The 72,089-nt window shown below is 39.6% G+C and overlaps 1 protein-coding gene across 1 annotated transcript; it reads left to right on the plus strand.

Annotated features, from left to right (window-relative positions):
- Window positions 1–9,652: 9,652 nt before the first annotated feature.
- wnt9a (wingless-type MMTV integration site family, member 9A) lies at window positions 9,653–29,662 on the plus strand. Its single transcript, XM_037681766.1, has 4 exons — window positions 9,653–9,759; window positions 26,313–26,572; window positions 26,737–26,999; window positions 28,921–29,662. Exons 1-4 carry the CDS (start codon window positions 9,668–9,670, stop codon window positions 29,407–29,409), a joined length of 1,104 nt encoding a protein of 367 aa, XP_037537694.1. The 5' UTR covers window positions 9,653–9,667; the 3' UTR covers window positions 29,410–29,662.
- Window positions 29,663–72,089: the final 42,427 nt, after the last annotated feature.

Raw genomic sequence — 72,089 nt, forward strand, 5'->3', positions numbered from 1 at the left:
GGAAGAAGATGGTTCTAGTAACATTTTTAATGTGGGAGATAAAAGACATGTCCTGATCAAAAATAACACCAAGGCTTTTAACATTTGAACTGGAGGCCAGATGCCATCCAAGGAGGGACAAATACTGGAAAATTTATTCCTAAGATGTTCATGTCCAATAACTAAAATGTCAGCCTTGTTTGAGTTTAAAAGCAGAACATTTAGGATCATCCAAATTTTTATGTCTTTAAGACATGATTGTAACTTAAGTAACTGATTAGATTAATCGGGTTTCATGGACAAATATAACTGTGGATCATCATCATTACAATAACTTTACCTAATGGAAGCATATATTAATATGGGATGGGATTAATGGGATTTACCTGTCTAAATAAAGGTTGAATGAATATATAAAGTAAAGCGTATTGGTCCAAGCACTGAACCTTGAGGAACTCCATGACTAATTCTGGTGTATGAAGAAGATTCATTATTTATATTTACAAACTGGAATCTATCAGATAAATAAGATTTAAACCATTTTAGAGCTACAAATCGTTTTTCAACTCTCTGTAAAGTTGAAACTCAAATTATCTACGACTATTATTATTGTGCATGTGCATATTTAACTACACAAATAGGACAAAAAATAAGTAGGAGAGCTGCTTTGCAGGGCAGCAGTTCGTTGAAAGAGAAGGATTTTTGTAGTGAAAGCCTGATTTCTTCTTTTACCATGACCAACTAGTGTAGGTGTGACACTGGATGAGGAAAAAATGATGCCCATTAAGTAATTCTTGAGCGATTTTAATAGAAAAATTAACACCAAGTAGCAGTCACACGTAGGAAGTGCTCAACGAGGAAGAATGAAAAGCCATTTAAAAATAAGCCTTTGGAAAACAAACTGTAACTTTCACACCTTGCTCACACCTCTGCAGTCCATCCGTTCAGCTCACCTCCTCTGAGCAAACAGAGGGACACCAGGGTTCCTCTGTCTGCTCGCAGTGACCTCAGTGGGCCGGTGATGTCAGGCGGCCAAGAACAAGTCGTGCGTCTTGTCACTTGCCCTGCATCACAGCTCTGAGTCACACAACCTCGGCTGGACAAAAAACAGCCACAATAACATCATGTGGAGGAAAAACATTGAACGAATCACTTTTTTTCCATGAACGTTTTCCTGGTGTACTCGGAAAACTTTAACCTCTCATTTCCAAGATAAATGAACCATTTTTATCATGGGAAAAAAAAAATCAGAATTCCTTAAACTGAAAGCTTGATTGTGTAAAATGGGATGTACACCACAAGATGTCAGCAGTGGAGTGGAAATATAATCTGATGGCTCAGAAAAGCTGATTTTTTTAAGAAACAAATTAGGACAATTTGAAGAGAGTGTCCTGAACATGGTTGACACTTTCGTGGCACTGAGACATTTTAAAGAATACTTCAAGATAGGACAAGTTCATTTTCATAGAAGCTGGTATTCTCAGAAGAAATTAAATAAAGTTTAGCAGGAAAATAAAACCACAACTGATCAGAGAGAAAGTAAACACCTAAAAATGTACAAACAATAAATACAAGAAAGAAAACCAGGAGGTATTCACTATTTTTATGTCCAACATGAAGTTTAAAACTAATTAAAGCAAAACAATGAATCTTATCGATCAATTTTCGTAACTTTTAAACGTTAACCAGGCCGCTGATCTCATTTGTGGTGTTTTGTTGCAACTTCAAAAATGCTATAATCTGTAATTAATCACTGAAAAATCATGGAGAGAGTAATAATGCAATAACTCACATCTAGGAACAGATCATCACTCTCTCAAAGCCATGCTGCTGTGATTTCTTCAAACATGGGAAACAAAGCAAAGTCTCTGCTTGGACTTTATCTTCAGGATGGGGCATTAGCACAGGCGTTGACATCCCTATCTTCCCCGCTGTCCTCTTGGTAATACCGGCTGTAAATGGGCCCTGATAGATGCCATGATGGACAGTTTTAAATCTGGGTGTCTTGGTAGGGTCTAACATCGTCTTTGTTGTGTTTGACACTTTTTATACTTTGTATTTTTGCTATTTTTTAAAGTGTAACGGAGACCACAAGTACATTATTTCGTTCCACTGCATGTGTGATGCGAATGACAATAAACTTGAACTTGAACCTGCCTTGGATATGTCAGACATGGGAGATCTGAGGTGATCTTTAAAGAATACTGTCTGATTTTAACGTCAGAGGTTTGGATGGTTAAATAACACCTTTGATTTGTCAGAATATTTTAAATGGTAAATTGACTGTACTTATACAGCGCCTTTCTATCTTAAAGATATTCAAAGCATTTTACACTACAATCTGTACCACATGTGTCAAACTCAAGGCCCGTGGGCCAAATGTGGTCCTCGTTGACATCTTATCTGGCCCTCAAGATGGCATGTTTAATGAAAAATACTTATATCGCTTGAATTTTTTTTCAGTAATCTTTGATTATGATGTTGAAAGTGCAACAGAGAACATCAAATGAGACCAACTGAACTATTGATGAGGAAGCTGCAACCAAGAAAAGATGTTGGGTATCTTAACTTGAATATTCTGAAACTGGTCCTTAGTTTGAAAAAGGGTTTATTTTTGGCCCCCATTTGTAAGTGAGTTTGATACCACGGAGTGTCCTCATTTACCTATTCACACAGCACTACAAAGCGAATTGAACAAATCATTCTAAAGAGACTAATCAGTTCTTTAGATCACGTTCATACATCGATGGGACACACATCAGAGGCAATGGGGGATTCAGTGTCTTCCCCATGGACACTTCAGCATGTGACTGCTGGTGGATTCGAACCCCCAACTCTTGCATTGAAGGAAGATTGCTCTAACCACTCATCCACAGCCGCCCAAATTTTAAAACAAAATTCACTAAAGACTTTTTAATAATGACACAGTTACAGATGAATTAAAGCCAGGTTCAGCCTTCGGGGAAAGGAGCTCAGTGTGGATGCGCTGCTCCTCCACATCGAAAGGATTCAGCTGAGGTGGTTCAGGCATTTTATCGGGATGCCTCATAGGAACTTCCTTCTGGAGGGTTCCTGGGCACATCCCACTGGGAGGAGACCCAGAACTCACTGGAAGGATGTATCCTCTATGGTCTTGGATGCCTTGTAACTCACCAGGAGGAGCTGGAGAGACGGATGTCTTGGGTTCCATCTAGGACTCTGTGTCTCATCAACCTAACCATGGATAAGTGGCAAAAAAAATAAAAAAATAAAAATGAATGGGTGGCTCAAATAAAAAACAAACAGATGACTGGTTTCAACACAATCAATATCTGAGACATTCAGAAGCAAGTGGATGTCCATCTGTATTTGAAGCCTTTACCATTTCATTTTGACATTAGTTGAAGTCTCAAAGAATCCACGAGATGAGTCTTCGGACACAAAGTTTGTATCCCAAGGGTCTCAGATTGTTGTACAGGTGCTAAGGTTCCACAAAAGCAAAAAAAAAAAAAAGTAAAAAAAAAAAATATGAAGCTCCAAGGCAAAGAGTTTTTATGCAATCAGCCCTGAGTGTAAAATCAGAAGACATTTGCTTTTGGCTGCTAAGACCTGTAAAACAAATCTTGATTCTTCATCATGTTTTCTTCTCTGTATTTTTTCATTCAAAGTGACACTCTTCTCTGGGTTATCCCAGGTTACAATCAGCAGAGAGGGAGGCTGTGCTGTCTGCAGCTGGACTCTGTCTTGTTTCATTAGCGCTAAGAAAAGCAGCTCTTACCATTCCATCCACAGCACCTGCTGGTCAAGTCCGAGACCCGTTCCCCACACATGCACCTGAGGTTTTCTGACGCAGACGACTACCACACCATTATTTTTACTGTTGAGACTGCGCTGTGTCATTGTAGATGCTTTCTGCGGTGAAATGAAATGGATGAATGGCTGTGTTTGTTCAAGGGTAAATAGAAAGCTGCAATTCTGCAAACACATTTCAGGCTGGGTGTTTCACAGGTTGCTGGGAGACCATGCAGGGATTGTATCATGCGGCTGTGGAAATAAAAAGAACGGCTTGACTGCCGTTTGAAATTAATGTTACAGTTTGTAAGAAAGTAAAAGACGTGTAAAGTTGAGTTAGCAAAACAGTTGGCTGCAGAGTGATTCTGGTAATAAAACAAACCAAAATGACATTTTTTGGAAAAGTAGAAGCTCTTGTTTACCACCCACCACCTGCTGCTTATATGCAACTGCTTGTTTTCAGCATTGGCAAGCCACCACATGTTCAATCAGACTTTACTAGAAAATGTGCAAAGACCAAAAGCTATCTTTCACATAAAGACCAGGAGTACCGTACTGTTTGCTGTAAAAGTCACACCTTTTTGCATACATTATGCAAATTATATAACAAGGCGGAGATGGTGTAGGGGCAGGGCAGCCGACTCGGGACCTGAAGGTCCTGGGTTCGATCCCTGGTCATTTCACATCTCGTGGTGTCTCTGAGCAAGACATCCAATCCCAAATTGCTCCCTAGGCACCTACATAGCTGCCCACCGCTCCATCTGGGTGCATCCCAGGTGCAATGGGTTAAATGCAGAGAGCCAATTTCGTCTTTGTATGGGAACATACAATGATGACAACACAAAGCACTTTATTTACTTTATTTATTATTATAAATTAGCATGCCTGTGAATTATACAGCAAAGCGACTTATTCATTTATTTTCCACCCCATATTTATAACTCAATTTTTGGCTTAGATCTGACGATTTCATTCATTCTGACATGGAAAATATTGAACACTACCATTTTCAGCCACTAGGGGGCGCTTGAGTAATATGGCAAGCCAAGTGTCTCATTAATATGTAAAAGTGGCTATTAATGAGACACTTGGCTTGCCATACCGAGCCACCTTCATGAACTCCTGGCGCAAACGTCAAATCAGCTGCATTTCACCATGACACCCAGGTGAAATGCAGCTGATTTGACCGTCGAAGTGCATTTATTAAGGAAAAGTTAAACTGAGACACACCTTTACTATAACTTCGAGCAAACAAAAAATTGTTTTTAAGTGTTAATCTTGTTAATTTCTTGTTCAAGTCCTCCCGTGCACGCTCCTGCGGCCTCCTTTTTGCAGCCAATCGATTTTTGGCACACCTGCCCACATTTCCAAGCAATGCATAATAGATGCAACTTATACGGCGAAGCGACGTATTTATGTTTTTCTCACTTTAGACATTTTTGGACTGATGCAACTAATACGGCGGGGCGACGTGTATGGTAACCTCGTTTTTGTTGCCTCTTAATATTTGATCTATTTTAACAGCTTTTATTACTAGTGTCCTCCTTCTAATAATGCAAGTTGCATTCAAAAGCCGTTGTAAAATGTCAGAAATAACAATAAAAGCTCATCTTCTCCTCAGAATTTGCTCTTTTCCTGAGAACGGGTGCAGCTGGTGCTGTCGACGCCTGAAACAGCAGAGCGGCACAGACGCACTGTTAGCATCCAGACCTAAGCCACAAATTATGTCTGGTACATGGAAAAGATCATATCGTGCTGCATTGGAGTCGAGGTGGTGAGAATGAGGAGTTTGGTGGTAACTGGGTTTGGACGGATACGATTTACATTCCTCACCAGGGAAGCGATATCAAGACAAGGTCAGTTTGAGGCTAATACAGACAAGGGGGAGACCATTTGTTTTGCTTTTTACTCTTAATGATGTTTTATATAAAACAAAACATCTCATTGTGTGTGAGATTAACGTTGTTTAAATACTTTGATCAAAGTGCTCTCTGTCTTGGAATTATCATCATCCATCTAGAATATCCTTGTCTAATTCAAATGGACAGAGAACATATTCCATGTATACTGAACTTGTCAAACTATATAGTCTACTGTACCACTGAAATGTTTTGAATAGATTTTGGGTGGTTGCTCTTTCCAAAAGAATACCTCAAACCTTATGTAGGTTCTGCACTCAGATCTATCGTGTGAAGCACTGGTGCACAGATTAACCTCGGTGTGCAGAAGAACTCAATATAAAAATGTGACACTTCAAGCCGAAAGTGAAGCAAATGTTCAGATCACGTTTGCCACCTGAAACAAAAGTAACTTCCCTGTTACCACTCACGAACGGTTTTCATGTTTAGTTGAGTTGGATTAGCTTCTAAAACGGGGTCAGAGAAGCAGAAAAAAGAATAACTGAAAGGTAGGTAGCAGCAGAGAGGGGAACCCCCGCCCCGAAAATCTAAAGAGATTAGTGTCCATTACCAAACAAATTTCTGCTACCACCTACAACACTTATCACAGCCCTGAGTTCAGCTCTCATAAGGAGCTCCAAGTTAAAAAAAAAAAAAAAGCACCCACTTTTGTCCTCTCTGCCTCGACGCCAAAATGAAACACGCTCTGTTTTCTTGGTTGCTGTGTCTGAAAAGAGGGGGTGAGCGTGTTTTTAAGAAGGGTGTGGGAATCAATTATCCCACTCAAGAGACATGCAGGGCCAGTGGGTATTGCTTGGGATTAGTGTCCATTCTTGTCATGTACTGACAAACCCTCCCGCTGATCTCCTTTAACACCAGGTGTTATTAAGAAGCAGGGCTCTTACTGGGGGCCTGTAGGCTTTTTGAATCACTGCCCTTTAGAAATGATTGACAAGCTTATAATGCTGAAAAAAGTGCATTCCTGGGCTTTCATGTGCTCACCTGTGTGGATTTTTAAATGGATATTGCGCGTGAGCTGAACAAGCAAAATCATGCAAAAGTATATTTATGAGAATAACAAGCTTAGTTGCGGCTATTTAACTAATCTTTCTCTACAGAAAACTGTATCTATTATCTTGAAGGGGACAGCTTAAAAGGGCTTCTTGCTTTCGTTTGACATTTTGAAAGAGAAGTTCAGTAATTTGGAACATAAAAAAAAACAGACGATGGGTGAGAAGATCAAGAACTTCTCGTTGTTCATTCCCATGAACGTAAAGCTTGTGAGTGCTTGTAGATCGTCCTTGCCATTTTAAGCATTTGTCTTTGAAGCATTTCTGCAAACTGATTGTCATAACTCAAACTTAAGAGACTGCAAAACCTCCTGTGAACTTGGACAAGAATGCAGCTTAGCCATGACCGTGTTCTTCTCATGACTCTCGCTGAGTATTCATGGTGACTAAACCTGACCAAGCAGCTCATTGCCTAACTGAACAGTGAGTAAAAGCAAACTGGTTTTAATGCATGCAGTGATTTTACATTTAAGTTATTGTGTATAGAGTAGTTGCCATTTCATCCTGCAGTTCATAAATCATCATCTGTGTTCCAGATCAAACAAAAAAAAGTTGTCAGAACAAAAGATGTGCTTAGAGCAGATCCCAATATATTCGTAGAAAGGTGGAGGGAAACAAAGAACATATTTAGGTTTTTAAAACTCACAATGATCCTAACAGATGCTCAATAAGTCATTTTGGCATCACTCTCTTCATCAGTCTTCACACCTCGACTTTTCACCAAGTATGGAGGTTGATTTTAGACTCTGTGGCCGTTCTGATAGAAGAACCAGCCAGCAGTGCAAATGAACAAAAGGTTCAGTGGCTCAGATCTGATGGTGAGGACAAACAAGTGTCATTGCAGTTTAGGTTAGTAAACTTGTTGGATTCTTAGCTTGTAACAAAAACACGAGAAACAATTTATTCATCCTGGTGATAGATGAGCTAAGAAGTACTCCTTTAGTCGTTCGTCTCTCCTTCCTGTCTCCTCAAACCAGATGGTCAAACCAGATGGTCAAAGCAGATGGCCGCTTGTCCTGAGCCTGGCTCTGATGGAGGTTTATTCCTGTTAAAACTGAGTTTTTCCTTTCCACTGTTGCCATTCTGCTTGCTCAGGATGGGAGACTGTGAAGAAGTGAAGATTCAACAAGTCTGCTGGATTCAGAGAACTTTACTGAATGGCTTTTCTATGCATGTGAATGTTCCTGTAAAGTGCCCTGAGACAACTTTGTTGTGATTTGGCGCTTTATAAATAAACTGAATTGAATGGAATTGTTAGCAAAACCAAATCTAGATAATTAAAGTGTAGATATTTTAGCTGTGATAAAGACAATCTTCATTTGAAATCTCCAAACAGAAGGGCTTTTTCAAGATAAAGGTGAAAGTTGATATCAGCATAATATTTTAGATTGCTCTAAAGCAGTTTGAGTCATTGACCTCCATGCAAAAAGCAGCATTAGTTTAAAACTATACAAATAAAATGCTGATGATGTGTATTTTTGGTCACTGAACTTAATTTCGTTCCTTAAAAACAAATTATTTTGCAACCATTCCTAACTTTATAAGATTTTTTTTAGCAGAATATTGCTACTTTTATAAATGTACATACTTTCAAACATGTTTTTAGTCTTTTATGTATAAATTATAAAGCCTATTGTGTAGGAGAGGTAAAATATTTGTTTTGTGGACATACAACTTCCACAATGCATTCACAGTAAAATGGAGCTGCCACCTGCCAACATGAAGGAAACATTCAGCTGAATGTTTTGTTCCAATATATGAAAAAAGGGAAGGAAAGAAATGTCAGAATTATCAGTTATTTTGAGTTAACCGGATATAGGTGGCTACATTTTGGAGGTCAGGCTCCGCAGTTATGAACAATCCTCCTACAAACAGATTTAAGTTTTGTGAATGGCAGGCTTCAGACCAAACATTTGTGGAGAAACAAATTAGATTAGAATATAATAAAAAAAAAAAAAACTTTATTTTTCATTTGTTGGACATACAGTAAAAATTAATCTTTGGCATCTACAAGTCTAAAAATCCATCAAATCACAGAATGAATTGCACAATTAAAATAAATATACCTTGGCAAGTACACACTACAGACAAAATACATAGTACATACCCAAACAAATGCATATGCATGCCTATATACTGTATAAATCCTGCACATTGTAAACCTTATAAAAGAAAAACCAACAAAGTCCATGCTCAATAATCCAGGTATACAATCCAACAATTTTCAGTCAGGTCATCTGGACAGTTTTTTTTTAAGCTTTATTAAAGAACAAAATAATAATAATAAAAAAATAAATTAAAAAAATCAATGTTCTGAGGAGGTTTTGCCAAATATGTTAGTTTTAAATGTGTTTGAAAATAAAATGAGTCCTCCCAGAAAGTGACATATTTCAGAAATTGACTGAAGTTACAAAAATCCAAAGCAAGTGTTTAGAGTTGCTTGGATCTTTGTGGTATACAGTGAAAAATGCAAAACAATCCAAACAGAAACGTGGAGCCACGTCATACGTCCGTTAGGCTCAATCTGGACACAGCATTGCTGCGTTTCACAGCTTGTGTTACCTCACACCACTTCAGGGTTTTACCCCTCTGGAAATAATCTGTCATTGAGTGAAAAACTTTTATCATCCAGTCCAGATCCGCTCAGGTTGACCTCAGTCTACTATCGCTGACTGAAAGGAGCTTAAAAAATGCCCAGGGAGGAGAGGCTGTCATGCCAATCATAAAGCAGAGATGAATAATCTGTGTGAAACCTGAGAGGGAATTGTGAATCAGCATGCTATGTATTACCATGTAGCTCTCTCTCCTCTGCTCTCCTCTGCTCTCTCTCTGGACAGGGGAGGAGCGCAGCGCAGCTCCTCTCTGTATAAGAAGTGTTGAACGCACAACAAGGGATTTTACACAGCTACTCAGGAGAAACGAAATGATCTGCCCTGGAGCCGCAGCAAAATGCTGGATGGACACCTTCTCCTGGGATGGTTATCGTTCACAATTATAGTGTATCTTCTAAGCGTGCCTGGACCCACTACAGCATACTTTGGGTGAGAACGGACACACACACACTGTAGGTACTCCTCTATGGCACCACTTTCATTGATTTGATTGGTCCTTCAATCATAAAGCAGGTAATGACTTTACCTTAAATGTGTTTTTACTGCGCAGAAAGTATTTAGTCTGATTTAATTAGTAAGTGCGGGTCAGGGAGGTGTCACTTTGACTTTGCAGTTGGTGTCTGCAGGAGCAGGTTGTCAATGAAGATGCTGGGAATTAAAAAAAAAATAAGGGAGGCAACTAACTAAGCTGGAGCCGTGAGATTCTTCATCACATTCCTTTCCCCCCCAACATCTGAACCCTCTACAAAGTTATACAGAAAGTAATTTGAATGGCAGGTAGAGGCAAGAGTGATTATTTTGCTGAACCACTTGTAAAATCATATCCTTAGTCGACTCTGAAAGCAGCTGCACGGAGTGAAAGGTGAGTGTAAATGCCTCAGACCCAACAGCTGGTAACAATAAAGCAACCTGACTGACTGAGCTGGTGGCTGAACTGTCTGCTCTGCTTGCACAGAAAATTCCCCCGTCCAGCATAAACATTGCACAGCAGGTTTTTGTTTCCGTCTGCTGCCCCATCACATTTAAAAATACTTACAAGAAAATTAATCTGATAATTTGAACTTGAATACATCATGTCAGTAATGTTTAATTTTGAAGGGGCACAGTTGTGTTTTAAAACAAGGGAAGGCGTTGGATTTGAGCCCATATGACCTTCACCTAAGAGTGGCTACTAATGCTTCTCTTAGTCTGTTTCAGTTTATCGGTGGGAACGGTCAAAGAAAACATTCAAGCGAGATCTGCATGTAGATGTAGTGTTTCACCTGTAGGTGAGAGGGTTTGGTACTTAATACGATTCACCTGCCGTTTCTGGCATCCCACACACACACACACACACAAAAAGAATATTTTTTTCTTCATCAAAAAATTCTGTTGATGGGTGATGCTTTGTGCTCTCCATCTGGCTGCAAGCCTTGCAAAACACACTCAGACAAATTGTTGTCAGCTGCCAAGAGATGACACCTGAGGCTCTTCCAGCAGTCAGATTTATGGTAGGTATGGGTGTTGCGCAGGATCCAGGAGTGTTAGGCGATCTGGGACTGACTGTGAATCTGCATGACAACACAAGAAACATCACCCTAAGGGTCTATTAGGCTTGCACGTGAGAACTATAGGGTGGTCAAAGCAGATTATATATTTGAAACTTATTTCTCAAACAGCTAAAACATTTTTTGTTTGTTTAATTGCACCAACTTGTTCTCACAAAGGTTGGTTCTCATAATTTGGAATTATGTTCTGCAGAATCCATTCACTAGTATCACTGAGCAACGGGGACTCATTTTCAAGAGGGACCTGTTCCAGACAGAACATATAAAGTACAGACAACAATAACAGTAGACAATGACAACAATAAACAACAGTAAAAATGCAGTTAAAATAAAAGTAGTGTATGAAACAATACATCAGGGTGCCATAAAACAGGGTGAAATACTAAAAACAAGAGCATATTGGCTTTGATTTTTCTATTGACATTATCAAACGTTTGAAACCCCTTAAAGAAATCAAGGAGGATAAGTTCAGTTCCTGTTGCAAGGTGTTCCAGGTTGCAGGAGCTGAGTAGGAAAAGGCCCTTTTGCCAAGTTCAGTCTGCACTGAGGGAATGCTGCAGGGCCAGCCCAAGGCATAAGTGGCTGCTTAGGGCCCCGGGGCCACTAGGGGGCCCCCTAAGTGGAATTTATTTTTATTTATTTACTAATGATTTCTAAACGATTCTATTACACACAATTTCATTATAAAGCTGTGATTTATTTTTACAATGATCCATCCATCCATCCATACATCCATACATACATACATACATAATTTGTACATACATACATGCATATATATACATATATACATATATACATATATACATATATACATATATATGTGTGTGATTGTTACCGGCCTTTTGAGGACATTCATGAGCTAGATGTGGCCCAAAATGAAAATGAGTATGACACCCCTGCACTAGATGAAATATACACATAGGATAATGTGAACAGAGTTGGCAGAGTTGCAATGAGTTTATGTTAGGTGGGTGAATGATCTGATTATCTGACTGCTGATTGCAGTAATCCACATTATTAGCAGAAATAGAGGTCCCCAAACCAAATTTCGCTTAGGGCCCTATGGAGGCTTGGGCCGGCACTGCTGCAGGTAATGATGGCCTGAGAGCGCATGTTGTAACTGTACTGACGACGTGACATGTGGGAGGAGATATAAGAAGGTAGCAGACAAAGGAGGGATTCATAGATGAAAATGAACCAGTGTGAGAGTCTATGTGTAGATAAAGATGACCAACTGACCAAGGAGTACAGAGTGCAGTGATGGGTACGGTAGTTACAACCAGTTAGAAACTTGGTACCTTCCCTGTTAAAGGTTTAAGTTCCTCAAGCATCAACAATGCTCACACTCTTGTCAAGTCCTTTCTCTGTCTTTAACTTGGTCTTTGGTTTGAGTTCACTTCTAAGACAAATGTATTCCTGCTTTGCTTGTATCTCCTTTCCTGTTGCAGTGTCACCCTTGGCAAGTGGTACGTATTAAAGCCGACATGCCAAACTAGCACTCGCATCAGTCTTAATGACCATAATGTGTGTTTACCGATCCAGTTACCTCTCGTTTTCACTTCTCTCTGTCAGTCTGTTCTTTATCTGTGGCTGGATTGTGTGGAAAGACATGTGGTATTGCAATACTCCAGATGTATTATCCTTGCAGCCCAGTGAAAGGGGGAATAATGGAGTGTCAGTGAAAGATTTAGCCCTGCAGGTGAGGAACTTGAAACATCCTGAAAAAGTCCACTCAGGTGACGCAGATACATATTGCGACTGCCTCGAAGCCAGAGTCTCAGAAATTTGATGCCCGTGATGCTCCAGGTTAAATCCATGAGCGTGAGGCTTCCCAGGGCCTCCTGGGTACTGATTTACTGAAAATAGTCAATGTTGCATACCCAATTTCCAGAGTGCGGTGGAGCGTAAGTATAACATAAACATGATCTCTCCTGCCATAGTCTGCTTACCCGAGGGTGGGGTGGGATTCCTGGCGTAGTGGAGCGCCCGCATAAATTGTCATCCTTTGCCACAAGAATGTGAACAGTTATTTCTGCTCCCGCAGCTTGCTGCAGCAGGTGCTGGAGTGGCTGCTCCGTTATCAGTTAAGATAACATCGCAAATGATCGGCACAAATTTTCCATTTTGCTAAAAGCTACGGCACATTGATTAGACATATTCCAATTTCTTGTGTGTCAGGGGTATAACTCAGTGTTGGTTACAATCTGAGTGTTTGTATAAGGCATGTAATTCTGTGGTCTTGCAAACTCTCCCAAATGTGTGCGCTCAAACAAAGTCATGGGTTGGTTTTTTTATTTGGTTCATGTGCGACACATGCAGGAAGGCTGCCCACATTAATGCGACAAGGAAATACCAATTACAGAGGCACCCCAAAATCTGGAAGATGCAAATATAGTGGTTGGTGCTTAATTGTCACCATACAATTCATCAGTTTGTTGCCAAAGCAGGTTTACTGCTATTTAGAAAGGTATTATTGTTTTCAGCACTTCATTAACTGAGGCAGGTTGTAAAAAACAAGATAACTAATAGGATGAGTGCACATTTATTGATTTTTTTCCCTTCATAGCTGGGATTTAGTTCCTGGTTTGTATCAAACAGAAGCTTCACTTTTTCAGCAGAAGCACACCAAAAAATGTTACAATCAGTTTTTTTAAGTGGCTCCATGTAACCATTTCCTCTGGTTCCCTCCTGTCTTTTGGCTTGCCTGCCTTATGTGCGTGCTGGCATCTCTGCAGCGGTTTGTGGGGAGCTTTTGGGTGATTACCTCTCATTAGAAGGAGCAGAGTAAGTGTGGGCTCAGGCTGGCGTTGCCTGGCAGACAGTAGAGTCAGGCGTCTCATTACCAAGCCTCAAGGGCTGATTAGCCCTGACGTGCAGCAGGGTGGGGAGCGCCATTGATAGAGGGATTTCCCGACTTCATAGGATATCCTGTGACTACAGCCACACCTCTAAAGTGTATCACTTTAGCCTGAGCCAAGAAGATAGGATTCTCTCAGTGTCGGTGCAGTGACAGTGAAAGTGAGATCACACAAAACCTGGTGGCTCAGATAACTCATCTGCAAAAAAAAAAAAAAAAAGTTTTTTTTTGTTTGTTTATTTAATCCACATTCAGGCCAAGTCATCATTCCTTTGAGTTTTTCACATCAGGAATGTTGAATGACTCGCTACGCCAAAGATGTGACACGATGGTGCAACGCTTCAGCATGCAGGAGGATTCTAGTCGAGAACGTTTTAATTGGTTCAGTGAGAATCAGAAAAGAAATATGAAACTATTGTGTGACACTAGTCATTTATGTGCAAAATCCTTGATAGAGGTGAACACGTGTGGTGAAACAGAAACAATAATTCATATTGCACAGATCCCTTTACACAGTCTCATTGGCACATTTGACTGTTTGAGTCACAGAAAACATCACCAGTTGCTGCACACCTTACATTATGAAGGTTTTAGTGGTCTCTGTAGTGAGTTGTTGCAGGGCTTACACTGTATAATAACATGGTTGTACAGGATATTTTTGAAGATTACATGGTTTGGCAATGGTTTCAAATTGTGTTTGGCATGCTTACATCCTACATGTCTGTTGCCATCAGCATGCAGAGGAGACCGCAGCTAAAAGACACATTTGATTATGAAAAGATGGCATTTCCAGCTCAATTACAACAGTCAGCTGTGCACTTTGTTGGCGAATAGTGGAGAGATGGGATAGGAACTCCTTCTGGTCATAATTTAAACGTATGATGGTGTCTGCAGATGAGCTGACTGTAACATAGGAAGATTAAAACAGACTGAACTTAATTTTAGTGGTCAGCCTTTGATGGGATGATGCCATCTGTCTGACCACTTCCACCTAAGACCAGAAGCAAGTTTGATTTTCTTTCTAGTATGAGAAAATATAAATCTTACAGAATTCACATTTTTTAAATTTATTTATATTGCTTTAGCTCATTGAAACTCATTTTAACCATATTGGAGTGTGGATTTAGACTGGGCCATTATATCATGTTTTTTTGTATTTTTCCAACCCATTCACTTGGACTGTTGTGTTTAAAACCCTTGTTCCGTTGCATTTATCAATTTCAGCCATTTTCACCTGCTGGACAAAAGGTATTATGTTTGAAATACTTTGATATCCAGAGAGGTTTATGGTTTGACCTCAATTAATGCAAGGTGTCCAGGCTTTGTTGCTGAAAAAACAAGCCCAAATGATCAGCCCTCCTCCACTGTGCTTGACAGTTTGTAAAAGGCCTTTCTGATAATTTGCTTTGTTTGGTGGAAACCAGTCATTGCACTGTGCATTATGGCCAAACCATTTTAATTTAATCTTGTCTGGCCAAAAGACAATCTTCATATAGCCTTATGGTTTGTGATCTCTTGTGGTCTAAGATCAGAGACTTTGCAAACCAGGCCATGTTTGCAAACTTTGCATATACTTTGCAGATAGAAATAGTTTTTTCATTGAAAGCTATTTCAACAAGCCACACTTTAGTCTTTTACTTGTTGAACTGTCATGAACAATAATGTTTAACAATCTGAGCCACGTAGAGTCTGAGATATAAATATATTTTTCATATTTACATAGCATTTTTGACACTGAGGTGAACTTATTGGCACATCTCATGATATTAGCAACCATCTTAAACATTTTCCACAGTCTAGTAATCTTGCTGTAGAAAAAGATGCATTCTAAAATGCAATGCATATTCATATTCAGTAAAATATATTTTTAAATATATTTTTCCCAATTTAACAAGGATAATTGTTAAATTGCACCTTTCTAGACATGGTAAACATTTGCTTTTTAGGTTACATTAAGTTTAGTGCTACAGTTTTAGTTCTCTTAGTAGCAATCTGGACTCGCGTCAGAGCCAAGTACAGTATGTGTCCCTGGTGTGTCGGTGCGCTGGTACTGGCCTACTCTGTGCCACGGTATGGGCTGGATCAGTGGAGTCATGTGGACTCTGCTACACACCCAATCTGTGCCAGTTACACAGTGACTACATCTGAGCTGCTGACCTTCAGAGCCATGAGTTCGCACATAGTAGTTAAACCTCTTATCATGCCTTGTATTCCCACTTTTAAACTCAGTTTCTGTTCTCCAGGCTGCAAGTGTTCACACTCATGGCTGAGCAGTGAATTTTCCTCATTCAGATCCTGCATTGTGATCCTTTAATACTATGTACAAATGCTGTTCAGTCTACAGGAGTTGTCTGACTTACAAAGTTAATGCATTGTGTCATTCATTTCAAAGTGTCAAGAGATGACATATTCAGGAACTCCATCATTCAGAGTGTGGGAGTGGACCGACAGGCTCTGTGTGGGTTGTAAATGACCAGACAGGACGGCAGATGACATAACGTTGGGTCATTTCCTGTTAGGTCATAGAAGATAATGGACTTCCCCCTAACACTGTTAATAGCACCACTTCTATTTGTTGCATGACATTCCCACTGCACAAAAGTGCTCATTACTCAACCAAGAATGACATACTAAGTTTAACACCAGTATTACTTTGCTTCCAAAGTGCTTTTTCATTTTGCTGTACCATGTCATGGCTTCTTGTTAGGTCTAAGCACAATATTCAATGCTTTCAACCAGGGACTGATCTAACCTAAGCCTCGTGTGTGTTTTTATTTTGAAGGTTGGGGGAATGAACAGAGCAGTCATGAAGACAATGTGTTAAGGGTAGGATTTTATTTTATTTGCACAAACTTTATGGAGATGGACAACAGCTTGGAGACTCCCTGAACCCGAGAGACGTTTGACATTGATTCACGGTTTCTTCAATTATTCAGTTCCTAAGTTACAGAGTACATAGTTAGCCATAGGCTGAGTGGGCCAGGGAGAAAACACCACACACACTCACATTCCTACTACCTCTGGCATGGCCCAGGCTGTGATATACCAGATGGGACCTGGGCCGGGTGGTCTGAAGTTCATCCACCAGTTCTGAGAAAATTATGAAGCCTCCCTCTAAAAATGGATCGTTTTAAATTCTGTGAAGCCAGGAAGAAAAACGTGAACGAGTGAAAACTATCAGCACTAACAAGTTGAATTTCCTACGGAAACTTTGTGTTTTAATTCATTGACTAATCTTTCTTTTTTTAATAACACACAGATTAGTCTCAAGTGAGCACAGTAGTTTGTCATCACGGCAGCTGAACTGTTCCAGGTCACATGTTCACGTCTGTCACTGTCTTGTGCTGTGGTTTTGTCTGGAGGAGGCTTTGTTTTAAGCAAACAGCTGGGCCAAATGATTGACATCCGTTTAGAGATATTGACCAGTGGGAATAGAGGAAGTTTGGAAAGTAGGAAAATAGGTGGAGGAGAAAAAGAGGGGGGTGGGTTGCAATCTTGGAGACACCAGACCACACAACCTGCAAGTTGAGGCTGATGGAGAAATTGTGGCTTTTGTGCTTTCTCTGCTTGGGCGCGTTTAGCCTCGGCAGACTCTCAGAGGTGTTGACTTAAGGTTGTTGGAGCCCACATGCATGTGTGCAAAGATACAAGCAGACTGCATACATAAATGTGCAAAGGATACTGTATAAAAAGTGCCTAAACAACACACACACACAAACAAAAAGCTACTTTAGTAGAAATTCCACTTTATTATAATCAAATATTAATAATCCAAATAAATGCCCCACCCCTTTTTTGTTGTAAAATATAGAGTAATTTATGACTCCTCTGTGTAAGATCTACCATATGTCAAGCTTAAACTTGCAGTGCTTTAACCTCTTGAGATTAATGTACACACAGACTGAACGGCCTGTGTTTACATATGGCTGTGCGAGTATATAAGTAGCAGTTACAAAGCTGTGTGTGTTTGTAATTTATACCCATAGAAAGTTAGTCATGTACCCCCCCCCCGCGCACGAGTTCTAACTTCACTTTCTGAACTATTTACAGATGAATGAAGAATAGGCAGAAGTACCAGCTTCTTCAGGTCAGTTACAGGACTGCAGTGATGATGGCAAAATTTAGAGCTAGTCAAAAATTTTCTCCAGGGATCGACTCCGAGGCTCCGCAGTGTGAAACGAGCCGTTTTCACCGAACCCCTCAGCTTTGGAAAATGTATATAAAGTAAATGTCACAGGCAGTGGGAGGTGTTGACAGGTAGAGAGAAGGGACTAAACAAACTTCAGTGTTACTAAGTGAAAGATAGTGGAGGAGGTGCAGCGTGAGAGTATGTCAGCAATGTCTGCAAGGGGTGTATACAGAGGCAAGTGTGTGAATAGGGGAAAAAGCAAAGCTGAGCAAACATCAGGAAGAACTTTGCATATGGATAATTGTGAGTTTTATATGTTGGTGTTATATTCCATGCGTAGCTGGTGTTGCTGTGCCAACACATCAAACAAAAACACCAGCAGAAATCGTGCAGGATGTGAAAACGTTTAGTGTGAATCAGCAGATGTGCATGAACTTTACTAAAAACTGGACATTCGGTTGTGTTCTATGTTTTTGTAGCTTCAAATACAGAATTTAACTATCTGACCAATGGAAACGTAAATGTTCAGTACTGGCAGCTTATTAAAATCAATCAAATCACTAATTTTCTTTCAAAATTTGCCTCTTAAATCATTAAAATGTCACAAAGAAAGATAATTAAAAAATGAATAGATTAGGTGACAAAAAACTTTTTTTTTCTCTCATGTCAGTGGTTAACGTGTCCTCAATTTAAAAATCTGTAAGCAAAATTTGTGAATGTCTGCCACCTAAATAATAATGTGAATGTATTGTCATCATTGTATGTTCCCATACAATGACGAAAATGGCTCTCTGCATTTAACCCATCCACCACCAGGTGGAACAGTGGGCAGCTATGGATAGCACCCAGGAAGCAACTGGAGATAAGGTGTCCTGCTTAGAGACACCACGGGGTGTGCAATGACTGGGGATTGACCTTTGGGTCCCGAGTCGGCTGCCCTGCCCCTACACCATCTCGGCACCTATCACATGTTTGTTTATGAAAACAGCTAAGTCACATATAATAAGTAACAGACATATTTGAGATGCATAAGTCCAACAGTTTTCAAAGTCTTTTTATTGACTTTTTAATTTTTTAACATACAAAAAAACAAACCAACAAAAGAGAACACACAGAACAAATAAACAAACAAATAAAACTCCCTCCCCTCTCATACCGGATCAGACACACATACATAAATTAATTAAACAGGCATTGACAGGTTTTCAACATGCAATATAAAGGGCTGCCAAGTGTCCCAAAATCTTTTAACAAAACCCTTCAGGGTATATCTATTTTTTTCTAAATTAATATGATACATTACTTCTCTTATCCAATGTACATATGCTGGGGGGTATGGGTCCTTCCAACTGCACAAAACAAGTCTTCTGGCCAGAAGAGAGCCAAAAGCAATCACATCATTCTCATACTTGCTGAAGGACGTATCCACAGGGACCACCCTAAACTGTGAGATGAATGGTGATGGGTGTACAGTTTTTCCACATACTGTATTTCAGATAAGGTGTCAAAAACAGATTGCCAAAAGGTCTGCAGTTTGGGACAGGTCCAGAATGTATGCAAGAGTGTAGCTGGAGTTTGTTTACAAGGATTGCATGCGGAGTACAGGTCGGCTTTGATTTTCGAGAGCTTGTCTTTGGAGTGCAGCCAGTGCACTACCTTGAATTGAATTACAGCATGCCTCAGACAGATGGAGGATGAGTCAATGTTCTTAATTATCTTTCTCCAGGTGGAGTCTGATATGGATTTATCCAAGTCTGTTTCTCCATTTCAGTTTAAGGGAGTCCAAACTGGTCTCATGGTATGAAATGAGCAGTGTGTAGTTCTTACTATAGTACCCCTTTGGTATCGGACCTGCACTCCAAAATCGTAACCACAAAATGTTTAGAGGGATATAAAGGAAAACAGTCATAGTTAGACCTCACAAAATGCTACTGCTGCAAATATTAGAAAAAAACAAACTGACTTATGAATATTAAACTTCTGTACCAGCTACTCAAAAGAGGCAAATCTACCATCAACATAGCCGAGTGGAAGCTGCTAAATCCAAATATTTTTCTGATATAATAACCTCAAACTCTCACAACCCATGTGTCCTCTTCTCTACCCTAAACTCTGTTCTCCACCTCACTAAACCATCACCTCTGGAAGCCTCGACTGAGCTGTGCAAGAACTTCTTACATTTCTTTTTGGAAAAAATTGCGACCACCTGGGCTCTCATTTCCCCTCCAACTCATGACCCATCCATCCCACCTCAATCTGTAGCTCCATTTGACTATTTTGAACCCATCACTCTATCTTCTCTAGAGCAGGTCATGTGCAGCTTGAAACCTTCTGGTTCCCCCTTTGATGTGGTCCCCCCTCGACTACTAAAGGAGGTTTTTCCTACTCTAGGTCCGTCCATTTTGGCTATAGTAAACAGTAGTTTATCCACTGGCGTGGTGCCAAAAATCTTTAAACATGCTGCTGTCCAGCCTCTCCTGAAAAAAACAAACCTTGACCCCTCAGTCGTTTCCAACTTCCGGCCTGTCTCCAAACACCCATTTGTTTCTAAAATACTGGAGAAAACAGTTGAGTCCCAGTTGAAGTGCTTCCTGGAAGATCACACCATCTTAGAGCTATTCCAATCTGGCTTTAAACCTCTCCAAGGCACTGAAACTGCCCTATTGAAGGTTTTTAATGACATCTTCAGATCCACAGATACTGGTGGTTCTGTGCTGCTTGTCCTATTGGACCTCACAGCTGCCTTTGACACCATCAACCATGAGATCCTCATTGCTAGGTTGGAGCAGTGGGTGGGCATCACAGGGTCAGCCCTCAATTGGTTCAGATCCTACCTCACTGACAGATCCTTTTGTGTCTCCATCAAGGATTTTATTTCTGCAGCGACAGAGCTTAAATGGGGGGTTCCACAGGGGTCCATCCTGGGTCCCCTCCTATTCTCTCTATACCTGCTGCCACTTGGTGCTATTTTCCGGAAACACAACATACCGTTTCACTTCTATGCAGACGACTGTCAAATTTACTTCCCCCTAAGACACAATGGTGCATGCTCTATTCGGCCTCTGCTCGACTGCCTGGCTGACATCAGGGACTGGATGACTTTAAATTTCTTAAGATTCAATGAAAAGAAGTCTGAAGTCATGTTGTTCCTTCCCAATGACACGATCACAAACCACTGCTTCGACCTTTCCACTCTAACCCTGTCAGAAAAACAAAGAGTCACTAATCTGGGAGTGATAATGGACCCTTCCCTGAAACTTAACAATCATGTAAACATGATTGTTAAATCATCCATCCATCCATCCATTATCTTTACCCGTTTATTCCATTTTGGGTCACGGGGGTCGCTGGTGCCCATGTCCAGCAATCACTGTGCGAGGGGCGGGGTACACCCTGGACGGGTCGCAAGTCCATCACAGGGCCACACAGAGACAAACGAGACAAACGAGACAAACAACCATTCACTCTCTCACTCACACCTAGGGACAATTTAGAGTTACCAATCAGCCTAACATGCATGTTTTTGGTCTGTGGGAGGAAACCGGAGTACCCGGAGAAAACCCACGCATGCACGGAGAGAACATGCAAACTCCACCCAAAAGGCCCCTGGACCAGGGTTTGAACCAGGGACCTGTTCGATTGTTAAATCATGTTTTTTCCAATTGATGCGGCTGTCTAAACTGAAGCCCATATTGTCCAAAAATAACCTGGAGACAGTAATACATGCATTCATTACATCTAGGCTTGATTACTGCAACTCGCTCCTGTTTGGTATCAGTCAGACCTCCAATGCACAACTACAACTGGTCCAAAATGCAGCAGACCGATTTTTAACCAGTACAGGCAAAAGAGAGCACCAGTTTTGGCCTCACTGCACTGGCTACCGGTTCACCTTTGAATCCAGTTCAAAATAGTCCTGTATGTCTACAAATCGCTGAACAGTCCCCCCCCCATCTCTCTGATCTGTTACAACCGTATGTCCCACCACGTTCCCTGAGGTCAATGGACCAGTTGCTCCAGGAACTCGTCTTAAGCGCAGAGGTGACATGGCCTTCTCTGTAGCAGGACCAAGACTTTGGAACGAGTTACCTCTGCTTGTCAGACAGGCCCCCTCCCTCTCGGTTTTCAAATCCCGTTTAAAAACTCACTATTATTCGGTAGCTTCAACACCAGAAGATCTGTGTTGTGAACCTGTACGCTCCACACTGGTTTGTTGTCATATTTATTATCTGCATCGTTTTTATGTCTATATTTTTGATTTACTTCATTTTGTATATTGCTTTGTGTGTTGTCTATTGTTCTGTCTGCACAGCACTTTGGTTGGCCTTGTAGCTGTTTTAAGTGCTCTATAAATAAAATGGTATGGTAACAGAGATCACACAGTGAATGCACTCCCCTCAAGACCCAAAACTGTATCAGCTACTGAGGGAGTAAACATAAGATATTATATACTATGTGGTGCAGAATGCAGCTTGATATGTCTTTATGTTCAGATTTGTTGACTAAAGTATGCAGCTAAAAGGATAGGTTAGGTTAAAAAGTTCATTTAGTCGGACTCAGCTAAGTGCTTCATTTACCTTCATATCAGAACTACATCCAGCATCTCTGAAAAACCACTGAGGCAAACTTTTTCAAATTGCACACTTTGATATAAGTCAAGACAATATTTTCCATATAAGTCAAGACAATATTTTTCATATTCTACACTACATGGTGCAGAATGCAGCTTGCGTCCTTGTTTATGGATATCACTATAACTGTACAGTGATGAATATTTAAGAAGCTCGTACACACAATTTATCCAGACCGCAGGAGTAAAGTGGCTTGTTGAGTACAGAGAACAAACAAATCAGCCATTTGATCCATCCCATATTTGCATCCTGCCTTTCTCCTAAAATCTGCTGGAGACGGGCACCAACTCTATGTGACCCCGGTTAGAATAGCAGGTGAAGAAAATGGGCAGATGAATGCATTTTAGAGTTGTTATGGTTTGGCAAGGCCTCAGATGTGAAAACTCGGGTGACTTTTCATGTGTTCTGTGACTCCCCAGGAAATTACATTTTCTGAATGACTCATTGCTTTTTTGTCTCCCTCCTTTTAAAATCTGAGAACTTACCAATTATTTTTCCTATAATAAATAAAAAATATTTTTTTTATTCATTTTCCCTCCTGAATTTTTTAACTGCACAACCTGTTGGTTGAAAAGTAATTTCAAGTAAAAAGCATCTTATACTTTCATAGTCTTTGAGCTGCATTGACTTGCCAGCGACAACTTATGGCTTTGATTTTATTTTTTTTAACAACAGTGATAACAGTTAAGGGAATTTGACTATCCATTTCATCGATTTGATATTTTTTAATACTTTTTGAGCTTCCCAGTTCTTGCTTTCTAAGGGAGTTGAACGAGTTCCTTCTTCAACAAAAAAGCAGTGATTTTTTTTCATCCTGTTAAATATGTTATCTTTAAATTCCAGGAAGTGTCAATCCAATTATTTAGTTATTCTTCTTAGAAGTTGTAGTTTCATATTTAGTAAATAGGGAGAAAAGTTGGTGCATCTGGGATACTATTTGACTGCTATGGTCCATCATGGAGCGGAAACATTGCACAATAGTTGGCCCTGGATAGTTGCTTCTTCTCTGGAAACATGAATAAGTGTTTGCTTCTTCTTCACACTTTGCCCTCAAGCCATTTCAACTAAGAAATATGCCTTTGTGTAAAAAGAGAGACCAAACAGAGCGAGAAAATGCCTCAGATTACAGAACCAGGTTTAACGCATTGCCGTTCCTGCCTCCCTCTAGCTTCGAACACACTATCTTTTTGTCTCGGACGAGCAGACGTGAAGCAGACAGTTGAGGCCTGTCACTCTGAGGGGTTTTATTTTGACATGTTTTGAGTCTTTTGGAAGATTTGATGATATGTTTTACTATGCATGCTCTCCTTAAGAATGTGTGCCGTCATGTTAGAGGCATTTGTAAATCAAGACCATCATTGTTGGCAACATGCTCAACGCTGCTCATAATACAAAACAAATGGATCAAATTTAGTTTTTATTAATGTACCTATTGTGCATATTTGCAACAGTTTCAATTTTCTTAATACCCCTGTTCTGCCAGAATTTCAAATGGACTCAAACAGGTACATTTGACAGCACAATCATTCAATCACTGACTCCATGCTTGCAGTAGAAATGTTGTGGAACGACTAAGTCACATGTAACACAGTGGGTCAATTTAATGTGCTTGTTTTAGATTTTTTTTCAGCACGTTGCATGGCATTGTTGTTAGAAGTGTATTTAACAAAGCATGAAAGAATTTGCTGGAAAATAACCCTTGTTTAGAGACAAATAGCCTCATTTATTGCTTTTTCTATACTTTTTTCCCCTTTCAATGTGTTCTGGGAGCTAACTTTGGCATTCAAGCTCAAGTTTTCTATTTAAAATTCACTGTTAGATGAGAAAAAAAATCATCCAATCTTCATGCAAACCACAGGGACTCCTTTTTGATTCAACCGTTTCAATCAATCAAGTCATGCACTGTGAAGCAAATATCAAGTATCTGAGCATCTGTTAACTATTAGGTCCACTGATATGACACAAAGGGCTCAAGAGGAAATGCTTCAGTCAGTAGAGTCTGTTATTGGACTTAATAAAACAAATCTCTTGCTGAAGAACTCCTCTGACCTTATGTTAGAGGCTGTGGTGAATATGAGCAATGACAGACTCCTCTCTAAAATGAAGCACGAAGGCTAAAGTGTGCAAAATATGGATCACCAATCAACAGTTCTGGGACTGGAATGTTAACGAACCTGATGCAAGAGTTCAGCGACTCCTCTGCACCTATTCTGTAACATGTTTGCTGGATTCTTATTTGCTGCCTCTGAGTCATAGTCGGATGACTTTAAATTGATTTTACATGCATACTTTTACATGAACTGTTATAGAGATCATAATTATGTTTACAAGTATAAAGAAAAAGGAAACAAATATTTGCAGGAATTCTCATTTTCAGACATGCCACTGTGATCTAATTTGATTTCTAATTGAAGTGAGCTCTCCTGTCATTCTAATCCCTGTTTTCACCGAATGAGGTGCCAATAACGTCCTTCAAAAATTTGAACTCTAGCTGCAGAAGAACACAGGCCTGGACACTTGGCTTTTGCGACTTCTTTAAATTGATTTATTCTTCACTTTCACCTTAAGGTGTAAAAGAGGCCAGAAATTGCACATAATGAACAACTACAGTGCCAATCCTGCCAGCCAGTGTGACCAAAATGGTCGCACAGGCTGACAGTTGTGTCCCCTGTGTGTGTGTGTGTGTTTTTATGAAAGTAATGCTCTGCTTTCTCCATCACAAGCCCACATTGCTGGTTGTTGGTTTTGCCAGCTCTGTGGCAGTTCTCACTTTGAGTGTTTTATATACACCTCCCTTAAATAAACTGACGAATGAAGTGCAAGTTTACCACATGTTCTCTGTGCGAGCTGAAACTTCAGCTTGTTATGTCAGCCTCAGAATCCTGAACGCTGGTTCTTTTCTATAATGAGAATGTCAACTCTGCTCTGCGATTGTGTTTAAATTCATCCAACACTTCTATGAATGGCTTATGTGCCTTCAGGGTCTGATTAAAAGATTAAACCAAATGTCTTCAAGCTACTGTTTTATATTCCATGTTTGTCACGTGTACATGAAGCAATTGCTGAAACTGTTTCCATGTAATCAGAGTGTTTTGTTACTTGTAGTATAAATCATCTTCTGAAGCTGCTGGTTGAATAATTTCACTTCTTCTGTTATTTGGTAACTTTTAAACCTATGACAAAATGGTGTCGGTAACTTTGAAGAAACAATTGTTTCCACTTGTCAGTCCATGTTAATTTTGATCTCCAGTAAATGTTGAATTCCCCTGAACTTCAAAGTTCATACTTATTCATCCAGGTACAAAACCAAGAAATGGTCAGTCAGGTCATCTGGACAGTTTCTTTTTTGTGGAAAGATGTTTTGCCCTCTATCCAGAGGGCTCCTTCAGTGCCAAGTAAACTGTTTTCCCCACTCCTCCTAGGCAGGCAGTGTGGCTGCCTGCCTGGGAGGAGTCGACGGGGACAGGACAGTCCCCAGAAACCATCCTATCACCAGCAAACTGGTTAGTCCACTAGGAGTATACTGCTCAGTGGCGATAACAGTTTACTTGGGACTCCTCAGACTGATTAAGCCCTCCGGATAGAGGGCAAAACGTCTTTCCACACAAAAGAAACTGTCCAGATGACCTGATTGAACATTATTGGAATTCCCCTGAACATTACCTACTGACCAATTAAATTCCTTTGAACATTAACCAAAGTTTTGAGCATTATATTTTCCATCTGTGCTGTTTTTGATTCTATATTTTAGCAAACTTCATCCATTTTCTCTTTGCTCGTTTGCTCTAACTGGCCTGTGTTTCTCCTTCCTCTAGACTGACAGGTAATGAACCATTATCTATCCTGCCACTGAACTCACTACCAGAAGAGACCATGGGCAAGGCCCACTACAAGCTTTGTGACCAGCTCAAACTGGAAAAGAAGCAGCGCAGGATGTGCAGACGAGACCCGGGCATGGCGGACACTTTGAGGGAGTCCATAATCATGAGTGCCCTAGAATGCCAGCACCAATTCCGCTTTGAGAGGTGGAACTGCACCTTGGAGGGGCGCCACCGGAGCAACATATTAAAAAGAGGTGTGGATCTAATGACAAAAGTAAAGTATTGATCAAGCTACAGCCTCTAATTTAAAATGATTAAACTTGCTACAGTTGTTTTTAAGTTGTTTAATTTTGAACTCAATCAAAAAATTAGTGCTGCATTTAGTTTGCATTTATCTTCATTATGGTTTTTTTTCTAGGATTTAAAGAGACAGCCTTCTTGTATGCCATCTCCTCGGCGGGGTTGATGCACGCGTTGGCCAAAGCTTGCAGCGCTGGACGCATGGAGCGCTGCACGTGTGACGAGGCCCCAGACCTGGAGAACCGCAAGGCTTGGCAGTGGGGAGGCTGTGGAGACAACTTCAAATACGCCAACAAGTTTGTCAAGGAGTTTCTGGGCAAACGCTCCAACAAGGACCTGCGTGCACGTGTGGACATGCACAACACAAATGTGGGCATGAGGGTAGGTGTGCAGAACAGAAGCACTCCTGCTCATCCATTTTGCTGCAAGGGATGTCTGATAAAAAAAATAGAAGAGCTGTGCTTTATGTGAGGTCTTCTTAGAACTTTTTGGGTGGGGGGTGGGGGGGAAGTTAGTATATCTTGGCCTCGGCACCATCAGTTTTAAAAGTTCTTGCTTTAATCTGTGGCAGACACTTATTCATGAGCATTTCTGTGATGCCAGAAACATTTTAGGGAGTTGCATTTAAAGACGACAATGTTAATCACAGAATGAATTCACAGCAGTATATCTGCAACAAAAATGGCCTCATATTAAAATTATATATTTTTACCAAAGATAATGAAACATATTAAATCACAGGACACAAATCTTACCAGAAACCAACTGGAATAGGGTCAGGGGTCTTTTGGAGCTGCATAAAGCATTTACACAAAATGTTGTCTAAATCAGTGGTTCCCAATGCTAGTCCTTGAGGAACACCATACTGCATGTTTTAGTTGCTTCCCTGTTTTGACACACCTTATTTGAACAAATGGGTGATTAACAGGCTCCTGCAGAACTTGAAGTAATTAAATCATTGAATAAGGTGTGTTGAAGCAGGGAAACAACTAAAACATGCAGGATGGTGTTCCTCAGGGATCAGAGTTGGGTCTAGATTAATTTAAGCTGATACCTTTGCATGCGCTGAATTTATTTCCTCTATAAATTAGTTAAAAATGACAGTAATGCTGAAAAACTAGAGTCTAAGACAAAGTGCCCTGTCCAAATATACAGTTAAAATGAAGACTAGTTGACACAAAATGTTCGCCACTGTGACACTGATGTAAGTTTACATGAGAGAACCTTGGGAGAATGAAATTACTGAAAAAGCAACGTTCCCTTTGAAACTTTGGAAATAAAGAAATTTAAACTGACTAAGGTTATCGTTGCCGTAAATTTGGTGACAGTAAAAGTGTTCATTAGTCACTATATGGTTTTCTAGTTCGCATTAAATAAGCACTGACTTTTTTATTTGTGCTCTGGCTCATTTCGCAAATTGTTTATGGGATTTTTTTAATCTTGGAAGTTTTTTTTTTATCGCAACATAAAAAGGAGTAGTTATATCGTGTTAAGCCAAAGCAAACTAAAGGTCTGGAATATGTTTTCTTTTACTCAGCTTTCCCCCCATTCTAACCATTTTTGTGTTGTCTCAGAATGAGTTATTGCAGAAGAACACCGACCATATGGCCACGGTGCACAATATTCTCTCTTTCAAGCTTGGCCCTCCACAATTCTTTTGGAGATTTTATTTACAACTGAGATTTACAACATTGTTTTTGCTCTCTCTTGTGTGCATGTTTTGCACATGTGCAAAAAGGTGCAAGTCCTAACACACATACTCAAAATACTTTCCCACAGTGAATACATTCCCAAAAAACTGGGAAGTGCGTTAATTTCTGCATTCCCCCCTCCATCATTTAAAAAGTTGACTCAGCAGATTTTCCTGATTTGAGGTTGTGATAAACATGCCCTTCCTGTTGTCTCATCTCTTTTGCGTGCAGTTTACGAAAAAAAGGCAGATTCTAGGACAGCATATGCTTGCAACCGAATTATGCTGCTTTTACCATTGTAGTTATTTCGCTGTAAATGTGGTAATTTTGTTCATGTTTGTTGAGCTTTCTTTATTAAAGGCTTCTTACAATATTATATTGTTCTGCTGTAGCTCACAGATCATAAGGAAAGCTTCTAATTAACTCTTTTATAAAAACAAACAGAGTTTAATGATCATCAAATCGCTCTGCTCCACCTCTCTTAAAATTATTGTGAGCATAAATTGGCTCTTTCAAGTTCTGTTTATTAAACAAAGGCTTGTTAACTTGCACAGCTTTCATGCCTTTAATGTTTTACAGTGCTTAACAGTATTCCTTTGTCTCTGCCTCAGACAATCAAAGCTGGAATGGAGACCACTTGCAAATGCCACGGTGTCTCTGGCTCCTGCACCGTCCAGACCTGCTGGAGGCAACTTCTGCCCTTCCATGAGATTGGCAAGCAGCTTAAGCAGCGCTACGAGACCTCTTTCAAGGTCGGCAGTTCCACCAATGAGGCTACTGGGGAGGGAGAGATCTCCACAGGCCGGAGCCAGCAGCAGCAGCATTCACTGCCTGGGTTGAGCGATCAAATCCCCCGCACTATGGACCTGCTCCACATCGAGGACTCGCCCAGCTTCTGTAAACCCAACAAGTACTCGTCTGGCACTGCAGGCCGTAAGTGCTACAAGGACAAAAACTGCGACGCTATCTGTTGTGGGCGAGGCCATAACACGCAAAGTCGGGAGGTGACCGGGCCCTGCCAGTGCCAGGTGCGCTGGTGCTGCTATGTCGAATGCAAGCAGTGCACGCAGAGAGAAGAAGTCTACACCTGTAAAGGGTAAAGCCATCACCTGTCAGACCCCTAGGATCAGTGAAGCATATCGATGATGGTTGTGTTGAAGATGACTGGTTGTTTTGTTCTCGTGCGGTGTTCTGTTCCCAGTATCTGAACGACGTCATGCAGAAAAAAAAAGAAGCAATAAGCACTTTGAGGACTGTTTGTGGTTTAGGGTATCAGGGGTCCTGCAGTAAAAAAAAAAAAAACTTTCTCAGACAACTGGGTCACCATCTCAAGCTTTTTATCATATTGTTGCCTTGCAGAGATTTTTGTTTCCTTTTTAAGAAATCCGTCAGCTCCATTTTGCAAGTAAAAAGAAAAAAATGCGTGTATATATATATATATATATATATATATATATATATATGTATTGCAGTTGAAGACCCAGTGCAAGGAAAGTGACACTAACAGATTGATTTGTGTGGCTCTGCCCAAAGACAAACGGTGTGTATGTGTGTGACTGTATGTGTGTGTTTCTGTAAGTACGCGGCATTGTGGAAGATAACAAGTCTGAGTGACATTTTTTATAGCGACAAAAATTAGAAACTGCTTTAAAAAAAGTGGACAGGGTGTAAGACTTTTTTTACACGCACATATTTAAACCCAAACGCATCGTGTGTTTGCATATGTATGTATATAAAAACAGTTATATTGTAATATTAAACAAGCCACTTATCTATCTTTGTACAAAACAAACCACTAAACACACAAATGTTTTATAGTTTGTGTGCAGTTGCTCATTTTTCCTTCCTGATTTAATTTGACAAGGCCCTTTGGAAAGCAACACGCTTGTGTTCGGTGTCTTGCTGTGGGTAATTTATAGATCCTCTGGGACTACTCCTTTATACGGAGAAAATCTTCTTTTTTTTTTCAATATTAAAATGAAATATGAAGCTTTTAGTACATGCAATTACAGAAAACAACTAAACCAGTCAGTTTAGGCTCTTCTTGGTCTTGAGCAAATTTATGTTCAGGGAATACCTTCAACCACTATATCTTTTTGGATAAGTTTGAAAGAAATAGTGCAGATTTAAAGAAACTGGAGTTGACAGTGGCCTTTTTCAAGCCAACAACATTGCAGCAGGTTATCAGTTGATCAGCAGACACATGTACAAGTTCCTCCAGTCTGAATTTTTGGAACTCTGTGCAGTTTAAATTTTATTATGACTTTATTTTCTTTTTAAACTTTTGAAGTTGTAAGCTGTGGAGCACTGCAGGAATGTAACTCCCTACCATTTCATATCTGTTTTACTTCTTCAGCTGCCACTATTCATTTGAGCCATATTGTGCAGCAGAAATTCAAACAGTGTGGGGGCAACTGAGAGTGAAATTTCACTCGACCTGTGTGCAGATTTGCTCAAGTGAATATCTAAGTTTACACCTTGTAGCAAATGCAAACATGCTTTTTATAAGACTAAAATTTGTGTAACGCACCACAAATTGATGTCTTAACGTAAAAAATTAATTTTGCTGCCGTCTTCTGTCTGAAGTCAGTGACGCTGTGTTTATGCACGAGTTCATTTGCCTTTTTTTCGCTCATAGTGACAGTTAGCACAGGAGGAGCATGTGGAGGCTAACAAACAAACAAACCACACAGATAGTGACACTTTTAAAGGACATGTTGACATTACTGGAAATGCACTTAATATATATATATATATATATATATATATATATATATATATAGATATATATATATATATATATATATATATATATATATATATATATTAGATGAGAAGAACATCATTATTTGTGAAATATATTCAGTAACATTGCAGCTAACCAAAACTGGCAGAGCTAGCAGTAATCAGTGCTTTGGCTAAACTTTACCATTTAGCTTATTTATCCTGTAACATTCTCTATATTAAAAAAATAATAAAATAAACCACATTAAGACATATTTACTTCATTGTTAAAAAAAAAACAGACAAACATAGGACTTAATAAACTTGAAAAGCACAAGAAACAGTGGATGCTAACAGGCTAGCTTTTCAGTACTAATGCTAAGCTAAGCTAATTGGATGTTTACCAGAACACGAAAGAGTCATGTTGACTTCAAAACAGTTCATAACTTCAAAGTGAATGAGTGCCATTCCCAAAATGCCAAACTGTTATTTAAGATGTTGCAGTTTAATGAGAAATGCATGCGCACACAAGAAGCAGAGAAAACAATAAATATTCTGGTATTATTAGCATTTAGTCCAGCATATTTCAGATTGGTGTGAATTAACTACTGAGTGAGGGACCCAGCTTTGTACTACAGCACCCTTCACGCACTGAAGCCTGAAAGCCCTTTAAAGTATTTAAAAAGCTGTATTTATGGATACAGTCCAGTGCAGAATTTTTTTTTATATATAATTTTTTGTAAATAGCAAAGGTTTCTTTTCCTGTGGTATATAGTAAAAAAATACATTGAGGCACATGTTCAAATCTCACAAGCATTTAAATCACCCTGAAAATAAGTGATAAACATTTTAAATAAACCAAATAGTTGAAGATTATCATTATCAACACTGCACTTCAAATCATAACTGTAGCACCTATAGTTGGAAATGGCTATCGCAATAACCACAAATAAATCCTGGAGTTTTAATGGTAGGCGGGGACCTTCATTTAGTTTATTTATCCTGATGGGTTGCATTCCAAACATTTTCATACGAGATGGTTTTGCCAAGCAAAGACTGGTCAAAACATATTCATAGAACTTTGCACGCTAGGTGGAAACCATAATAACTATGCAGAGACTCTGAGCATAAATGCCTGCTCTCCACAACTTCTGGTGGTTGTTTTTTAAACTTCACATACTTCTCGGCCCAAACACAGAGTTTCTGTAATGTTGAATAGATTTGCAATGGGCACGACGGATACCAAATGCATGCAGTGTGTATTTTTATGTTTTGATATTGTACAAAGCCCATACATGTCTCATGATGCAGCCAAACAAAGGATATTTAAACCTTACTGTCGTCTTTATTCTCAAAAACAAAATACTGCATCGCGAAGATGCCAGTGAATTATGTAAAAAATATATATTTTGTTGAAAATGATGAAAAATAAATTATTTTAAAATGTATTATGAACTTATGCTGAGTGTAAATAAGGTTAAAAAATATTTTTTTCCCCTTTGTATTTTGCATTTTCTTTTTCTTTTTGGTGTTTGTTCCTGTTTCGGGTGGAGGCTTCATAAAGCAGTGTGCATTATAAACACGTATCATTTTAAACATTTTTCATCAGAGCACTTTTACATCCTAACAAAATTTCCAATCGATTCACTTCATGCTGTTTTTTGTAAATCACAACCATCAAAAGGTTTTAAATGATCTGATCTGTGTTTATAAGCAACTATATATTGTGAAGAGTCCTTACGTTGTAATTTTAGTCATTCTGACGTATGGATTTTGGCAATATAAACCGATTTATACTCACCTATAAATTGTACATGTACATTTTGTTAGGATTTATTTTGTGCTTGTAAAATGGAGACAAAACACGCAAAATATGTATTTTGTTTTGTGATATTACACCAGCAGAGATTTGTTCATGTTCACCCATTCATGTCTTATGGGAACTCTAAATTATTTTCCTCTACCTCATGTGTATAGCTTGTAGGTATAAACAGATGGCAGATGACTGGTAAGAATGTATTTAAGTTATTTAACATCTTTGTATAACAAAGGCGAAAAAAAAATCGGAAATAATAAATGAATTTTTAATTTTTTTTCCTTGTGTTATTTTATTATTTGAGTCATTTGACACATTTAGAAACACAGAAAATTTATAACATTGTTAAAAAAAAAACACCTCTTTCTAGAGCAGGGTTGTTCAAGAATACCAACAGTTAACAGCTCAGGGGCTGGACATCCAACATTTAGAAGAAAGATTTATGTGTTGTCATCACTGCATGTGCCCATACAGTGATATTTGTTCTCTGCATTTGACACAATAAGCAAGCTACACACAAAAGGAGCAGTTATAGTCAAGGACAACAGGTACTGTCATTACATGAATTTAATTCACAATTTAAAATCTAGTTTTAGTTAAATGAACTGCTTAGCAGGAGGACAAAGTTACATTGCCCTGTCATAAATTGTCTATATACCAGGATCGCATCTCTGACCAAAATATTTTTCCTTTCTGATATTTTGAATCGGGTGGCATGGTAGCACAGTTGGTAAAGCTATTGCCTCTCACCAAGAATGTCACCAGATCAAATCCCAGCCAGAGATTGTTCTGAGTGGAGTTTGCGTGTTCTCTCCTTGCATGCGTGCCTTTTCTCCGGGTACTCCGGTTTCCTCCCACCAACCAAAAACATGCACCAAAAACATGCATGTTAGGCTGATTGGTAACTCTAAATTGTTCCTAGGTGTGAGTGAGAGAGTGAATGGCTGTCTCATTTGTCTCACGTGGCCCTGTGATGGACAGGAGACCTTTCCAGGTGTCCCCCACCTCTCACACAGTGACTGCTGGACATGGGCATTGGGCACCACCAGTGACCCCCGTGACCTGAAAAGGAAGAAGTGGGTAAAGATAATGGATGGATGGATATCCCCCCCCCCCCATGTAATATCCAGTTTTAATTTAAATTAACATATAGGGATGGGGCCGATATGATCCTGTATCCGTATCGGCCTCCGATACCAGCATAATTTATGTATCGGATTTTTCCAATCCAACCTGCAGAGATTTCTGATCTGTGATGTTGATCCAAGTTGGCTTCAAACTATGGAATGGATTTCCTGAACGGAGGTGTGTTTCATGAAACCCTAAGTAATAAGATCTGCCTCACATTCAGGAAATCCATTTCATAGTTTGCAGCCAGCTACAACGTGAGTAAATAATAAGGACTGAGCAGCACTATGGCTAACGGCTAACCAACTTTTCATCTAAACATGTCTGCTGTGTGGAAGTATTTTACACTAAACTCCAGAAGACAGCAACATGCAATGTCTGCAGAGCCGCTATACCAAGAGGACGAAGCTCGGTCACGACCTACAATACATCGAACTTAATAAACATTTGAAAAAGCACCACATTAAAGAGCACAAGGAATGTTTACCCAGGCACTGCGGTAAAGGTAGTTTTACGTTGGATGTTGGAGCTCCGTGGCTTCAGCGGTGTGTTCCTCTCGTTCAGTCCGAAGCAGACAGTCTGATTTCAGTCAGCCAAGCTCAGTCTGCCCGTCTCGGAGGAGGAGCAGACTGAATTGAAAAATAAAAGAAAATTATATATATAAAAAATAAACAAAAACAGCTACATTATATAGCGATATAAAATACTAAAAACAGGAACATGTCTGTGTTGATTTTTACCATGAACTTAGCAGATGTTTGAAGCCATTTGATCACTTTAGTATGCACTTTGGCATATTGTTTTTATGCTATTAGTGATTAGTGTATATTTAGTTTATGTTTTTCTTAATTCATATCTTAGATCTTATTGCTGTTTTTTTTTTTTTTTTTTACAATTTATTGTTTGATGTAGCAGGCAGCACGGTGGCGCAACTGGTAGAGCTGCTGCCTCTCAGCAAGCAGGTCCCTGGTTCAAACCCCGGTCCAGGGGCCTTTCTGGGTGGAGTTTGCATGTTCTTTCCGTGCATGCGTGGGTTTTCTCCGGGTACTCCGGTTTCCTCCCACAGACCAAAAACATGCATGTTAGGCTGATTGGTAACTCTAAATTGTCCCTAGGTGTGAGTGAGAGAGTGAATGTTTGTTTGTCTCGTTTGTCTCTGTGTGGCCCTGTGATGGACTTGCGACCCGTCCAGGGTGTACCCCGCCCCTCGCACAGTGATTGCTGGACATGGGCACCAGCGACCCCCGTGACCCAAAATGGAATAAGCGGGTAAAGAAAATGGATGGATGGATGGATGTTTGATGTAGCTGGGACCCTGTGTACATAATCTCGTTCCACCACATGTACCACATGTGGAGTACATGACAATAAAACTCTGACTCTGACTGACTCTGACTTTAAAGCTAGGAATAAAAACATTTTTTGTGTTAGCAGGATTGAATTCTAACTTTGAAACTTAGCCAACATTAATGAAACTTACCTCAAGTTGCCTTTTTGGACATGCATATATACAAAGTATATATTTGTACAAATTGTACTTGCTTGTAGAGGAGATTATTACAGCTTCATATAAAATCAGTAATGATGATGTTATCATAATAGTATCGGTATCAGCCGAGATCCATATTTAGGTATCGGGATCGTACTGGAAGTAAAAAAAAAAGTGGATTGGTGCATCCCTATTATATCAGTGGGCCGGACTGACCACTGACCAACATTATGGCCTCTGGGCCGTCAGTTGAATAGCCTTTATTGTGAAATAATCAGCATGTATTTCTAAAGTAGATACAATTATTAATTAATTAAACATGCAGGATATTTAAACTTACATACACTGATTATAAACTGATTAATAGATAAATATTGGTTATATTAAGAAGCTAAGGGGGAAAAAAACAAGAAAACATTCAATTCGTTCAACCTTTACAGGTTAGTCTCATTGAGTCACGAGGACTCATTTTCAAGAGAGACCAGTTTTAGACAAACAACATATAAAGTACACAACAATAATTCATCAAAAAGCAATTAAAATCAAATAAAAGTACAGTAGTCATAAAAAAGTCAAATCAAGATGCCATATAAAACAAAGTAACATACTTAAAACAAGAACATATTTGCTTGATTGTCTACATATACAACAAAACAAGCGAAAATCATTTATAAGATAATTATTTTATAGGTTATATTGCATGTTTAATTCATCTATCATGTCTATAAAACATTAGAACTTTTTTTTTACTTTTACTGACTGAGCTGATCATCTATTAATATTTGTAAGACTTTTGTCATATTCCGATGAGGCTGAATGGTTCGTTTTAATCAAAAAGTATCTGAGATTTTGTAGACCGAATTTAATAATCGACAAGCATTTTAATTGTCTAAGAAGACAGAACGATGCCTCTTGTTGCAACAATTTTGAGGCAAATTTCTACATAAACACACTGACAGAAGCAGGTACCCACACACACATGCACACAACTTACCTTTCTGAACACGTTCAAATCATTAGACGTTAAGAAGAATCTTCTGAAACAACGTTCACCACAATAAAAGACATAAAAATGTTATGGTGCTGGAAAGTCAAATGTGACATATTTCTTACAGGGTGTGAAGCGCGCACACCCATCATCATTTGTTGTACAGTCGGTTTAATAAAAGTGTCCTTAGAGAGAAGTTCTTAAATGGTTTCCACTGTTTATGCTTACTGGTTGCATCAGAGTTCTGTTTAACTTGAATTAAAAACAGGTTTTTACATGAAACACAAATAGTTAATTATACCATGAGAGTCCATTTCTACTAAGACCAACATCCCAAGTTATTATTTGTGTGCTTATAATAAACTGTCAAACACATTTTAAGGGCAGCAGGAGTGACCAAAAAGTCACCATTTCAAATATCTGTTGGGGAAAATGTCTGACCCACATTTTGCTGATGGATGTGCCTGTGTGACAACAGCAACAGAGCTTTGACTTGGAAATATATTTTTGTTATTGCTTTATGGAAAAAAAAAAAAAAAGATATACATCATATATCGCGATTTATCTTAAAAATATCAAGATATATTTGTTTTGTCCAAAACACCCAGTCCTAGAAATAAAGTTTGTGTTTCATCCATCTTTTAATTTCATTGAATAAAATTTGATGATAAACCCCAAATGATCTATTTTGTAATGCTAAGATATTATGGTAATTGTATGAAAACGTAACAATAGTTTTTGCAACGAATAGTATATAAAGATTGTTTGGTTATGAAATTGGACAGCATTACAGTATATGAATGTTTCTGCTCAGTGCCCTGAGATGACTTCTGTTGTGACTTGGTGCTATATAAATAAAATGAACTGAAATGAATTGAACTGAATTGAAAAGCAGTGCACAAATGAAAAAGGCGTGCTTTGCTAGATAAAGACAGCTGTCGACAGGAAACTGATCCGGACTTTGTTGGGTCTTCAAGTCAGTCTCACTTTGCTTAGACATTTTGTTTTTAATTTTGGTTTAGTATAAAATAACATCAAAATATACGTCATGTTACACCATTCCTCAAGCACAGACACTTTTACGTCAGTGTCAAACAGTCTCCTATCAAAGCAAAATAAAACATTTTGGATTTATAGCTTTCAGACACATAAAATTTCAACAAACTGTATCCCCTCAGCGCAGGAGGATTAGAAGATTTCAGAATTTTCTCTTTCAACAAGCCTGAGGCCTCATCATGAAAGCCTTAAAGCTCCATTAATCCAAAACAAAATGAGATTTGTTATTCTAGGCTGTGAATGGCAGCTTCATAGCCAGTTGGGAAAACAAAACCCAGTTCTGAGCCTATCTGTTCTAATACCTACACTAGTGGAAAAGCCTATCTGATAAACTCAACACGTGTGTAAATTAAAAGTGCATGAGCAGCACCTTGTTGATGTTAGCTTTGTGTCCCCTGGGTCCTTGCTGCTGTTCCAGGAGAAACTAAAGGGGTTTAACGTCCGTAGCACAATGGACTCCTCCTGACATCCTGCTCTGTGCCAGCCTCTAATTTGAGCTGTAGCTCTGTGATGAAATGTAATCTGACAACATTTTGACAGCTGCTTCCATGAAGAAAGCATGTGAAGGTAGAACATGTACACCTCATCCTGACTTATCGTGTCCATACATTGTCTGCAAAATGAGCACTGATCCACGGAGAACTGAGCCGGTGCAAATGTGTGAGATGCACATTGATGCAATCAACTCCAAATCAAAATATATTTTGTTTTCCTACATCTAGTTTCATGTCGGAGAATTAAAGCATACTCAGGAAGATAAAATAAGGCGAAGTATAACTCTTTCTTTGTGTTAATAATACTCGCGATCCAATCTTTAGAGTTACAGTACTTCTTTTTTTCATGACTCAACAATAAAAGTGTCTGCATCATCAGCACCACTTCAGTCTGATTATTATGTTGAAGCAATAAATGTCCAACTATTTTGTGACAATTAAAAATAAAATAGTTAAATTATATATCAACACTTATACTCACTACAACATATTTTTGGTCACAAATGACAGTAAAGTATGATTTTATTTGTCTTTAACATAAAAAAACATCACATCACATCTTGCACGTCCCTTGTTTATCGCAAGTGTTAGGTTCCAGCCCCCCCGCCCCTGCGATACGTGAAAAACCGCAAAGTAGGAACAATATATTAAGTAGTTTTATATATTTTAAGGCTTTAGAAACCCTTCCCACACTCTTGCAATGTTCTAAACTCTTAAACCTACGTCATTTTAACAACATACATGTAGTACGTATGTGTAGCTACTAAATTTTACTTACCGGTCTCTGCAGAACAGCAGCTGCTCGGTTTGCTTCTGGTCTGACTCTGTTCTGTTTCTGCAGACGTACCCTGCAGCAATAAAGCTCATAATCAATGTTCTAAACTCTTCAACCTACTAATTTTAAGAACATACTTATATGTAGCTACTAAATTTTACTTACCAGCGCGTCCTTGCTCGGAGGTCCTCGTCGCCGGCCGGTTGAAAGAGGTGAAAAAAATCCTGTTAAGCTTCAGATGGACCACTGGACAATCGGCCACACGCATCTGCTCGGAGGTCCACTTGGGCGGGCTACCAGCTCTCAAAGTTCGCCGATGGATCTGGAGGTCTGGTTCTGCTCTGGTTCTGGTACGGTTCGGTGGGTTCGATGTGGCTTCTCTGCACCCGCCGGGCGCCGATAAGATCAAAACTTTCCCTCTGGTTTTATTCAGCAGAAGGAAATGGGGCTTCTGGGCAGGGCCCTGTTGCTTTCTGGGAAATGTGATCATTATGAACAGGAATACAGTGGAATTTTACTGAGCAAAAACTACAAAATGGTGGCACCTGTTAAAATTGTTTTATGTTTTTGTTAACTTTTTACTGTACAGTACTCTATCCAGTATTGTCTCAATCACGTGAGTAATATTAAAGTTGACAGTCATGTGTCCTGTACAAATTTTTTTGGTACAATATTATGAGCTGTACGTCCACAAACCGTGATAGAGCGAGTCCGCGAAAGTCGTACAGCGAAGTAGCGAGGGACTACTGTACACAGAACACAACACATTCTATGAATGAGTGCTGTGATTTATGGATTTTTATGCTTTTGGGTGTCTGATGACATTTCTTTCAATCATTTTGGTGTTTGTGGCTCCATCTAGTTTTGTCAAAACTCCCATGCTTTAGTTGTAGTATTTTTGTTTAATGTTATTTTTGCTAGTTTGTTTCCTGATTCGTATGATTCATTCTTTTTGTATGGAAAATTAGAATGCTAAATGTAGCACAATGTGTTACTTTTAATCAAGTTTTACACCAATGCATGCTTTTAGCGAATCCAAGGATTAGCTCCTCAAAACCACGTTTTTGAAATGTTTGTGCTGTGCATTTTTAAAACCCGATGCTACAGGTCAGTGTAGCTTTTTGTATTCATATTTTCCCCTGAGTGTTAAGGAAAAAGCGAGTTCCTCTTTGGAAAGTGTGATAGAAGTCTTAAGAGTGTGCTCCTTCCTTGCCTACTTCCTGCACCCTGCCCATAAAATTACCCTGTTTAAATGCTGTTTTTGATGGTTGTTAAGTACCTGTCAAAACTTGAACCTCGGGCCTGAAAAAAGTGAGCTTTTCTCAAAGCAAGCAAAGAGAATCCCACTTTTTCATTAAACTAAGCTAAGCTTCTCAGAATAAGAGTGCGCATGCAGCTGTTTGTGGTCCTCGCATTTAAACTCAAGTTGAGCGAAACATTAATTCACTCAGGAAAAATCACAGAACAAGATGTTTAAATCATTAAACACTCAGATGAGCTCTGCACTGTAATATATCTCAAATGTGTCTCAAGGTACCATCCACTGTGAAAACTATCAGTGCTTTTCCTCTGGCGAAACACTCCATACTCGAGGTCCCTGCACATTTGACATGCGACTTCAGGGACTCGGGCTCATTGAGCATGACTGAGGCCTGTCTGCAGAGCGAGATGGATAATGATGATAACTGACTCGGGAGGTTTTCAGCACTTGCTCACAATCATAAAAACGTCAGCCTGACATGACAAAGCTCATTTTTCAAAACCTCCTCCTGTGTTTAAACATGCTGCTCTTCTGCTCCAGTAAAAAAAAAAAAAAGAATAATACAATGTGGCTCATAAATTGTGCAAACTCTTGAGTGCAGCTGAGCTAAAACTCTCCTTCTGGAAAAATAGAATAATAGATAAACAAATTGTCAAATAAATAATATCAGACACGTGTTATGTTCATAGGCACACATAGTTGAAGTGCAATGAAAACCCCAGAGATCCCATGGGTGTTTTTTTTTTTTTTTTTTTTTTGTGGGAAAGATGGGATAAATACAGTTCTGCATAGACGCCTGGGGTTTTCTGGTCTACGCTTCTGCGCTTGCAGTTTCACCAGAGGTATTGGATCACCTGCCAGGAGAGGTGCAGGGTTAGAAATATTTTATTCTTGGGGAAATTCCTTCTAATACTCAATTATTCACCAAAATCACAGAGGAGATGGATGCTCTAAGTCGTCTAGCAGAAACGATTTTCAGGAAAACAGTTCATCTTTTTAGATATCCGAGACAAGCGTTCTGATGGATCGCCAAAGGCAGTAGCACATGTGCAATGGACATATTCTCCTCAGCCCATCAATTTTCCATGACAATAAGGACTTTGGAGACCACTCAGTGCACATCCAGTGCAATAGCTACACAACAACACGTCAAGAGTAGAAAAGCATTTTACAGTTGAGGAGTTTACACCAACCAGGCCACCACCTGTTTCCTGTATCAAGGATATATGAAAAAATGACAGAAGGAACAAGTTATGGGTCTTTTTCCCCAAAATGTTAAATGTATCTAACCCCATAAGGGAAAGTTGTACAACTGTGAGCGGAAGGAAGAACTGGAAGTTTCTATCAGCAGCTGTGCTGACCTACTACCAGTCATTTGTGTTTGTGTGTGAGGGTGATGAGTGGGAAATCAGCCGTAGCTGTGGTGACTGTGTGCGTTGCCGAAGGAGGGCTACAATGGTGAGCTGATGAAAGCACGGGGGTTTACAGAGATGGTCCATGAAGCTGCTGTCCAGCTCATGCTTCAATTGTGCAGTAAAGATTCCCCAGCTGTCCCAAGGATTATCCTGTGTGCTTATGCGATCAGGATACACGGCACCATGGCTAGACCAGGCGCCTCTGACCCGGAGAATGTAAGATGACATGAAAAGGGAGGAAAAAGGATGGATGGGAGATGCTGTGGGGGCCAGGAACACCCAAGAATAAACCTGTTTGTGAAAGGTGCGAGAGGCCAAATCTGCCGGTTGCTCCCATTTTTTCTGGTAGGCATTGCATTTGTGCACAGCTAGCTAGAGACAGGAAATAGAATTTGTCAAAATGCATGCCTTAAAGCCAGTTTTAAAGTTGTTATGACGTGCAGTGACTCTGTAGATGCTCGTGGCTGTAATTTTTTTGTTGGTCTCATTCACAGATATTTATCCACATGACTGAGAATGCGGTGAAAAGGCCAAAAATGTTATAAACTTTGCAAAAAGTTAAAAAAAAATTATATATATATATATATATATATATATTGTCCTTTTTAACTAAAGTCTATTAAAGTCTCAACATTTTCATGCTCTTTTTAAATAAAACTGCTCAAGCAGTTATTTGCAAGCTCAAACAGCAGTTGCAGCAGGCAGCACATTTCCTTTGCAGCATTGCACTTCATACATGAATAGCCGGATGTTTCTCATTAGAATCATCACATATTGCAAAATAAATATTGGTTTTAAATTTTTTAAGAGTGTTTGTTTAAACAAGGGGCAGCACGGTGGCGCAACTGGTAGAGCTGCTGCCTCTCAGCGAGCAGGTCCCTGGTTCAAACCCCGGTCCAGGGGCCTTTCTGGGTGGAGTTTGCATGTTCTCTCCGTGCATGTGTGGGTTTTCTCCGGGTGCTCCGGTTTCCTCCCACAGACCAAAAACATGCATGTTAGGCTGATTGGTAACTCTAAATTGTCCCTAGGTGTGAATGAGAGAGTGAATGGTTGTTTGTCTCGTTTGTCTCTATGTGGCCCTGTGATGGACTTGCGACCCGTCCAGGGTGTACCCCGCCCCTCGCACAGTGATTGCTGGACATGGGCACCAGCGACCCCCGTGACCCAAAATGGAATAAACGGGTAAAGATAATGGATGGATGGATGGATGTTTAAACAAGAGAAATCTTTAGAATTTATGTTGCTTTGATATTGCACTAATCCATTTTGGTCTTGGTCTGGCTCAAACAAACCATTTACTTGTTCATTTGATCAAAATTAAAATTTGTTTCTCTTAACTGAGTTTATGCACCGTATTTGTCAGACTACAGGTATAAGGCGCATTAAGCGAAACAAAACAGTCAGATAAGTCAAACGTTATTCAACTCATTCGCTATAATTCTTAACATTGTTCAGTTGCACCACATAAAATTGGTTCGAGGTCAGTAAGCACAATCAGAATTAATACATAAAGCGCACTGGATTACAAGGCTCACCATCGATTTTTGATCAAATTAAAAGGCACCTTATAGTCCGAAAAATATGGCAAGTTGCTATCTACAGCAGGTAAGATATTAACTGCTTGTATCATTTCAATAGAATTAAATTTTTACGTATCTAACTGACTCTAGTGTAAATTTAGATTTTTATATCACACATTTATTTATTAAATAGGAACATCTATAGATGGTAACACAGCATGCAGTAAACTTGCGTCCTGATCTTGCCTTCAGAGCGCTTTCAGTACTTAAATTAAAACAAAAGTAGCTCACTTTCATAATGGGTTGCAACATATCTTTGCTGGACAGCTCAGAAAGCCTCTAAAACATGGGAAACACTGATGTTAACACAGGAAGAGGCAGCGCGTTTCCTCCTGCGTTCTCTCAGCGAAATGTTTTCTCGCTGGCCTGGGAGGATGACATGTGGAACGGCAAACAGTGTGACAACATGATGCGTGTGTTGCTCCAGCCTCGAGTTTAGCACAGCTGCGCAATGCCCGCTTGACTGTACCAGACAGTGTGGCACGGGTTCAAAAGTAACGCTGATCTCATGGGTCACAACCAGTACCACCTATTAAGCGGTGGCAGAGAAACCACTGCTGTTGCTTATGAATAAATGAAAATGTCACAGGAATACAAAGAAGTCGCGAGCTCCGCGGAAAGCCAACTCATAGATTCACTCACCACTTCTATGGTAACGACATCGGTGACAAATTCGGTGTGGGAATATAAGCTAAGGGGATCGTAATCCTGTCTACAAATGCGAAACAGTTTGCTTTAGCTGGATTCCCACCCTCGCTGTTTTTGTGACCAGCATTTGCCTGCTAAATTGAATCCTGAAGGGGAGCAGAGTTTGGTTCAACAGAGAGCTACTTGAGGGTCTGTCACCAAGATTTCAGCAAGTGCAGTTGGCTGCTTCAATAAGAGACCCTCTAAGAACAGAAGCAAGGAAGGACTACATTGTCAGTGGGGGGGCTCCTCTTTGTTTTGTGTGTTTGGTCATTTGTTGGCTGAGGTCAGCTCCTAAGATTAGTGCTGCTGGTGTTGACGGTATGCATGTGTGCTGGGGTGGGACAGAATTGTTAATCCATTGATTTAGCTGGAGTTAACACATTGGAAAGGGTCCAGCAAGGACTTAAGTCACAATTGGAGGGTGGCAGATATATTGAGAGGAGACGGTGGGAAAGCTGACATACTCCTTTCTTTTCTACTTCTAAAAGGAAATTGCATCAACAGTCTGTGGTGGGTAATTAAAATGCCCTGAACTATTCTAAACTATGTTATTTTTTTTATATATTTGAGGTAGTTCAACATATGAAACATTAACTAACTGTTTAAAAGTACCAAGCAAAGCAAATCACAAACCTTTCTTAGTGCATTGACGAAACATTATTTTTCTTGGCAAAGTAAATTTGAAGAATTTCATCATGCATGACAACGGTTATGAATAATTTTATTTAAAAAAAATAAAATAAATGGAACAAGGGGTGCATTGTCAAACACGTTGACCCTGCAGACAGATTCAGAAAATTCTTGGAACGTGTTAAAACAGGACGGGGAAAGTGTAACCGTCCAGGACAAAGAAACATTCCTTGTGTCAGTAATACTTGTGTGTGTTTTTTTTCACGTCTGTGTTTTCAGTTATGTTAGTGGGCTTGTTGAGAGAGAAAGGCAAGATTACTTTGTTAAAAAAAAAAAGCAGTCATCGTGCAGAATAGCTATTTACGGCGCTGATGCTGCTTCACAAACATGGTTCTGCACCTCGACTCGTTGAATTATGGAGACGCTGTCAACAAGTTGAGCAACTGTCTTTTTCTCTGCGCCTCCCTACGTTCACTTTATTCGACACGACACTGCAGCTGTCAGTGGGAGCACCATTCCTTGGCTGCAACCAGCTGGGGTAGACTAGTGCACCTTGCAGTCTCAGATCTTAGTGACCCCAGGTCTTTATAGCTCACCCTGATCCTTAAACACCAGACAAAACACGTGCACATACATGCACACGCACACAAAATTACTTACCCATCAGCAGCCAATTTCAGACAAGCATTTAACTGCATACAAGAGTTTAGACTGTGTCAAGAATTAAAGTAGAATTACTGTTAAAACAGCACTTTTTTGTTGTTATTAAATAAAAGTACATATCCTGAGTGTTGAACCAAACTTGTTTGGGTCAGGGTCTTTAAAGTCAACCTCTGCATCTTGTCTGATATATTGGTTCTGATAAAACAAGGTTCAAGGAGACTTTATTGTCATTTGCATCACATGTGGTACATAAGGTGGAACAAAATTGTGTACATAAGGTCTCAGTTACACCCAAAATGACAAACAGTATAAAAAAGAAAGAGGACCAAAAGGATCTAAGATATATGCTAAACAATAATAATATAATATAAATAAGGTGTATTAAACAGCAGCCTGAACATGAGTCTGTTGTGAGCAGATGGTATGAATATAGCAGCTTATGGGTAAGAAATCAACAGCATGGATAAAGTGTCAAATGGTCAATTAAGTTCAAGTTCAAGTAGGTTTAATCGTCATTCACATCACATGTTGAACATGAGGTGGAATGAAATTGTGTACACAGGGTTCCAGTTACAGCCAACAATAGCAAAAATATAAATTGTAAAATAAACAGTAATAAGATCTAAGATATAAACTAAGAACTATGCTAAACACTTAATATTGCTAAACACTTAATATTGCTAAACAATACGCCGAACAACAGCAGCACGAACATGAGTCTGTGTGAGCAGATGAGTACGAATGAACACAGCAGCACGAATAAATCAGCAGCATGAGATCAGCAGCATGGATAATCAGCAGCACATATCAACAATCAAAGTGGCATTACAGTGATTTTTTTCCCCAAAGTAATAATCCTGATTAGGGAGTTATGAGTCTAACAGCTTCATTAAAGTGGCATTACAGTAAACAAACAAAAAACATAGTAGGTCTAACAAGAACTGTGAAAGAACAAATGGTTTGGTTATTTTTCTTTCCTTACAGTATTTTATTAAAAAAAAAAAATTTTTTTAATGTCCAGAAAACTTAGGTTCAGAACGTTTTTTATATTATTTTAATTTTTTATATGCTTTCTGTTCTGCAACTTGACCTTTACGGTACGTTTAGGAGGTTTTCCAGAGGTGTCCATGTTTTTGTAAATCCTCTGAGGTTTTAGTTATGAAGCCCTCTTTGTTCATCTGACTGTTGCCTGAAATAAAAGGTGCAACTGGTTTTAAACAAGTTGTCAACTTCGCCAAAAGAATAAACCCTTTTGGTATAAAATGCAACTTTTTAGTCCAACCATTTTTTAAAAATTATAAATCACTTATTCATTAGCAGAGCAATAATTATAACATTAATAATAATAATAATAATAATAAAACTACTTTCTGGTTAAAATCTGAACATCTTTTCTTTTTAGATGAACAAAACACGTGTCTAAGCTTTGTTACTGGTGATAACACATTTTTAAAGTTTCACGTATCTTTCATATTCTGCTGCATTACAGTGAACTGTGCTGAGGGACACACCCTACCATTTTATTTTATTACAGTACTGTAATTCTGAAACTCTTATTTTTTTTCCTTTTGTGTTAGATATTTTCCAGACATTTCAACAGAGATTCAGTAAATTAAAAATATTCATTCAACACAGTGAAAAGCAGTTGGCCACTTTCAATACCCTGTGAAGCATTTTGCTGATACCAGCCAAAAACTACAGTTAATTATGTAACAGCTGTGTTTTCTATAAAATAACCCATGACATGTGAGGAAACTGTACATAGAAGTAACATACCACCTTTAGGAATGTTTTTAACCCAAAGGAGTGTACGGCTACCATAAATCTTGCTGAGGTTTTCTTCTCCAGAGGAGGTCACTTTTCCATTTTTGTAAACTTATTTGTTCTAAAAGTACTATTTATTATTTTGTAGCCTGCCGGGACTTCCTTCCCTTTAAAAACAAATCATATAGTGTTTATTAAAAAAGTCAAGTTTTGCAACTTTTTTATTCAAAGGCACATTTCATCCTAGAGTACCTTTGAAGTTTTTTTTTTTAATAATCATGTTTACAGTAGTCCCTCGCTATTTCGTGGTTCGCTTTTCGCGGAGTCACTCTATCACGGTTTTTCAAAACAACATTGGACATGACGCACAATTGACTGATTGATGGATGAGCCACACGATCAACATTTTTAAAATTTTAAATAAATGATTTTAAATGATTTAGCACCTGTGTGCAGTCCACAGCTGTGGGAGAAGCTTCCTCCTGCAGTTGATCAGCTGATCAGCAGAGCAGAGAAGTGGGTGTGGCTGAGAGTGCAGCCAGAGGCAGAGGGCTGAAATCATGACATGCTGTGCTCTTTTAGAGCATTTAGAGTTTAGAAACATTGTTTAGAAAATTGCAAGAGTATGGGAAAGGTTTGAAACGCCTTAATATATTTATATATAAATACTAAAATTAACTACTACTCGTACTACTATTCCTACTTCACGGTTTTTCACTTATCGCAGGGCTTCAGGGTACGGATTCTGTGATAAATGAGGGACTACTGTATTCCTGCTCATATGTAGCGCACAAACAAAGTGTAAAGCTTACTGGTGTTTAACGATCGGGGATCATCACAATATGAGCAGCGCAGTTCAAACTGTGATTACTTCTCATTTGCTGCCAGCTGTGAGTTTGTAACTACAGAGTATAATGACATCACTGTGCAGCTGGTGAGGACCAGGCCTGTGGCCCACGTCCAGAAACACCGTAACCTTCTGGTGAAGCTGAGCGGCGGTGTTCGGTTTCACCCAAGCTGACGGTGCCGCTGCCAGAATGGCAAAGCTAATGTGAAGCGGATCTGCCACCTTCCTGGCTTTCCCCCGAGGAGCCTCAAACCACACACTCTGTGACAAGTATTGGTTCGTTTTAAGTGAATCTGAGCACGCCTGCCTCAGCAGGGCAGACGGAGACTGGCTCAGAGTAGAGGAGGAAAAGGTGCAGCAATCAGACGTTGTCTTGTTAACCAGGAATATCCGTCAGTGGAGAGCGTTGCAGATTAATGTGCAGCAGGTGTTGGATGTATAGACAAGCAGTGAGAAGTACACTAATTGAATAATTAGCTGTGCAGGTGCATCTTGGGCTTCCTGCCAGCTTGTAGACCCATTGTAGCATTTTCAGTTGGGTGACTTGTCAAGTTTAGAACTTGAGCTAGTACAGAAAATGCATTTAATTAAAATCACAGCACCTCGATGTGCTTGTAAAGAATCTTTCAACTATTAAATGTTTTATTTTATTATTATTATTTTTTATATTGACAACTAATGATGTAAATGCTTAAGTTCCGTTTTTGGCCTCGTTGAAGTGATATTAAATGACTTGGCAAGCATTCCAGAATAAAACCTTCCTGACTTTGACTACTTAATCATAAAAACCTGGCACAATTTGCTTCCTCTGTGGACTCAGTGAGGCCTGATCCAAGAAAAATAAATCAAAAATTCTTGGAAAAGCCGGTTGTAGTGGGTAACACCAACAGGATAACGTCACCTGATATTCAGTGATATCGGGATAATGGTTTAACATTACATGGTTTTGTTAGCGCAACCTTACAGTAGCGGTATTTTATTAACACAAATCTGTTTTTTTTTTTTTTATGATTACATAATATTAAAAAATATGAAGATAATAGTTCAAAACAAAATATTTGTATCTATATAATTGCATAAAATACTTAAAATGAAGCTAATTATGCATGCAATCTATAAACAATGCAGAATTTCAACCAGTGAGTAAGGTGGTATCTGTTAAATTTACTGTTGCAGTAACTGGGATGCCAGTTTTATTCCCTGACCTGTGCGGCTGCTCCTGGCTCGAAGCCCTCTTTGGCTATCAGTCTCCAGGGCTAAGAGGATAATGTGTTAGCTGATATCTTCGCTCAGTGTGGTGCTGAAATGGGAAAAGGGGGAGTGTGGAGAAGGAAATGATGGACCACTTTGGTTTCTACTGAGAATGAGTAATTTGGGCACAATCTCAGAGGGTCAGGCAGAAATTAATGCACTTGCTTCCTGAACACCATGTTTACATCCCATCTATAAGAGGTTTGCATCATGATGCAACAAACCATTGCAAGGATTGTACTGTTTTAAATGCAGCATCATACAAAGTCATGGCATTGCTGAAAAATGATGTTGCCAGAAGTCCACCGTTTTTTTTGTTATAAGAGTCAGATAAAAACAAGCCTTGAAAACCCGACTCGAGGCTGTTGGTGAAATGAGTGTGGCTGCAGTGCCAGGCAAGGGTCCTCTTTCTCTCCTCACACTGAGCCTCTCCAGTCATGGATCACAGAGCTGGAGAAGCGGCTAATAGCTCTCTCTTTAGCTGAGCCTGTGCTAAATACTCCCTCCACTAAAATTATTCCTCTGAGAATCAATGGGCCCATTCTTTTGCGAGCCGTAGTTTGCTCGATGGTCCCAACCTCAATGTGAAACATTAGACAGCAACGGGGAAAACATAAAACATAATACTTGTGTGACCAGCTTGTCATTGGCTGCGTTAAGAATTTTGTCCAAGATAGTGAGGGAGAGGTTGGCGAGGGTTATAGGCTTTTTGCAGATCGGATCACGGCACTGATGCACAAAGAAGAGATTTCCCTGGGCATCACTGTAAATATTTTGACTACTTGTTCCCTGGCTATTGCTTTTAATTGTTCCTATTGATATGACAGTCCATATTTGCATTTGACAACTGTCATTGTTACGTGTAAACATTCGTTATCCTATTATCATTTTCTCTACAGTGCCACAGCAGACAAACTTATCGCGTAACATATTTCAGCATCTTCTGAAGTTAATGTCAAGTTCTGGTATGAAACACACCCTTTCGAGTTTAGTTCATTGTAGTCAGGTTTCCATTTGCAGCGTGGTTGAAGCAGCACCTTGAGAGCAGGGGTCAGAGATGAACCACAGTCTATTCCTCTGCAAACTCCCCTTTCATGAACTCCACAAAAATGTCCAACATCCAAAACGGAGTAGAGGGTTTGGTGGGAAAACAAACGTCTCGATCTTAATAAAGACGATCATGTTTTCTCTTGAAGGCCTTTTTAATCATCTAGTAATTGTTCCGAGTCAGCCGCAGGGATCACTACGTTTAACACAGAGAATTTAGCCAATTCCTCGACCACAATATCTCCGCTGTCTCACCACAATAACCTGGTACTGTATACATAACTCGTGACTGTCAAGACTTTGAGTGTCTTTCCTTTCCAAATCAGTTATTACAAATCTGCTCAGACTTTCCCATCAGATGTGGGAGCCTTTCTTTGTACTTAGGGGTGCAAAATTATCCAAAGTTCAGCACAACTGTCATCTGCGAACAAGTAAAAAAAAAAAAAATCTTATTTTGTTATGTTGCTATTGTTTTATTTCAGCTGCTCCCTTCAGGACTCATCCCAGGAAGTGAGAAATTTGGCCGGATGCAACCTGGATTTGAACCTGCAACCACAGGATTGTGTGACCGCAGCACTGACCACCCAGCTACTTTGACCTCCCAAAGCATTTTATCATATGAATGGGTGAGTTATTAAAACTAATTAATTATAAGGAAATGTAAAATCATGCAAATATATTTTTTATTTGAAGTCTGCAAATCTTGCACAGAGTGGCACCGAACAAATCAAGCTGATTAATACTTAAATGTTCATAGCAGACCAGCTGAGTAAAGTACCAAAATCAGCTTAATGTGGCTGAGCCTAAATATTTTTAAAATGAGTTGTTCTGAGCTACTCTCCTGGCAGTGCCATCCCCTCGAACATGACTGGAAAAATCTAACATTTATTGTAAAAGCAGTTTTCTTGAGTTGATTTTTTTCTTTTAAACATTAAAGAAATTAGTCCTGTTAACATTAACATCAAAGTTCATGCTCAATAATCCAGGTAAAAAAAGAATCCAACAAAGTTAAGTCAGGTCCTCTGGACATTTTTTGTTGTTGCTGTTGTTGAAACGTTTCGTCTTTCATCCAAAGGACTTCATCAGTATGAGGAGCCACAACAATGTCTGCCTCGGAGGAGTCGACGGGGGAGAGGGCAGACTCCAGAAACCATCTTATCACCATAAAACTGGTAGGCCCACTATGTGAGTAAGCCACTGATGGGACTGAGTTTGTTGTGGCTCCTCGGACTCATGAAGTCCTTTGGATGAATGACGAAATGTAAAAAAAAAAGAAAAAAAGGAAACCATCTAGAGGACCTGACTTAACTTTGTTGGATAGTCCTGTTAATAATGTTTTTAAAACCCCTTTAAACCTCTCGTTAGACAATGATTTAAATCAAAAGTCTGAATTTGCCTGATTTTCCTGAAATTCATGTTCCCCAGACTTCTGTTCAGCTCGTCAATTTGGTTACGATTTCTGAGACTTTGTTTGTACTTCAGTGCAAGTTGATATGAGTTGTAAGAGGAGCCTGTTGCTACAAGAGTTTCGGCAAAGGTCAAACATGCTGGTTTGTTTTTCCTATAGCCGTCTGGGGTGCAGAACTTTAAGGCTCTCTACCTGTAGGCAGTAAGAAGCAGCAGCACCACATTTCTTCATGAATCTGTCAAAATGTGGTGTAAACATTTAATAACCATGACTAAAATAAGGAGTAAAAGTACATGCAACAGAAATGGTGTTATCAGTACCTTTTTATATATCTTTTTTCTGTTTCTAAACATTTTTTATATACTGTAGGTTTAAATTAATCAAATTACTGGCAATGATTTTGGCAACACAGTTGATTAAATTGATGATACCAGCAGCTTTCTGGAAGATTCAGAGATTTTTCCAAACACTATCACAGATTCTTTTCTGGAAGCAAAACAAACAAAATTTTTTTTTACTGTGCATTCATGTGCACACATCTCTCTCCTTATTGGCAAACAATGGAGAAGCGGACACTGACACTCGGAAGCAAAATATTGAGCACAGCCCTGTCTGGTTGCTACAAGCCGTTGGCAATAACACTGACGGTGAGTTTCTAAGCAATAGTGGCACTTAAAAGTAAGTCCACGGTTCTCTTGATGGAAAAACATGCAGCGTTTTCAGACCTGCACTGTGTTCATCTAATCTGGGGACAACTCAGTGTGTCAGTCAAATTTGAATGAGCGCAGAAATAAGTTTTGTAACATTTTGCAGTTGCAGTTACAGTAAGTCAGACTTAAGTTTTAATGTGTTTCTTTCAACAAATGCATGTCGAACTTGAAGAAAGCACATCAAAAGGCTAATACAGTTTAGTTAATTTGGCTATTATGAAGCTCTGTTTATAGCTTTTCTCCTCCACATTTTACACTATCATGTTTAAGTCTTGATGTTATACATCTGAGCAAAACCAACCAGAGAAAAAAAAAAATGCTTAAAAGCTGATGCTTCAGCTTACATGGCAATATTTTGAAATTTGTTAAGCTCATAGAACATGATGGTGTTTAAATTTAGCATTTTCAAGGTCAAGGCTTCTTTATTGTCATTCGCATCATATGTGGTACTTGTGATGGAACGAACTTGTGTACACAGGGTCCCAGTTACATCCAACAAAAATATAAATAGTAAAAGAAAAACAGTAATAAGATCTATGAGCTAATAAATATGCTAAGCCAAGACTACGCTAAGCACTATACAAAAACAATACGCCAAACAACAGCAGCATGAACATGAGTCTGTGAGAGCAGATGAGGATGAATGAATACAGCATCCATTCAACCTTTATTATACAGATTAAATCACATTGAGCCTCGAGACTCGTTTACAAGTGAGCCCTGTTTTAGACAGACAGACAAAAGTAATGAAAAAAGAACACGAGGGAAGGGGAGGGGGAAGTAAAAAAAAACTTTGTATCTCGCGCTATGTCCTGGCCGGGACACAGTGTAAGAGTTTAAAAAAAAAAAACTTGCACATAAACAGCTGACATAATGACGTCATAATAGATTTATGCACGAGAAGGCTGACGAGGGAAGTGAGTTCTCCGTGACTTGGCAGAAAGTTCCATAGTCCTGATAAGAGAAGGCACAGTGTCTATCAGCCGGTTCAACTCTGACACAGATCCACAGGTGTCCTCGGGAGGGGAGCATAGGGGTGCAGGAAGGGGACGGGCTGGGCAAAGCAGAGCAGAGCTTCTCGTTCACATAAACAACCAGGAGAGTTTGAGATAGCTGACCAAATCAAGGCCGAGTGGGGAAGCCAATTCAGATAATTATTTTGGGTCAGGCAGACTCTGGTTTCCATGTCTGCCTTCAAAGTTCTGCTGGTACGTCTCAGTGGCAAGTCCAAACAGCCAAATTTTGTGGTCACACCACCAGACCGAGCTTGTAGCTTCTCTAAGGTCGATTCCTTCCCGCCAGTGAGTCCCAGGAGTCGACAGTTTCTGCATTTGTCGATTAAACCAGGTAACCGCCGATTCCAAAAAGCAGAAATCCTGTCATCATGAATCCAATTATGTGCACATCTTCAACATCCTCAATGGACAATTCAGAGACACACCATCTTCCACTGTCCCCAGGAATCCATTGTGTATCGAGCTGTAAGTGTTCCTTCAGGGCATGAGGGCTCTCCTTCACCCTGTCTTCTCGTCAAGAAAATTTTTATCAATTACACTGAGAGACCAGCTGACCAGATCCATAATTGACAATTAGGAGGATATGTGGTGAGAAGCTCCGATAGAAATCACAGGACAAAGAGCAAAGCTGTCTAAATAAAGGTTGAATGAAAAAGCAGGATGGAGGACAGGAGCAGGAGGTAAAAGCAGCCGTCCTCGTTGAGAGCAAACAGAGAAGTAGCATGAAATATATTAGCAGCATGAGATCAGCAGCATGGATAGTCAGCAGCACATATCAACAATCAAGTGGCATTACAGTGTTGTTTTTTCACAGTGATAATCCTGATTAGGGATTCATGAGTCTAGCAGCTTCAGGGTAGAAGCTGTTCCTCAGTCTAGTGGTTCTACACTTAATGCTCCTCAACCTCCTGTCTGAGGGGAGCGGGGCAAAAAGTGTGTGTGCTGGGTGAGTGGGGTCCTTCATGATGCAGGTGACCCTCTTCCTGCTTCTGGAGGTGTAGATGTCTGTGATGGTGGGGAGGCTGACTCCAACGGTCTTCTGTGCAACCTTCACCACTCTCTGAAAAGCTTTTCTTTCTGCAGTTGTGCATTTTATTATAGATAACGTTCAAGCTTGATACAACAGTGCATTTAGACCCCAACAAGTATAAAAATTATTGTTCATTAGGCCTGCATATATAACTAATTAAATTTTTGTAGCTACTTTTTTTTGTAACGTAATTACCACAAATAGGTTTAAAAATCATGTTCTTGTGATAGCTGCCCACTGCTCCACCTGGGTGCCTCCCAGGTGCAATGGGTTAAATGCAGATATTCAATTTTGCCATGGTATGGGAACATACAATGATGACAACACATTGCATTTTACTTAACCAGATTTTTTTTTAGATAATTCAATTAAAAACAGATGAACTCAGCAAACGTAGACTTTGCTGTTTTGTGTACTGTAAATGTCTTGGAGCCAAAAAGACAGGCCTCTACTTACCTTATTTAGCCTTTATGTAAGCATGCAATATTCAAGATGCAACTTCACATCAAACTTGAAAGTGACAAGAAATGTATAAGGAATGTTAAGTGCAGTGTATCGGCGAGCATCAAAAAGGAGCCGTGCACCCGGGAGCCATTAAAGTTAATGATCCAGATTGACTTCTGCGTAAAACAAAGAGTGTAGAAAATAGGCCACTGTATAGAAGAGGTCACAGTTCAAGTTTCTGTGTGTTTTACGGTCTGCTGAACCATAACGTTTCACCTATTTAAGAACAGGTAGTGGCATTTTCACAACCTGGACATGGAGCAAGCTTCAGAGGAATCTGGGCAAATGCTAAGAAAATAGAAACTGCTTTGATTTCATATTGCAAGTTAATAATTAAACACACCCTGCAAATCCATTTACTTCATTCTGTCTGCCTTAGATCTCCTTCCTCCACAAGTTTTTGTGGAGACATGAATTTCTAATAAAGTGCTGGCTTTAGAGAATAAACTTTTAAATGGACTGTGTAATCTGTCATTTCATGGATGAACCTCTGATGCTCGAAAATGTTCAGTGTCTGTATGATTTCAGATATTTATGTCAGTTTGCTCAAATCAGAATTTAAAAATATGCATTTAAAATCACACGCTTTTTGAAAATATAAAATATCAAACATTGACACAACCTTAAACTAATCATGTCTTTTAAAAAAAAAATTATATGGCTCAGCATTATCCAAATGTTTTCACAAGATACTAACTCCCATGGCAGAATCAAGAATGAAAACATGTAAAACACCAAAGTTCATGCTCAATAATCCAGGTATAAAATCCAACAATGTTCAGTCACGTCATCTGGATGTTTTTTTTTTTTTTTTGTGTGAGTGTGTGTGTGTGCCGAGACATTTTGTCCGTTATTTAACGGACTGGGGCAGCACGGTGGCGCAACTGGTAAAGCTGCTGCCTCTCAGCGAGCAGGTCCCTGGTTCAAATCCCGGTCTGGGGGCCTTTCTGGGTGGAGTTTGCATGTTTTCTCCGTGCATGTGTGGATTTTCTCTGGGTACTCCGGTTTCCTCCCACAGACCAAAAACATGCATGTTAGGCTGATTGGTAACTCCAAATTGTCCCTAGGTGTGAGTGAGAAAGTGAATGTTTGTTTGTCTCGTTTGTCTCTATGTGACCCTGTGATGGACTTGCGACCCGTCCAGGGTGTACCCCGCCCCTCGCACAGTGATTGCTGGACATGGGCACCAGCGACCCCCGTGACCCAAAATGGAAAAAGCGGGTAAAGATAATAGATGGATGGATGGATCTAACGGACTTCTTCGGTCACAAAACTGATTCCCCATCAACAGCATACTCCAAATGGGAAAAAAATAGTTTGCGGGTGCTAAGATGGCCTATGTAAAGATATCTATCTATATCTATATCTATATCTCTCTATCTCTATCTATCTATCTGGTCAAGGTAAAGAAAAAAATATTAAATGTACAATTAAGTCCAGTACAATGTAACAATTGAGATTTGTAAGTTCTTTAAGTTCTTGCCAGGTTTCTCAGGTTCCCTGATGTTTCAGCCTCATTCATGTTCATGGTTGCAGCCTCACCTCATGGCAAGAGGATAAAAAGTCAAAGAATTTGCCTTCTCTGGGAGCGGTGGCACCACTGGCGCCTGCATGAGTGTGATCCAAATCCCAGCTGCTTTGAAAATAATTAGTGCAGGGATCAAGAGGAGCAGGGCGGTCTCCCCGGCCTGGCGCTGAAGAGGAGACAGGTGCCACCAGTAGGCCTAAGCTACTGGAGCTGCTCCCATGTTGTACAGAGCGGAGCCAGGCGGGCAGGAAGACTGCCACTCTCAATAAAAAGGGGGGAGATTTGTAATTGGTAAGGCAGCTCTCAGATCACACAGTCGGACTTTCGGGGCTGCATACTGTGGGATTTGTTTGGATCTTGGAAGAGAAAGTTGCTGGAGAATTAGGTGGAATGTGGAGTCCTACAACATGACCACTGAACCGATCTTGTTTGTTTGATAAATCAATTTTAGATTTGGTCAACATACAGACAGAAAATAAGCCGTTTCATTGTATTCTGATGCAAACAAATGAACATATTGGAGGAACAGGATTTTTTTTTTTTTCCAAATGCAAAAACAAATTCCAGAGTTGATGGCTGTAAAAAAGAAACCACACCATGGAACACACTTTCTCATAATCTGAAGAATTTCAGAGCTTTTCATTTCTGTCCAAGGAAATTCCTTTGGAGCGTCCTAAAAGCTTGTGAGTCACTGTCCAGACAAACTGTCATTTTCCATTTAGAAAAAGTGAAGGGATTCCTGACTGTGGTCACCCAGATCATTGGAAGGAAAATCAGGATGAGAGGCAGATCATAAGAGCTCTAAACGTCAGACTGAGAATCCCCTGGGTGATGTGGCTTTTTGGGGTTCAGTTTTGTAGAATCAGACTGTGGAGACGTTTGCATGTCATATTTCTATTGTCTTCTGCGTTTGGGTGTGGAAGTCTGTTTCCATCCAATGTTGGCACGACTGCTTCTATAGTTACTGTGGTTTGGAGGCTTACACGATGAGCGCCAGGGAACAGCTGTCTTTTAACTGGAGAATCCAAGTTTAAGCCCTGATTCTGGCAAACCTCCACCTTGTTTCTGAATCCTTATGATTGATACCTAGTCCTCTGGTACCTGCTCTGCACATTGACCTTCCTAACCAGAAGCAGAGTCACAAACAAAATGGAAGCAATCAAGTTCAGGTGAGCAGGCTTTAGATAAGTATTTCTGCTTTACAAAAAGGTTGTCACGTTTGCTGATCAGTTTTTCAGATGCATTAGACTGAGAGCATCTAACTGGCTCTCTTTATTTCTCTTAAAACCCAGTTGGTACATTTAGATTTTCCACTTTGTTTCTTTATTTTGTCTTAGTTTGGTCTAATATGTAAAATCTTAAAATTGATGGGTTGCTTATTTAAAATGGGATTTGTAATTTACTACTAAACTTGTTTTTACTCTTGGACTAGAAACATAAAATGATGCAGAGTTGTACACTTTCTTTTTGCATTCACATGCCATTCTGATCAAAAACTAGCAAAACCAGTTGGGAAAGTAAGTTTATTTTTGGACTTTTTTTTTTTTTAACAATTATTGCACAATTAGCTTCAACATAATAATTTCTATAAAGGAAATCTGAAGTAAACACAAACCATTCTTTCCACAGCTTTTTAGGAAACCTGTCCATAATGTGGTAAATCAGTTTTGGCTGACTCGTTCTATTGACCTTTAGAACTTTTGCCACTATGCTGCTGTTTTGCAGTTGCCAGTTATATCATTTTACACACAAAACTGGCCCAGTTTCAAGCATATTTTGTACATATTTATACTGTAATGTGCAAAGATATGCCAATTTTTCATTCAAGCATAATATGCATCTTGTAGGGCCCTCTGGTGAATTTCTCATATGCAGATATAAAGTTTAAACATTTACTTGCTGGTGCAACAAGCTCCAGGATAGCTTTATTTAACACATCGAGGTGACATCAGTCACAGGGATGTGAAAAGGTATTCCCAGCTTCATGTCTGTGGCCTCATACCTTTAACACTGCAGGGTCTGCAGGGCTGACTGCAAGGGGCTCGGCATTATTTATATGTGTTTATTTTTAGTCATGGTTCTTTACCTCATGCTCCAGTATTGAGTCAGTCACTCCTGACTGATGATCAGGTCTGTATAGACCCCAATCCCCCCCCACCCCACCACCACCACCACCACCACCACTCCCACCTCCAAACAAATAGTTATTTATTGGTATATGTCAAGTAAAATTATGGGTAACTTGTTTTATACAATAGCGCCTGGCGTATCATTGTTGCATGCATGTGCCAAACACACTTTTCTGTCATTACCTGTTGATGGATTGTAGTACATTTTGTTTATTGAAATAAAGAGCTGGGATTTATTATTTCCTCTTACAGAGGAAGAGTATACACTTATTAAACACCTTTTGGTCATAGAGGCCTTTGCTTGACACACACACATGCCCCCCCCCCCCCCCCCCACACACACACACACGGCCGGAAAAAGCAATAAATAAGGCAACCCAGAGAAGAATGGAAAAGTGAGTGTGCTGGTTTTTGAGGAAGTTTAATCTAGAGAAAACACCCGGTCTGTGTCGATGGCTTTCCAAAAGGTCATAAAGCAGAGCTGAGGAGGTGTTCAGGTACTTCTCAGGCTCAGCTGAGGCAGCAAGGCTTCTATTTCTTCACTGAAGGTCAGTCATAACAAACTCTGTTCACCCCAGAGCCATGTCACAAACATGACTGAGAAAGACATGTTTATGTTTAAAAAAAGAATTCATCTTTGCTGATTTAGTATGAAATGAATGACAGTAACACATTTTTTTTTTAATTCAGTGATTGCTACTTTAATTTGGAAAACAGTTGTGGGAAATTATAGATCTTTTTGGTAAAAAAAAATTAGCCTTTGTAGGGGAAGAAAATGGACACGTTTCACTGGAATCTATTTCCAGATTTTAAAAAGTACTTTGGTGAAAATTGCCCAATGATTGTATCCCCAATTGGTATGAGACCATAATTTGTCAGGACAAATCATATGACTGAGATACTTCCTTTAAAAACAGTGTTTAAAGAACCACTAGCATATAAAAATCAGCTCTTATTTTCAAATTAAAGGGCAAGTACGTGCACAGTCTACTTTACAGAGATTACTGATCGGTTTGATGATTCCTTGCTGCTTTAAATCATTGCAACCACAAATGTTTAATTTCTTGGACATTTCAAGTGTTTTAGGCTTTGTATAATGATTGAATATTATAAGGCCAAGATGTGCTCCACTTTTTTTGTGGGACATCTGCATGAGCAGACTTTCACTGGTTTCTCAGTGAATTTAAGAGTTGGGAAGAGGATTGCAGTTGACTTTGTGTATCCACTGACATCAGCCACTGACCAAGGCTGTCAAACAGACATCAAAACATGCACTTAAGAAAACTGCACACTCCCTTTTCCCACATCCCATCCCAGCGCCCTTTATATTGTCCACACAATGGAAATCCAAACACACAAGAAAGATTTTTTCCATGCAAATATGAAATCCATACAGGAAAAGGAGAAAGAAGCAGTCTGAGATCCTCAACGCGCCCAAAGAAAACAACACTCTGTAAAGTGCTTGCGCCGCCAGTTTGACAACCTCGTGCCTTTCAATTATACTGCCAGCAATATTTCAGCTTGACAAATAGAGAAGGATATGACCCCTTGATCTGAGCTGAACCCAGACTTACCTCCAAACTGCGGTCAGCTTGAATTGACAAACAACATTGCGATCACTCAAAAGGGAGTTAGTGTGTTGCGGTCGAGTTCACTGGCTGCACACAAGCTGTGTTTAAAAAAAATAAAAATTCTGAAAATGTGACGCAAACTCTGCCTGAGCGAATGAGTCGTCAGGAAGGCCTGTCCGTAATTAGATTCAATCACAGGGTGGGCCAGTGTTTGGATTAGCTCCACTTGTATCAGTTATAGATAATATGGACTTACGGGGAATTTGTTGTCTCCTGTGAATCTAGAAAACCCAAACAAATAACTGAAATTTCATAATGACACATGACAGAGTTGGCACAGGCCACCATGTGTGTTTCATGTGGTTTACGGTACTTTTTTTTTCTTCCCGATGCCTTTCTTTTAACATTCTCGGTAAGCAACATTTGGCAGCAGATAACATCAGCTGTCCCGGTGGACTGGGGGACAGGCTGTGGGAAAGTATTTGAAAGTGGCACTCAAATGATGATCCCTCCTCAGATGAGACTCTAATTGTTGCCGTCTGAACACCTCCTCCCAGTTTTAGAGACGCTGTTGTCTGAAACCTCCTGATGCTGCAAGGAGTCGTTTGGTGATGTTTTGTGAGCTGCAGTGTCTCGGATCCAGACACTGGGAAGCTGACAGGCTGTGGTGCGTCACACAGACGCTGCAGACCTAAAATCACTGACAAAGTGCTGAAGATTTCTTGTCCAAGTAAGAAATTACACATTTCTGAGCCTGAGAGTCCTGCAGATGCAGACAGATAAATGCAGCTCAAACAGGCAACTAAAGAGCGAGATAAGAAGTTTGAACTTGATCATTAAAACAATCGTGCACAGTTTACAATTTGGTAAAGATTTAGACTTTATTTATTAAGATTACATCAGTGCATTTTTAAGCCCTGCACTAAGGGTCATATCACAAACTGATTTGTTTTAAATCCAGAATAAAAAAAACGACAGAGAGGACCCAACACTTGATTGGAAAGGCAAGTATTGTGAAATTGAAATATTTACACAGGGAATTATCTGCAAAGAAAGGGTGGTCAGGTAAGTATGGGGATCTGTGGAACAAGAGTTTACAATAAACAAGAGTTTACAATAGTTACTTTTACCAGTTTGTCTTCCAGAGCTTGAAGCATAGAGCTGCTTTGAAGAGGAGCATGTAGATTTCAGAAGAGTGGAGTACATGTGAGTGATCATAGGAGTGAGGCAAGGTGGAAACCAGAAGAGCAGCTTCAGTGTCAACAGGTGGGCTTAGTCTCATGCTTTTCTGAGGACTCAAGAGGTAAATAGTTCCAGACAGACTAAAGGAGACTCAAGGAAGGTGAGAATTTGCAGGGGTGGAAAAACCAATGGAGCAGGTCTTGACAATAACACACACAAAAAAAACACAGGTTAGTATTCTCAAGGAATTAAATTACTTGTAGTAGTGGATGTCACAAAGTACCGAAGGGCTTCAATGATCCAAAGTCGAACCGCTGTCCCACAGGAGCTTAAGTACAGCAGTCCTCCATTAGAGCAGGATCAGAAACAGGTGTGATGGGCTTGGCACAGTCCAACCACTCAGGAGCTGCAAAAGCCAGCTAAGGCACAAAGTGCCTAGAATCACCACAGTGCCCCCTTTCAAGAATATCATGCACTTCTCAGAGAGTTCCTTAAAAAAGGAAGTGATGAGACTAGGATCAAGGATAAAGGATATGGAGATCCACGACCTCTCCTCTGGTCCATAACCCTTCCAGTCCACCAGGAACTGGCATCCTTAGCATCTGCAGTGGATGTCTAGGATAGACTGGATGGTGAAAGCCAGATGGTTTTTGATGAACTGGGAGGGTGAAGGGAGGTCAGTAGGTGGTTTAAGGGGCTCTCAATGAAAGGTTTAACTTGAGTCATGGAATTTTGTGTGTATTCTCATGGTAGGTTGGTAGTTGTAATCCAACAGCTGTGGGGTTAATAAATTTCACAATGGGGAAAGGTCCGACAAACCTGGCGCAACCTGGGGAGGTGGTCCTTGAGGGTAATGTCTTTAGTGAACAACCATATCTTTTGGCCCATTTGGTAAGGAGGGGAGGGAGTCCTGAGTCTCTTGGCCAGTCTCTTATTTTGCACTGCCGTACGTACGAGAGCCCTTCTTGTCTGTTGCCAGATCCTCAGACATCTGCTGAGATGGCAATGAATTGATGGAACAGAGATACAGTATCAGTCTCTAAGCTGGGGAGCAGGGGAGGAAGATAACCCAATGAAGCTCCAAAAGGGGATAAGCCTGTAGCAGAAGAGATGTGCGAGTTGTGAGAATACGCCATCCATGGTAAGTGCTGGCACCATGTAGAAGGGCTGTCTTTAATTACACATCTGAGGGTGGCTTCCATCTCCTGGTTACACTTCTGATTGACCATTCGATTTAGGGGGGTAACCTGAGGAGAGACTGACTGGTGCTCCCAGAGCTTGACAAAAAGCTCTCAACACCTAAGATATAAGCTGATGGCCTCAATTGGAGACAATATCAGAGAATACACCATGGAACCAAAACCATGAGCCATTAATTGAGAAGTCTATAGCACTGAATGTAACTTGGGCAGAGGAACAAAATGGGCAGCCTTGGAAAATCTATCAATAATAGTTAATATAACATACCTTCAGGGACAGGAAGACCAGTGACAAAGTCCAGTGCAATGCATGGCTATGGACGTCTCAGTAGTGGTCATAAATGTGGTCATAAAAGTCCAGCGGAAGGTTAATGACCGTTTTTGTTGCGGGCCCATTTAGGACAAGCTGCACCAAATTATACGTTATATATTTGACATAGACCACCAGAAATGTCAGCAAAACAAATAATTATATTAGTCCCAGGATAGCAGGAAAACTTTGAATTGTGAACCCAGATCATGATGCGCTTTATGATTTGGGGAATGAACAGTCTTCTTGGGAGGTTACTACCAGGATGAGGTTCTCCTTGTTGGGCTTGTTCAATTTCACTTTCAATCTCCCATGTCATGTCATTGTTTGAAAAAAAGGGCAGATATAATAAGACTTTTTCTTCTTTCTGCTGCCTTTCATTTTAAATCTCTTGTATTTTTTATATAGTTATGAAACTGTTTTGTGTTTTTAAAATGAATAAACTTTATACCATACCATACCATATCCCACAGTACAAGTGGGGACTCGACTCGCAACCATCTTGTTCTGATCACAAAGAACTGGCGAGACAATTCACCTAGTTTAACATTTTTTGATCCTGGACAACATGTGATGGTGAAATTGAACCTGGCGAAGAAGAGGGACCAACAAGCCTGGCGAGTGTTGAGTTTCTTAGCCTGCTGAAGATAAGCCAGATTTTTATGATCAGTTCAGATAATGAAAAGGGTCTCAGCACCCTCTAACCAATGCCTCCACTCCTCCAGAGCTAACTGAATGGCTAGGAGTTCTCAGCCTCTGCCTACATCATAATTTCGCTCAGTTGGCAAGAAGCATTGAGAAAAATAGGTGCAGGGGTGAAGTTTTTCATCCTTCTTGGATTTCTGGGATAACTGCCCCAGCTCTAGTGTCAGAGGCATCCACCTCCAGGATGAACTGTAGATATGGGTCAGGGTGATGCAAGATGTGTGCAGAGGTAAACAAATATTTTAACACAGAATGTGGTGCCCACTATGGGATACAGGAGAATGAATACAGGGTGGATGTGTCTGGTGAGAGGAGCAGTCACTTTGCTGTAATCCCATGAACCGCCAGTAAAAATTGGCAAAACCCATGAAGCATTGCAGTGTTAATAGGTCTCAGAGACTGGCCACTCTGCTACAAATTTGACTTTCTCTGGGTCCATCCAAACCTGCCCACTCTCAGTCCTAATAATGTTATAGATGACATATGAAAGTCACACTTCTCTGATTTAACGAAAAGCTGCTTCTCTAGTACCATACCATTTTATTTATAGAGCACTTAAAACAGCAACGAGGCCAACCAAAGTGTTGTACAGACAGAACAACAGATGACTTGAACATGTGTGTGTCTGAAGGTCACAGGAGAAAATTAAGATATCATCCAGGTAGATGAACATGAAGGAATTCAATAAAAAAAATCATGTACTATGTCATTCACAAGACCTTGAAAAACTGCTGAGGCATTAGTGAGACGGGCATGACCAAGTATTCAAAGTGTTCAAGGGGGATTCTAAAAAGAGTCTTTTCTTTGTCACCACAACACTTACCACTTGGTACACATAGGACTGTGTACCAAGTGGTAAGCGTTGTGGAGATCCAATTTTGTGAAGATATGTAAATGTTCATAAACAGAATCAAACAGGGGTAATGTGTACTTCTTGTTAACGGTAATCTGGTTTAAACTTCTGAAGTGAATACAGGGTTTTAATGTCTTATCCTTCTCAGATATAAAGAAAAATGCAGCACCCATGGGAGACATAGATGGGCGAATTATGTCAGAAGTCAGTGATTCTTCAGTATATCCCGATGCATGTTCAGCCTGTAGCAAAGTGGATATCCTAACTGGGCCTTCCAGAGAGCAGAGAAGAAACCCAAATAGAATTCCAGCCAGCCATCAGGTGAAAAGGAGGAACCCAGACCCAGAACAGTGGTCATTCCGTAGGTTGCGGGAGTTTCAGAGGAACTGAGATGTTTATTTTCTAAACATGACTTCCCAGTGGCTTTCAAACCCAAAAATGCATTAAGGCAAAGACTGGTTCATCCCAAAGATCCAGTCCCCCAGCACAAACTGAGTAATGTGTATATTGTTCAGTGCCAGGAGGGCTGTGATCCCTTATACATCGGGGAAACTAAACAGCCACTGGTCAAAAGGACATTCCAGCACAGAAGAGCAACATCATCAGGCCAGGACTCTGCGGTCTACACTCACTGCAGGCCAGGGGTCACTCTTTCAGGGATAAAGATGTGCACATCCTTGATAGAGAGGAATGTTGGTTTGAGAAAGGAGTAATGAAAGCCATCTTTGTGAAAATAATTTGTCCATTGTTAAACGGAGAGGAAGCCTCCATGTTCAACTGTCACTCTCTTACAGTGCAGTTATTGCATGTATTACTCAGCCCGCTGTGAATGGCAAACGGCTGTCAGGGCACTAATTATCAATTGTTAGGCAGATGGTCCTCCCTGTGCATGTGAACAAATAGTTTTGGCTGTCACCATCAAACTGGTTGGTCCAGCAGTAGAAGGTGTGGTTTATAAGACCAAGTTTGTTGCATTGCCTTGAAATCAAGAACAGGTGTGATGGGGTTGGCTCCGCCCAGCCACTCAGGAGCTGCAGTAGCCAGGTAAGGCAGAAAGTGTCCAGAATCTCCACATTTTATTTCTTTTATAAAACTTTACAGCACTCAGTACACACTGACATAAATAATTGCTAATTCAAACATAATTAAACACTTCATTTTACACAATTAAGGTATTTTATAAACTATAAATACATGGTTATAAACAGTAAATGATAAGTATTGGGATGTGCCATGTTAAAGAAGTAGTTCAGATATTTTGGGGTTCTGTGTAAAAATTGTGAACAATCAATATCTCACCTGTTGTAGGAATCTTTCACTTTGGCAAAATATAGCCATTACCTTTATGTTGCATTCCAAGAGAAATATGATTTCCTGCTGTAAGTGCTACAGATCGCTGCTGCTGTTGCTAATTATACTTGCAAATCACCACAAAATTTAATGAAAATAACCAGGTAAGGCAAGACTAATGGTTATTAAAGTTTATTTTTATTTTTATATATACATTATTGTATAAAGTGCTATGCAATTGTTGCATTAAAAGTTGCTTTAAAATGGCAGCAATCTATGCTATTCTTGGCTGTGCCCGAAATTGCTGTTAGCTCATCAATTTGGTTTGAATTAGACCATTTTTCCAGACGGAGTTTATTCATAGAACAGGTGAAATATATTATTTTCAGAACGCCACTTCAAAAAAATCTGAATTATTGCTGTAATATTAAAGTGAGATAAAAGTGGCAATGCAATGTGAAGGACAATAAATTAAAGTTTTTCTTTTATTTTGGTGTTAAACATGAGATTTATTTTCACTTTGTTATACCTTTGATACATTAACTTTCTTCATTTGTGATTCACTTTGGACACTAGAGATTTTCCACCACAGTTTTTTTTTTTTTTTTTGCTGTTTATTTTGCTCAAAAGGCACAAAATTTACTTTTGTTTGTTTATAATACAAAAAAATAAAAAGTTTGATGTATGCCCACCATACTTGGATAGGAGAAAAGTTAGAGTGTAGGTGCAAAAATTCACAGTATAAACTTACACTTAAAAAAAATGATTTTATATTAATCTTATCCCGATTCAAGCTCAATAATCCAGGAGGAAAAAAATCTAACCAAATTAAGTCAGATTCTCTGGACGTTTTTTTTTTGTTAGATTCATCTGATGAGTTTGTATTTGATGGACATTGCTTCTAAAATAAAGAAAAGAGTCTGGAGGGAAATCAACAACCTCTGCAAGGTGAATTAAACTACAATTAGAAATAAACACATTTCTGTTCACATTTTATTAGGCGTAGTGTAAAATCTATAATTTTGTCTTTGTGTTATATTAAATTGTATTTCACATTATTATTAATTACTTATTTTATTCTGTGTAACTGTATTCTGCAATATAAATATTAGACAAATTAGACTTAATGACTGAGACATCGAAGACGTCATCAGCTGCAGCTGGGTCATGTGAAGCGACATGTTAATGAGTCTTGTTGCCTGGTGTGTTAACATTTTTCTTTCTTCTCATTTGATGTCATGAGCTGTTGAGGCATGACATGCTGCCTTGTACTTTCACACCAAACCCAACAATTTAGTTTAAAACGTGCGTACAGCCCTGTCAGCTGGGATGAGCATCCAGTTTTATAGCAGAAGGAGAACAAAGCCTGGCTGGCATTTATCTGTGACACGTCTCAGACAAGTTCTGACACTGAGTCAGTGCTCGTCTTCATAAAAGAGCAATGAAAAATTGCACAAAACAAAGACTTCCAGCACCGACAGACTAGCACTGAAGAAAGACATGTATTTAGCAAATGTTTTAGAATATATTATGCAAATGGCTGTGCTTAGGTATGCAGCATCCTCAAAAAAGAATAAAAACTGTAGAATTTCTCATATTGTTCTGAACACTGTATATTTATATGTCATGCATGTCCCAGGACATTCAGTTCATGTGGACTGGAGCAGGGAGAAAAACTAGCCACTTTCTCAACCAACAAACTGGAGAGATTTAGGAACGTGGCCTCAGACTTGGCACAAACATGGAAGACAGTCACGAAATTGAATGTGGGCAATAAACAGCAAGTCACGCAAATGTACACTTCACATGCAACACAGTTGGTGATTCACTTAACCGTCTGGCTGAAACCCTATTCCCTTTGGCTTCGCTTCCTTCTGCCATCATTTCTTATTACGGCGGAGAACAGACAAACACACGAGTGAGGCTGAACGCAGGTTATCAATAATGCTCACAAATTACACCATGCTGTGAGAATCTAAGTAAACCACTTTCACTGCCAGCTTCGTTTGAGACAATGGAAATCTTTTGGTCTCCCCTCCCTTTTGAGCCGTCAGACCACTGCTCCCTCTTTACGTCAGCGCCGCTCCCCTTTTAAAACAATATACCAAAGACTTTAGTGTGAAATGCTCTTAATGACTAAATGAGCCAATACTGTGTCTCAGTGTTGTCTCAAAGGGCTACATGGTGCACAGCGGGCCTCTGTGACCACCAACACGGACAGGACATCGTTGGACAGGATGTTCACATCAGGACCTACAGGTTTGCTCCTAATTGGACGCCTTTCATCAAACAGTTAGAAGCTTGCTTCTGCCAACCAGCTGGGAAGGGAAGGGCTCAGCAGAGATAACACAATCGCCTTCGGTGGACAAAAGCAAGTAATACCAGAGATGCTGGAGGTCGGCAACGGAGATATGAAAGGAGAGAGAGCCAACAGTCTCAAATCACCCTTTTCCTAAACACATTAGGGTTTCTCATTGGTGCTTGAGTGATTTATGAAAGAAAAATTACAAACACGTCTGGGTTGCTGTTTGTCCAGTGCTAGAATGACATTATAAGCTTGATGATATTATAAATATAACTCAGCTAGGATACACAACGAGAACTCAATTCAGGCACCACAAACATTAATTTGTATTTGTTTCCTGACAATTTATTGTACACAAAATCAAAAAATGTACACACTGAGATTCTGGGGTTCCCTATACACTTTAGTTATGACTTTACTAGCATTAAAAAAATGAAAAGAATGATATGGTTCTTACCAGTTTATACAAAAAGCTAAACACAACCTCAGGTGAATAACGTTTTTATTTGACAAAAATGGACTCAGAATACAGAAAAATAGATTATGCATCAGAAAGCTGCAGTCAGCTTCTCCTAGTCAAGTGAGCACATCTACAAAGAGACGTTCTCAGTTTGATGAGAATACTCCAAGGTTTCAGTTTTGACTCTCGGAGCCTTTCTGTGCAGATTTTATATGTTCTTCTCTTGCTCCTCTACGAGTATAAATTGACTGTTGGTCTCGTGTGTTTCTGTACTGGTTCTTTGATGGTGATGGACTGTTGTTCTGCTCAGAGTGTACTTCTCCTCCAGTCCAATGTCTGTCAGCTGGGATGAGCTCCAGCCCCCATCATCCTGAAAAGAATGAAGCAAGTTCTAAAAATTCATGAACTGGACTGCATTTATCTAAAACTGACTGGTTATAAAATATCTGTTACATGCTTTGTGATAAATGTTCCTGAAAATGATTGCTTTACATAAATTAACCTAATTAACCTGAAGTTTGTGTCAGCTTGTTTCTGATTGGCCACTGACATCGCTTTCATATTTCCCATTCGATCACTGTTTGTTCTTTTATTCCTTTGATTATGTTGGCTTTATGAGTCTACCATCCTCCTGGTGTTCTGCAGGTACCAACAGCCACTGGTGTCTCTCTAGAGACGCAGCCAGCTTTATTTTCTGCGAGGACTCCCCTTTGATTTCTTTGACAACCTATAAAACCTACTTGCTGTCCTTATTTTAGAATTCTTTGTATAGCAATATTGTATACAATACAGCTTGGTACATAGTACTTTGTGTCCGTTACTCAATTGGACACATAATTGGAATCTACCTGGTACGTAACTGGTACTTACCCGACACATTCCTGGTACTTAACAGGTACTTACCTGGTGAGTGTACCTGGGCAGTATGCAGTATCAGGTAGATACCAGTTATGTGCCCAGTACCTGGTACTCACTGGGTACTGACCAGTTACATACTTAATACTCATCAACTACTTACCATGTACATGTTACTTACTGGACACATACTGTACTTGCCAAGAATCTGGCACTTATTACTACTTGGACATGTTTTTTAAACAGATTGAACTTTTGGCTTTATGTTTTTAACTCAGCCATGCTGTTGCTCAGTGTTTTTATTCATTAAAAACATGTTAATGCAACTGTCTCTTGTAATATATTTCATTTTGGTGAACTTTGAACTCAAATGTTTGTTCATAAGGTTTTTTTAAAGTTCTGCAAACCAAAGTAATGAATGTGCCACCTCACTGTTTCTGAACCAAAATGGTTAAGTTTCTTCATCTTCAATTCAAAATAACTCTTTGGAAACGTGCTACAGTTAATGACAGTCTGTTAAGCACAAATATTTGCTTACATTGTCTTTAACATGTTTCTGATGCTAATACCTGTGAGAAGTGTTTCTTTTAAGAAAACCTAGTATTAAAAAAAAAAGAAAACCTAAATTATTTTGCATTCAGTTAGGTTTCTTTCTATTTGTTTGCCGCTTGTGCAACTGTGTTCTTCTGGAACAAACGAGACTGAGTGAGTGACTGGTTTACCATAAATATAAAACACCATTTCAATTTCTTTCAAATAAAATCCTAATTATCTAATCTGAGTGAATAGCACAGATAATTTCACACCACAGCTTATGCAAAATCTTGTTGGAGTTTGGTGTGAGTCACATTTTTACATCCCCATGGCATGCTTGCAAAAACATGCAGGACTGTGACTTAATATATGCGACTGAACTATTGTCTTCATGCATTCTCAGAGTCAGAGAGTCAGAGTCAGAGATTCTTTATTGTCATTCGCACCTCATGTGGTACATGTAGTGGAGTGAGATTATGTACATTGGGTCTTAGTTACATCCAACAATAAGATGTAAAAGAAAAAATGATAACATCGAAGATATTAACTAAGAAAATCATCAACTAAATATACACTAAGCACTAATAACATAAAAACATCACATCGAACATCAGCACAAACTTGAACACGAGTCCGTGTGAGCAGATGAGCACACATGAACACATCAACATTGAAACAGATCAGCAGCGACATTGAAACAGATCAGCAGCAACATGATGTGGTTTTTCACAGTGATTATTCTGGTTAGAGATTCATGACTCTAACAGCCTCAGGGTAGAAGCTGTTCCTCAGTCTAGTGGTTCTACACTTAATGCTCCTCAACCTCCTTCCTGAGGGGAGTGGGGCAAAAAGTGTGTGTGCTGGGTGAGTGGGGTCCTTCATGATGCAGGTGGCTCTCTTCCTGCATCTAGGAGGTGTAGATGTCTGTGATGATGGGGAGGCTGACTCCAACAGACTTCTGTGCAGCCTTCACCACTCTCTGCAAAACTTTTCTTTCTGCAGCTGTGCAGCCTCCATGCCACACGTTGATGCTGGAGCACAGGATGCTCTCCACTGCATGCCTGTAGAAGGAGGTGAGGAATGAGCTTCCCAGACCAGCTCGTCTCAGCCACCTGAGGAAGTAGAGTCTCTGATGAGCTTTCTTGATCAGGCTGGTAGTGTTGTTGCCCCAGCTGAGGTTGTCATTCATGTGTACACCCAAGTACTTGTAGCTGGAGACCACTTCCACCGCAGATCCTCTTATGTTCAGGGTGGTGTATGTGTTTTTGTTCCTTCTGAAGTCCACAATCATCTCCTTTGTCTTCTTCACATTGATGTGAAGGTTATTCTCTTTGCACCAGCTGTCCAGGTGTTCCACCTCTTGCCTGTAGCTGGACTCATCATTGTTTGTGATGCATCCCACCACCGCTGTATCATCTGCAAACTTTACAATGTGAACACCTGTATGGGTAGCTGCACAATCATATGTGAGCAGAGTAAACAGGAGGGGGCTCAACACACATCCCTGAGGAGAGCCATTGCTGAGGGTTATGGTGGAGGAGGAGAAGTTGTGGATCCTCACTGACTGTGGTCTGTTTGTTAAGAAGTCTAATACCCAGTTGCAAATGGAGGGGCTTAGTCCTAGTGTGAGTAGTTTGTCCATCAGAGTTTGGGGGATCATGGTGTTGAAGGTGGATGTGAAGTCCACAAAGAGCATACGGACGTAAGAGTTTTTCTGCTCCAGGTGGTTGAGTGCAGTGTGGACCAGAGAGGAGATGGCATCCTCTGTAAAAATTATGCAGAGTGACAAGCCTAAATAATAAATTGCTTCACACTGATTTGCTTTTACTTTATTAAAACCAGTCTCAAATCGTTAATTCTGTGAATACTTATACTACTGCGATCCATTTTTCTTCCTACTTTGTTTGGCACATGACTTGTTCTGCAATTTTTCTGCTATTTTAACAGTTCATATATCAAGATGTTCAGCTCATTCAGGACATTCCTGCCATGACTTTTAATATTGGGACAATGTTAACATTTTGAAATATTTTGCTTTCTCACCCATGTTTTTTTTTTTTTTTTTTTTTTGCTGAAGATGAATGGAGTATAATTAGAATTCACTCTATAATAATATTCAATAATTGAATTCACTCTCTTCAAATCCTTCACACACTTTGTGCTCTTTAAAAATTGTTACTGCTCATTTTGATTTTTGTTCTGATTCAGCTTTTTTTCTAATTGTGCTGAAGTCTGCTTTTTCTGCTACATTTTAAAAATATTTTTCTACAAATTTCAGTATTTGTTTAGTTAGCTTTTTCACCTACTTTTTGTTGTGTGCTAAATTCAGCTTATTCTGCTCATTTCTGCTCCATTTTAGATTTTTCTACACATTTTCTGCTGTTTTTCTACTGCTTCCTGCTTTTATTTCCCTGCTTTCAGCAAACGTGAGCTGTTCAAATGTATCCTGATGCATGTTCAATAATCCAGGTAGAAAAATCTAAAAAAAAAAGTTAAATCTGGTCCTCTGGACATTCAAAAAAACTAAAACAAAACAAAAAAATTCAAATGTAATTAGCATCAACAGTTTCAGC

Source organism: Nematolebias whitei, chromosome 9 (genome assembly GCF_014905685.2).
Source record: "Nematolebias whitei isolate Nwh7 chromosome 9, NemWhi1, whole genome shotgun sequence".
NCBI lineage: Eukaryota > Metazoa > Chordata > Actinopteri > Cyprinodontiformes > Rivulidae > Nematolebias > Nematolebias whitei.

Bases quoted from the DNA above. Each gene is read 5' to 3' on its own strand.
- wnt9a (XM_037681766.1), top strand. From the start codon at position 9,668: ATGCTGGATGGACACCTTCTCCTGGGATGGTTATCGTTCACAATTATA. The intron at 9,760-26,312 runs GTGAGAACGGAC...TCCTTCCTCTAG, and splicing joins CCCACTACAGCATACTTTGG to ACTGACAGGTAATGAACCAT. The intron at 26,573-26,736 runs GTGTGGATCTAA...TTTTTTTTCTAG, and splicing joins GAGCAACATATTAAAAAGAG to GATTTAAAGAGACAGCCTTC.